Source organism: Cherax quadricarinatus, chromosome 14 (genome assembly GCF_038502225.1).
Source record: "Cherax quadricarinatus isolate ZL_2023a chromosome 14, ASM3850222v1, whole genome shotgun sequence".
In the NCBI taxonomy this organism is placed as follows: Eukaryota; Metazoa; Arthropoda; class Malacostraca; order Decapoda; family Parastacidae; genus Cherax; species Cherax quadricarinatus.
In genome coordinates this window covers 19,851,519-19,923,607 of record NC_091305.1, presented here as the reverse complement: position 1 = coordinate 19,923,607, position 72,089 = coordinate 19,851,519, and the positions used below count along the sequence as shown (strand labels likewise).

Here is a 72,089-nt window from a genome sequence, read left to right as displayed (position 1 = left end):
CGCCCTGGCTAATGCTATAAGAGGTGAACCCGGCGTGGACTATCCCATCCTGGCTTACGTACCCGACACAGGATTTACCTGCAGTGGACAGATCCCTGGATACTACGCCGATACTGCCCTAGAGGCCGGCTGTCAGGTGAGTATCATACTGCCCCCGAGGCTGACTGTCAGGTGAGTCTTACACTGTCCCTGAGACCAGCTGTAAGGTGAGACTTACGTTCGGACCAAATGGTCAGCTGTCATGTGATTCTTGAGACTTTATGTCAGGAAAATGGTAAACAGCTCTCGAGGGCAGCTGATGAACATGCTGGTATAGGTAATTCTCGCTAACTTCATAACATAATGGTTACATACAGTATATTCATACCACAACTAATTTTAGCTTTTGCAGCAATGCTGGTGCTTTCTTTAGCTGTTCAATAGGTTAACTTCTTACGAGGAATATTAAACAACTGATTCATACAAAATTTTTGTTTTCACCACGATGAACAGCTTGTGATTGTGAACTAATTGTGAAAAGTTCATAATTCATCATAACTGTCGGACTGAGATCTTGGAATTTTAATAACTAATCAACAACTCCATTAACAACTTAGTATCGGACTTAGATTTGTTCACAAATAACATGTGACTAAATATAATTAGCTTCTTGACAAACGAGCACAAAATCGCGTTTGTAATTAATATTCACAGTCAACAAGATAATAGTTAAATACGCAAATTCTGATAAAACCAGAAAAAATTAAAAAAACGAAAGCAAGTCTCATACAAAAAAAAATTGTGATATTCGGCATAAAGGAGCAGTCGAACATTGTCCTGAGTTCAGGAACATGTTGAAATACTACACTAAACATCTTCAAGTTGCATACCAGTAACAGCACGAGAGGTGGCACGTCTTTCACATGTGCCATAATAATACATTGCTTCTCTAAAACTATTGTCTTGGACAGGTGTTTCACATCTGTCTCTAATATTGCGCTGCTTCTATAATGGTGTTGTCCTCCACAGGTGTTCCACATCTGTCAGGCAGATGGCAGGAGCGACTCTTTCCTGTGTCCCAACGGTACCATCTTCAACCAGCAGTACTTCGTGTGTGATTGGTGGTACAACTTCGACTGTTCCACCGCCCAGCAGTTCTATGGTCTCAACGCTCAGATCGGAGTCGTCAGTGGTAATGGTAATGGATACTCCAACGGCATCGTTAATGGTATTGTTAATGGTAATGGAATTTATGCCAACAGAGTAAACGGAAATGGTGCACTTAATGGAAATGGTGGATTCACTACCACTGGAAATGGATACAGCAATGGCGTTAATGGAAATGGTCTAGCCTCTGTTAATGGCAATGGCTACTCTAATGGCAATGGATATTCAAATGGAATTGGCAATAGTAACGGAAACGGTAATGGCAATGGTTACACTAATGGAAATGGTTACACAAATGGAAATGGCTTAATTAATGGCAACAGTAATGGGTACACAAATGGCAATGGTTACACAAACGGTAATGGTGTAATTAATGGTAATGGATATACAAATGGCAATGGAATTAACGGTAATGGATACAGAAACGGTAATGGAAAGAATGGTAATGGACACATTAACGGTAATGGAATAAACGGCAATGGATACACTAACGGTAATGGAGCTAATGGCAATGGATACACAAATGGTAATGGTTTAATTAATGGAAATGGAAATGGTTTTACCAATGGGAATGGCTACACAAATGGTAACGGCTTGACCAATGGCAATGGGGCCAATGGAAATGGATACAGCAATGGTAATAGAATCAACGGTAATGGTCACACAAACGGTAATGGAGTCAACGGAAATGGATACACAAACGGAAATGGAGTCAATGGAAATGGTTACACTAACGGAAATGGAGTCAATGGTAATGGTTACACAAACGGAAATGGAGTCAATGGTAATGCTTACACAAACGGAAATGGAGCCAATGGAAATGGTTTCACAAACGGTAATGGAGTCAACGGAAATGGTTTTACAAACGGTAATGGAGTCAACGGAAATGGTTTCACAAACGGTAATGGAGTCAATGGAAATGGTTACAGTAACGGAAATGGAGTCAACGGAAATGGTTTCACAAACGGTAATGGAGTCAACGGAAATGGTTTAACGAATGGCAACGGAGTTAACGGTAATGGGTTAACCATATCAGCACCAGCGTCTCCCTCCGGCCTGTACCAAACACCGGTCTTCTAGACATTGTTAATGGTAATGGGTGTAACACAATGGTGGTAGCCTTACACTCCGGCCTATTTCAGACACCCAACTTCAGAGTCACTTGATTCTCAACTGTTGTAAACAGTTTATAATACAATGATAGCTGCTGTTGAACTTTTGTCTGTCTTTCTTTACTTCGAGAATTCAAGTTAATTTTCCTCAAGAGGACACTACAAGTACTAAGGTAAACTGCTGAACCGGACATACAGAGAAACACAAGGTGATGGCTGGTCAGGCCACACCAGACTACACCTTTACTAAACTGTTGCTTGCCAAAACTGTTGTAAACTCATAGATTTATATAAATGTAAGTGGAACACGCCAGACATATATTTGTACATAGATTTTAATATATATATATATATATATATATATATATATATATATATATATATATATATATATATATATATATATATATATTATTTAATTATCACATTTGTTAAAGTTTCAACTCCATAAACCACAATTAATGTTCAAATTTGTTCTGCTTTCAAACTTTTCTTTGCTTTAAATGCTTTTATATATTTTCTTATAATTATTTTTTTTAAAACTAAACAAATAAATATTATTTAACATATATAGTTTTAGTTCCATTTCACATTTTGTTTTTCTAGAAAGTGTTGGATATAATATACCTACATTACCAACGTAATAAACATTACTAAATGTATATCATCACACAAAAATTGTGATGATATGTAACTAAAAATTAAGTTACTGAAAATACAAGAAAATGTAAATTTATGCAATATTTCAGTAAGATAAAATATATAATATGAGAATATTTACGATTCTTGATCAATTATTTATCACATCAGCTTCTCTTCATCCCTTTAACTGCGTCTGATCTACTAGTACATACAAACTGGTACTGTGCCTGACGTACTAGTACGTACGTACTGGTACTGTGCCTGACGTACTAGTATGTAGGTACTGGTACTGTGCCTGACGTACTAGTACGTACGAACTGGTACTGTGCCTGACGTACTAGTATGTAGGTACTGGTACTGTGCCTGACGTACTAGTACGTACGAACTGGTACTGTGCCTGACGTACTAGTACGTACGTACTGGTACTGTGCCTGACGTACTAGTATGTAGGTACTGGTACGTAGGTACGTACTAGTGCGTAGGTACTGGTAGCAAAAGTAAACATAGAAACCAGGAGCTGTTGTTCAACCACCAGCTTCCCTGCCAGCAAGTAGGGTGTGCAAGTGGGTCAAAGATCGCTTATTCAGTCCAAATTTATTACAACTTCGTGATACTATCAGTGGAATTCAGCCACAAAGAACACTAGGTATATAACCCAGTAAAGATAGTGTGAATAATTTCTATGTTCTGATGAATATTGTACTCTAAAGAAATTGCAATACTTTAAGTATTGATTATACATAGCCTTAGTAGAACAGAATGGTAAAAATAAATATAAGAAAATAAGTGCATAGTATATATACAATATATATAACCCAATGTTGGTCGTCTACGACATTACCTGGGTGAACACTAGGTCGTCGCCTCCTATACCCCTCTTTCCCCTACCTGGTACTCCCGGGATCAACGCCTCCGCGGCCTGGTCCACGACCAGGCATCCCGGTGGATCAGGGCCTGATCAACCAGGCTGTTACTGGTGGCCCGGTTGATCCGGCACCGACTTCAAGTATCTGTCCGGCTCCCTCTTGAAGGCAGCCAGGGGCCTATTGGTAATTCCCCTTATGCTTGGTGGGAGACTGTTGAACAGTCTTGGGCCCCGGATTATGCAGTTCCACATAAATTTGTTTTTAAAACACTGATGATAAGAACATAAATAGTAAATTTACCACAATATATATGGGAAGATGAGAAAAAAAATAAATTTTTGAGAAGAGTTCACATGTATATGTCAGCCTGCAGAACAAAAATGCTAGATAGTGTTTCTCATTCATTTAGCACTAATTATGTATATGCATATATATACTTGCTTACATATATATATATATATATATATATATATATATATATATATATATATATATATATATATATATATATATATATATATATATATATATATATATATATAAATATATATATATATATATAAATATATATATATATATATATATATATATATATATATATATATATATATATATATATATATATATTTATATATATATATATATATATATATATATATATATATATATATATATATATATATATATATATATATATATATATATATATATATACGGAGGTTTCACCTCTAGAACTTTACTGTGGACCCTCATCCTCAGAGAAGACAATAAACGTACCCCAGGGAAAACTCATGGTTCTTCCTGGAGCTGTTTGAATATTTTCGTCTCCTACCACCCCCTATATTTTATATTCTGTATGAAATTTTACTGATACACAGAATACATTGACAAAAAACACAAACAAGAATACATTGGAACAGTATATTAAAGATTATGAATCTCCTCCAGCTCCTCCAAAGCCGGAAGCAAGCCAAGTATGTAGCAAGCATTTCCCGTCTGGATGGTCCCGCTGAGACGCTGGAACATGAAAGTGGCTGCCCTTGGGTCCCTGGTGGTGTCGATGAGTCTGGAAGCAAGTTCTTTCAGGAAACGTGTGGCATTTTTTCCCCATGATGCCAAGGTCTCTGATCCCACTGAGATAAACTGATTCTGTTTGCCTAAGTCCCTGAACTTGCTGATCTTGTACTCCTCCATGTGATCAGCAGCTCCTCCCAGTCGCCCGACACTGGGATTGATGCAGGTGTCAGTCAGCGTCAACACACAGGTATAGTCCCATGCTAAGAGCTTGCCATTCTTCCAAGGATAGAGGGTGATCCCATCTGGACAGTTTGCTTGGTTGTGGGTATTGTTGGCTGCTGATGGTCGGGGCTCTCCACTGGGCATCCAGCTGTAGCAAGGGTTCTTTTTATGATGTCGTTGACTTCATGGTGTGTTCCATGCCAGCCCTTAGTTTTGGAACAGTTAACACTATGTAGCCCATATTGATCGGCTTGCGCATCGCTGCAAATACACATATATTCCCTGTGAATTGGGCAGCAAAGTGGAGATCCACTGCAATACGGAGGATCCTAGGGTCGAGGCGTGTTCCCATTGCCGAAATGGGAACTGTTTGGAGGAAGTCACCAGTGCGATGTGCACTCACAGCTTGGAGACGGGAAATCTCTCTGTCTGACGTTATAGCCCTAAGCATGTTGGCAAGCACCATTTCATCAATGAGGCCATCCCAATTTGGCTGTTTGTAGGCCAGTGTTGCACTAGGTATATACATATATACATATATATATATATATATATATATATATATATATATATATATATATATATATATATATATATATATATATATATATATATATATATATATATATATATATATATATATATATATATGTCGTGCCGAATATGTAAAACTGGTCAATTAGCAAGAACTCATTTAAAATTAAGTCTTTTCTAAAATTTTCTCTTATACATTTAAAGATATATTTTTTCATTAATGATAATGTAAAAAATTTTAATTTTGCACCAAAAGAATCTGAGAAAACTTACCAAACCTTATTATAACAAGAACAATTTATTTTCGCCTAACCTAACAAAATATATTTTAGATTTGTTTACAATAATTTAATACTAAACAAACACAGTGAAATATATTTTTTTCGTTAGGTTCAGAATGATTTTGGCGAAATTATTGCATACACAAATTTTCACTTGTCCTATATGTCAAGATGATCGTTGCTATTTAAGCCAAGATCGCAAGTTCTGCCTATTCGGCACGACATATATATACATATATATATATATATATATATATATATATATATATATATATATATATATATATATATATATATATATATATATTATATATATATATATATATATATATATATATATATATATATATATATATATATATATATATATATATATATATATATATATATATATATATATATATGTCGTGCACTCACAAGACATTACCTACGACCTTCCTTAAGTATCTTTCCTTCTCCCATACATACTGAACATACTAAGCATTCTATTATTTTATTTACCTCTACCTGATTTCAGCATTTTGAGTAAGATTGCAGTTGTGTTTTTCACTGTATATATACTTAAATTCTATTTCCTTTCTCTTATTCTTATATATGACATTATTCCATGTATCATCAGAGAAATAATGCCAGTAAATATATAATGAATATTAATTCTCATAACACTGCTCCAAATAATTTCTTTAATGAGGATTAGTGTTTAACCTGTCGGCCTTTGAAACAATATACAGTTTAGTTCTTATTTCCAGCCACGATAGTGACCCAGCAAGTTAGTCTCACTATCACGCGACCTTGACTGACCTGGAGAGTCTCCCGGACGACCAGGTATATAAAGCAACAGCGAGTCGATACACCACCACAACTCTTCCCGCCTCCTCTTCCTCAACACTACCTTCACTAGCTCAACTGTCGGGCAATAACACACCACACTTAAATCAAAATCCGCTAACTCAACAACGGTTCACGATGAGGATTATAACACATATAATATTTGCAAGTGAGTATACTCGAATAATGTTATGCAATCAATCATCGAATATGAAAGCAATAGACTCTCAACAATTATGATTATAACACATTTTACTAACGTAGTCTAGTAGAAGAATGGCAGAGATGCTTTGTTAACACCGTCGTGAAGTGAAGCGTCCTGACGGTTGCTACTTCTGCTTAATAAACATTTCTCTCTCTTCGTACAGCTCTTCTTGGAGCATCACTAGGGGTACAGCTGAATTACTTGGCACCAACAAATGGATTTAACGGCAATGGAGGCAATGGCAATGGATACAGAAACGGTAATGGAGGCCACAGTAATGGTAATGGTGGTTACACTAATGGTAACGCAATTGGCACCGGTGGCTACTCAAATGGAAATGGCGCCTTCGCAAATGGAAACGGCAACGGAGGTCAAATAAATGGTAACGGTGGTTACGCAAATGAAAATGGAGGCTTTTCCAACGGATTTAACGGAAATGGAGCAGTTGCTAATGGATATTCAAATGGAAATGGATTCACAAACGGAAATGGTGGTTATTCTAATGGAAATGGCAATGGATATGTCAATGGTGGAATTATTGGAAATGGTAATGGTGTAACCAATGGGAATGGCTATGGAAATGGTGGATACAGCAACGGAGTGGCTAACGAAAACGGACTGGAGGATCCCATCACCGCCCTGGTTAATGCTATAAGAGGGGAACCCGGCGTGGACTATCCCATCCTGGCTTACGTACCCGACACAGGATTTACCTGCGGTGGACAGATCCCTGGATACTACGCTGATACTGCCCTAGAGGCCGGTTGTCAGGTGAGTGTCATTCTTCCCCCTAGGCTGGCTGTCGAGTGAATCTCATACTCTCCCCGAGGTTAGCTGTCAGGTGAGTAAAATAATGCCCCCGAAGCTGGCTGTCAAGTAAATCTCATCCTGTCCCTGAAGTTGGCTGTCAAGTGAGTCTTACACTATCCCTGAGACCAGCTGTCAGGTGAGACTTGACGCAATGGTCAGCTGTCATTTTATTATTATTCTGCCCTTGAGGCTTTTAAGTCAGGTAAATCGAACACTGCCTTCGAGGGCAGCTGTTGAACATATTGGTATAGTTAATTCTCCCTAATTTCATGAATAAGTCAATGGCTATATACTGTCCATTCATACCACGGCAATCAGTATTTCTTGAAGCCTATTTTATTTTTTGCAGCAATGATGGTGCTTTCTGTAGCTGTTCAATAGGTTAACTTCTCATGAAGAATATTCAACCACCTCATGCAAAACTTTTATGTTTCCTACACGATGAGCAGCTTGTGATTGTGAACTAATTGCTTTAAATTAATGATTCAACATTTTTGTCGTAGTGAGATCTTGGAATTTTAATTGCTAATTTATTTTTGCAGTCAATCAGATAATAATTCAATATGCAAATTATGATAAAACCAGAAAAAATGAAAATAACACTAACAAGTCTCATACCAAGACAAGTTTGTGATACCCGGCATAAAGGAGCAGTCGAACATTGTCCTAAGTTCAGGAACATGTTTAAATACTTCACTAAAGATCTTCAAGTTACATACCAGTAGCAACACGAGAAGTGGCAGGTCTTTCACATGTACAATACTAAAGCACTGCTTCTCTGAAGCTATTGTCCTGGACCGGTGTTTCACTTCCGTCGGTAATAATACGCTGCTTCTTTTATTGTTGTCTTTCACAGGTGTTCCACATCTGTCAGGCAGATGGAAGGAGCGACTCTTTCCTGTGTCCCAACGGTACCATCTTCAACCAGCAGTACTTCGTGTGTGATTGGTGGTACAACTTCGACTGTTCCACCGCCCAGCAGTTCTATGGTCTCAATGCTCAGATCGGAGTCGTCAATGGTAATGGTAATGGATACTCCAACGGCGTCGTTAATGGTATTATTAATGGTAATGGAATTTACGCCAACAGATTAAACGGAAATGGTGCACTTAATGGAAATGGATTCACTACCATTGGAAATAGATACAGCAATGGCGTTAATGGAAATGGTTTAGCCTCTGTTATTGGCAATGGCTACTCAAATGGTAATGGATATTCAAATGGAAATGGCAACGGTAACGGAAATGGCAATGTAGTTAATGGAAATGGTTACACTAATGGAAATGGGTACACCAATGGAAATGCCTTAATTAATGGCAACGGTAATGGTTACACAAATGGCAATGGTTACACTAATGGTAATGGTGTAATTAATGGTAATGGTTATACAAATGGCAATGGAATTAACGGTAATATATACAGAAACGGTAATGGGGTTAATGGCAATGGATACACGAATGGTAATAGTTTAACTAATGGCAATGGAAATGGTTTTATCAATGGCAATGGCTACACAAACGGTAATGGCTTGACAAATGGCAATGGGGTCAACGGAAATGGATTCAACAATGGTAATGGAGTCAGTGGTAATGGTCACGCAAACGGTAATGGAGTCAATGGAAATGGTTACACAAACGGTAATGGAGTCAACGGAAATGGTTTCACAAACGGTAATGGAGTCAACGGAAATGGTTACACTAACGGAAATGGAGTCAATGGTAATGCTTACACAAACGGAAATGGAGCCAATGGAAATGGTTTCACAAACGGTAATGGAGTCAACGGAAATGGTTTCACAAACGGTAATGGAGTCAACGGAAATGGTTTCACAAACGGTAATGGAGTCAATGGAAATGGTTACAGTAACGGAAATGGAGTCAACGGAAATGGTTTCACAAACGGTAATGGAGTCAACGGAAATGGTTTAACGAATGGCAACGGAGTTAACGGTAATGGGTTAACCATATCAGCACCAGTGTCTCCCTCCGGCCTGTACCAAACACCGGTCTTCTAGACATTGTTAATGGTAATGGGTGTAACACAATGGTGGTAGCCTTACACTCCGGCCTATTTCAGACACCCAACTTCAGAGTCACTTGATTCTCAACTGTTGTAAACAGTTTATAATACAATGATAGCTGCTGTTGAACTTTTGTCTGTGTCTTTCTTTACTTCGAGAATTCAAGTTAATTTTCCTCAAGAAGACACTACAAGTACTAAGGTAAACTGCTGAACCGGACATACAGAGGAACACAAGGTGATGGCTGGGTCAGGCCACACCAGACTACATCTTTACTAAACTGTTGCTTGCCAAAACTGTTGTAAACTCATAGATTTATATAAATGTAAGTGGAACACGCCAGACATTATATATTTGTACATAGATTTTAATATATATATATATATATATATATATATATATATATATATATATATATATATATATATATATATATATATATATATATATATATATATATATATATATATATATATATATATTATTTAATAATCACATTTGTTAAAGTTTCAACTCCATAAACCACAATTAATGTTCAAATTTGTTCTGCTTTCAAACTTTTCTTTGCTTTAAATGCTTTTATATATTTTCTTATAATTATTTTTTTAAAACTAAACAAATAAATATTATTTAACATATATAGTTTTAGTTCCATTTCACATTTTGTTTTTCTAGAAAGTGTTGGATATAATATACCTACATTACCAACGTAATAAACATTACTAAATGTATATCATCACACAAAAATTGTGATGATATGTAACTAAAAATTAAGTTACTGAAAATACAAGAAAATGTAAATTTATGCAATATTTCAGTAAGATAAAATATATAATATGAGAATATTTACGATTCTTGATCAATTATTTATCACATCAGCTTCTCTTCATCCCTTTAACTGCGTCTGATCTACTAGTACGTACGAACTGGTACAGTGCCTGACGTACTAGTACGTACGTACTGGTACTGTGCCTGACGTACTAGTATGTAGGTACTGGTACTGTGCCTGACGTACTAGTACGTACGAACTGGTACTGTGCCTGACGTACTAGTACATACGTACTGGTACTGTTCTCAGTAGTAGTAACCAGTTACCAGTAACCACTGTGCCAGTTGACTCACGACCAACTGTCTCTGCCTGAGTCACTGTCTGAACTCATATTGCGCTGACCTGGCAGTATTCAAAGACCCTCTCACATATGGGTACTGTGGGCGGCCAGTCAGTCAGTGTCAGTTGTACGAGAGAGAGCAGAGAGACTAGGTTATGGCTGTAAGGGTGCTATTCACCTTGTCTGTAATTATACGTACTACCAGCCTACATGAGTATTTCTTTACCCAATCCACGTGTCGAACTCCCACATGATAAATGGTGACAGTGGTGTGGAGTGTGGATTTAAGTTTTAAGGGTAATTCAAGACGTTAGAAGACTGTTTGTGAGTAGCCGGCGGGTCAAAGGTGAACCTCCAGCCAGCCGCTTACCCTCACTCACCACCTCCAGCCTGCAAGCCTGTTGCAGCCGTTTCAAGCTTCCTGGCTTAGTTCGTGTGCTAATTGCTTCAATCTCCGAGGGGTTGACCCGGATTTTGCAATTAAGCCAGTCAGTAAGCCAGACTGTGGAAGTGAACGCCAGTCAGCCTATCATCCAGCCTGTCTCCTGTCATCCACCTGCTCCTCCGTGCTTTGTGCATCGTTACACATCTTCCAATCAGCCATTCTCGTGGGGTAAGCCAGTCAGCCAACCCAGCTTCTAACCCAGCTGAGAGAGAGAAGTATGCTACGCAGTAAGAAGTAAGCCAAGTTCCTCTGAAGTATTGACTATATCGCTTTGTGCTCCCTGTTGGATGCTAAGAGTGGTTTTCACCATTCCTGTAGCATAGAGTGGCTTACCAAGCCACCTTCGTGGGTAGTGGGGTGCGCGCCAGTGCGTCAGCGAGAGTTTCTCACCCACCGCTATCTCTCCCTCCACACACACCCACCATCAACCACCACCACCAGCCACCCACCTCATCTACCTGTGGTTGTTTGTACCCTTGTACCGGGTCCTAATACTGTTTTGGCTCACATAATTGGTCAAGAGATGTAGCGGAGCGCCAACGATAAAACCCAATTATGGGAGTCCACCGAGAGAGCGCATTTCTTCCGCCAACAGTGAGTGTAGGAGGCGTCAGTCATCACCGCGCAGGACAACCTACAACCTACCCTCATCACCAGTAATCACCCGACTACTACAGATTTCAGTGATAATTTAGAGACATTTTTCTTGCATTTAAAGACATTTGCGTGTGTGAGACATTTATAGTAAATTTCTTGTGTACTCTAAACCTTGTGTTTTCAGTGTAGACTCAGTTTTTCTTTGACTCGTTATTTTTGCAATATTTTTCAGTGTTTTCGCTCATCTTATATTTTTTTTATTCTGTGTTTTTTTTATGCTACTCCTGTCTGTAGTAAGTATTATTGTGTAGTGTACCAATCAGTCACTCTGTGTGAAGTGATTCATTTTTTTTATCGTGTATTCTTTCAGCGTTGTATTCTCCAGTAATTGTCATTGTATTTCACGCAGTGATATTCACCCCAGTATACCAAATTATCCATTTATTTCTATGTGTGTCTTTTTTTCGTATGCCAGCAGTGTCTCATTCCTCTAATTTTTTCGCAGACTGTGTACCATTATTTTTGCCAGCAAATTTTTGTCGTATCAGTCACAGCAAGATTTTGTTGTAAGAATATACTAATAATGTTGTGTGCCCCGCCACTGTAAGTGTTAAACTACCCGTTTTGTTCCTTTGTTTTATTTTATTCATATTTTTATATTTCTTTGAACAAATTCACTCGATGTAATTTCAATTACTTTTAACGTAAAGTGTTTTCTTTACTCTGTTTGAGTAAATTGTTTTGTCTAATTTACAATTAAGAGTTAAAGTGTTCAATCAGTTTTTTTCTTCATATTTTTATTTTATCATTTAACCTGAGTTTTCCCAGTGACACTTTATTACTGCAGTGATTATTTCTACACCTTATTTTGTTGCACTTGTTCTGCAGTGAATTATTTTGTTGAACTTGTTCTGCAGTGAATTATTTTGTTGCACTTGTTCTGCAGTGAATTATTTTCTTTTATTAATATTTTTACGAATTATATTTTAATTTTGTCTATGCATTCTTAGAAAATACTTAAATTTCCCAGTTAACAATTTAGTAATTTTATTTTATACTTTTTACATTGATTTAAAATTTTATTAATTAATTTCTTTATTAGCAAGAGTAAAGACAGCTCATTTTGCATTTAATTCAGTCTCCAGTAATATTTTACTTGTATATTTCAATGTAATTTTTTTTATCTTGACCAATAGTCCTTTAAATTGAGTTGTCCTTCCTCTTGCAGTGTATCTTAGACATTTTTTTTTTATTCCTTCTGCAGAATTAGTTGTATCTCTTTTATTTCAATTCTAGCATTTTGTATCATTTTTATTGTTCATTATTTTTGCCTTATTTGTTCTCGTGCTACTTTGCCATTATGTCTCACATACCATCAAGTGATACTTTAGTGAATGTCGATACTCAGACCTCTCAGGCTACTGTTGCCCCTGTCATCAGTCCTCACAGTTCCTTACCGACTGACAGACCGACCCAGACACCGAGATACTATAGTTATACTCGTGATTCCCTTGATGCATTACCTTTATTCAATGGCCATGTACATAGTCTTGAAGCATGGTTTGCGGCCATTCGTTCTCGTGCTAGTGCTCTCGTTGAAGGTCCTCCTTCAGAGGAAAGTCTTATCAGACTTGCTAAAGAAGCTCTTTATCGATCCCCTGCTGCTGTTCACGTTGTTGATCTCCTTGATATGCGAGACTTCAGGAATCTTACTAAGTGGTCACAATATGAGGAACTGATTCGTTCTTTCCTTGTCCCAGTAAAAACAGCTGATCCATATGTCGTTCTTAGGGAATTAGTGAATGCTACACCCATGAGTAATGAATCGTTGAGTGCATTTGCTGTTAGATTAGACAAACTTTTATCATCATTTATCAATGCTGTCCGGTCATCAGCTTTTCTCCCTGAAGAGGCTAAACCATTCACAGAACCGTTTGCTAAAATAGCAGCTTTTGGAGCAATCAAAGAACTAATGCCGCCTGCTTCCGTGTGTGCTTATGAGGCTCATCCTCCAACTGTGACGATGGAACCACTTACAGCCTTAAATCATGTACGTTCCTTGTGCCCCCAGGGTACTTTCCCTTGTATCAAAAGTAATGTCGCACATATGCCTCAGTCTGCACCACCTCTTGTTTGCGCCACAGAGACAAATCGTGGTCGTCAACCATCTCAGAGATCACCAAGAACCAGTGTACAGAGTCGTTATACACCTCGTAGTATTCATAGTACATTCAGTAACCATAGTCGGCGGACTTGTTATAACTGTGGTTTCCGTGGCCATATTGCAATTAATTGTCCTGATAGTTACCCTAAGAGACGTCGTACTGATGATGAGTACCCAGATCTTCCCTACTGTACTTATCATAGAATACATGGACATGATACATCTGAGTGCAATGCTCTCTATAACCTTCAGTACTCTAGGTCTTTCCGTGGCCGTTCCAACCGCAGAACCCGTAGAGGAAACAGATATCGTGGTTCTCAAAATAACCAGAACCAGGCTCATTCTTCCAATTCTCAAAATAACCAGAACCAGGTTCGTTCTTCCAATTCGGGGGAATTCGAGCGCCCCAGTCAAACCGTCCCATGGTGACAGTAGGTGATAATGAGTACACCATCCCCGTTCACAATTCCTTTGAAGCCTTAAGCAGTCTCGAGAATGACAATCCTGCTGATGATGTTGCTTCACATGTCTCTGACATAGATGATTTTGGGGATGAAGTAGAACAAGTCTTTTCTGATGACAATCCACCTTTTTGTTTGCACATAACTTCCAATGCAACCATAGGCCCTATAGTGCAAGCATCTGTTTATAATGCACCCGTTCATTTGTTCATGGACTCTGGTGCGCAAGTCAATATTATTAGGTCTAGTTTGTTTAAGGATAAGCAGTTACGACATGTCCTTCTCGTAGAACCGACTCATGTGTCCTCCCTTAGTGGAGTAGCTGGTTCTCACCTGCGTGTCCGAGGTCGGACTTCCCTAACCTTTTCTATCCAAGGTAGAGACTTCACTGCTTCCTTCCTTGTTGTCGACCAGATTACTTTCCCTGGTGACCTTCTACTGGGATTTGCTTCCATGCGAGACTTACGCATTGTGCTCGACCCTTATCGATGGCATGCCCAAATTGACGACTTGATCGTTCCATTCTGGGGTTACCAGCTTGGATCAGAAATCTGTTATACTGCTGCAGAGTATGATGTACGGATTAAGTCCTTACAAGCTAATGCATTCTCCAGTAGCGTACCCAAGCGGTCAGGCACTGGTAATTCTGTCACTCCCATCAGTGTTCCACCTATACCTTCAGACTTGCAGGATAGTCCGATGCCTCAAGTGTCCGAGGACACTCAGATTGCCTTGAGTGCACAACCTATCCCTGCAATGCCTGCTAGTTCGAGTAGTAGTTTCTCCACAGGGGACGCCTTGTCGGAAAACAATTACTTGCAACTAGTAATGCCATCTCTTGTTGATGTCACATGCCGTCTGCAGAAAGACGTCTCTGTTGCGGCTAGTGCTCTCACTAGAGTGTCTGTAGTTGTTCCTAGTGTTCCAGATGGTGATAACGTCCTAGTTGACAGTGATTCTTGCAAAGTAAAAGGTCTATTTGTTGAACCATCCTTACATGTTGTAAGAGATAGTAAGATCCATTTCTTCCTGGCCAACACTTCTGGTCACAGTGTTCGCCTCAGAGCAAATACCAATCTTGTTGACCTTGTTCACTATCCTTACCCTGTTCAGGTAGAGGATGAGTTGTCACCTGACCAGTGGGTCGGTGCTATTTCTGCCGGGGAGACCTCATCCACTTCACTGGATCAATCTGTTCCACCAGTTGAGGAGAAAGACTTAGCTCCCACTGACTTCCCAGATGAAGTCAAGCGTTTGTTGACTCTGTTGAACAAACGTCGTAAAGCCATTGCTTTACCAGGTGAGAAGATGGGTATAACGAACTTATTGTCCCATCGTATTCCACTTGAACCTGGTACTAGACCTATCTACATACCTGCGTACAGAATGCCTCATTCACAAGTTGCTGTCGCAGAAGAACTGATCAATCAAATGCTTGATGATGGAGTTATTGCACCTAGCAATTCACCTTGGAATGCACCCTTGATACTAGTACCTAAGAAGGATGGTACTTGGCGCCCAGTGATTGACTTTAGGAAGTTAAACGCGAAAACCATTCCAGATCGCTTTCCACTCCCTGTACTGGGTGATCTTTTACGTAATATCGGAGATAACAAAGTCTTTTCAACCCTAGATTTGTTACAAGGGTTTTGGCAAGTCCCTCTTCACGAGGACAGCCAAGAGCTAACTGCATTCTCCACTCCTACAGGTCATTATCACTTCCTCCGTATGGCGTTTGGATTACGATCTTCCCCTATCACGTTCTCAAGGCTCATGACTAATATCTTTAGAGGTCTCATAGGTAATGCACTTATGGTGTACTTAGATGACGTAATCGTCATGTCTAAAGACGTGGATACACACTTGAAAAGACTTGATGTAGTACTTGGTAAGCTTGAAGAAGCCAATTTAAAGATCAAACTGTCTAAATGTCAATTTTTCAGATCAGAAATTAAGTTTCTTGGTCACGTAGTCACTCCTAGAGGGGTTACGACTGACCAAAGTAAAGTAACTGCAGTACTAAATTTTCCAACTCCCAAAACTGCTGATGCCGTAAGATCCTTTGTGGGCTTAGCAGGTTTTTATAGATCTTTCATTGCCAATTTTTCTTCCATAGCTGCTCCTCTAACTGAGTTGCTTAAGAAAGATGCTCCTTTTGTTTGGACCTTCCGTCAAGAAAGAGCATTTCAAACTCTAAAAGATAAGCTAACATCTGCTCCAATTTTGAAATTTCCAGATTTTTCTAAGCCCTTCTATCTGACAACTGATGCTAGTTCAATTGGCATAGGTGCCGTACTAGCTCAGAAGACCGATGGCAAGTACAACGCAGTTGCATTTGCTAGCCGAGTCCTTACAAAGGCTGAACATAATTATACAGTAACTGAGCAAGAAGCTTTAGTGATAGTATGGTCTTTAAAGCACTTCCGAGACATTATTTATCAGTACTCTGTTCATGTCTTGACAGACCATGCTCCACTGATACCCTTATTCCAGAACAAACAACCTACTGGAAGGTTAGCCAGATGGACCTTGACTATCCAAGAGTTCAATCCCACCTTTGAGCATTTACCTGGCAAGTCAAATGTAGTCGCAGATGCCTTATCGCGACATGTTAGTATAGTAACTGCAGACCCTCCATTTAGTGCTGAAGATGTAAAGAATGCTCAACGAACAGATCCCATGTGGTCTGGTGTGATTCGATTCCTGCTCCAGGAAGATCTTATTCTGACTGTGAAGCCACCAGCACCCATCAGTGACTTTGTCATGAACCAAGAATTACTGTATCGAACAGCCGAGTTGGGTACTCCTAGCAGAAGAGTATACCAGTTAGTAATTCCACAGTCACTAGTGAATGTAGCCTTACAGCTAGTTCACGATGTACCAGGTGTTGCACACCCTGGTATGGATCGTTCAGTAAAACAAGCCAGATTGAAATACTTTTGGCCTCGTATGGCAACTGATATTTCTGAGTATGTTAAGAAATGTAGTGTCTGCATGCAACATAAAGGTAATGCTAATGGTCCTAATCCAATCCAAGTATATCCAACTACTAGCGAACCGTGGGAAAGAGTTGCGCTAGATTTGTTAACTAATTTCCAATGTTCCCTCCAAGGTAACAAACATCTGTGTGTTATGGTAGACCATTTCACCAGATATTGTGAGTTAGTTCCTACTGCAGATAAGACTGCCGAGACAGTAGCTAAAGCGTTTAAAGAACACATTATCTGCAGGCATACCACACCTAAGTCCCTAGTAACAGATAATGGAGGTGAATTCTGTAATGAGATTCTTGAAAATTTGTGTACCTTGTACAAGATCTCTAAATCCACCATTGTTCCTCATCATCCTGCCAGCAATGGGTTAGCAGAATGAACCAATAAGAAAGTACTTGATGTCTTGAGAGCCACTATCAATCCCAACAGTGAAACTTGGGATGAAGTTATACCTGATGTGCAGTGTGCTATAAATTCTGCTTACAATGTTTCTATAGGTGACACTCCACATTATGCATTGTATGGTGTAGATAAACGTTTGCCTTATGAGTTGTTATATTCTAATCCGAAACCAAATTACAACCCTGATGATTTCATAGCAACTCGTACCAGCTTAGCTCAAAGTGTTTTTAGAAGAATCCGTGAAACACTTCATAAATCAACAGCTGAATTTACAAGAGTCACAAACACTCGAGCAAAGCCATCCAAAATCAAAGTAGGTTCGAGAGTCTCAGTAGTAGTAACCAGTTACCAGTAACCACTGTGCCAGTTGACTCACGACCAACCGTCTCTGCCTGAGTCACTGTCTGAACTCATATTGCGCTGACCTGGCAGTATTCAAAGACCCTCTCACATATGGGTACTGTGGGCGGCCAGTCAGTCAGTGTCAGTTGTACGAGAGAGAGCAGAGAGACTAGGTTACGGCTGTAAGGGCGCTATTCACCTTGTCTGTAATTATACGTACTACCAGCCTACGTGAGTATTTCTTTACCCAATCCACGTGTCGAACTCCCACATGATACTGTGCCTGACGTACTAGTATGTAGGTACTGGTACGTAGGTACGTACTAGTGCGTAGGTACTGGTAGCAAAAGTAAACATAGAAACCAGGAGCTGTTGTTCAACCACCAGCTTCCCTGCCAGCAAGTAGGGTGTGCAAGTGGGTCAAAGATCGCTTATTCAGTCCAAATTTATTACAACTTCGTGATACTATCAGTGGAATTCAGCCACAAAGAACACTAGGTATATAACCCAGTAAAGATAGTGTGAATAATTTCTATGTTCTGATGAATATTGTACTCTAAAGAAATTGCAATACTTTAAGTATTGATTATACATAGCCTTAGTAGAACAGAATGGTAAAAATAAATATAATAAAATAAGTGCATAGTATATATACAATATATATAACCCAATGTTGGTCGTCTACGACCTTACCTGGGTGAACACTAGGTCGTCGCCTCCTATACCCCTCTTTCCCCTACCTGGTACTCCCGGGATCAACGCCTCCGCGGCCTGGTCCACGACCAGGCATCCCGGTGGATCAGGGCCTGATCAACCAGGCTGTTACTGGTGGCCCGGTTGATCCGGCACCGACTTCAAGTATCTGTCCGGCTCCCTCTTGAAGGCAGCCAGGGGCCTGTTGGTAATTCCCCTTATGCTTGGTGGGAGACTGTTGAACAGTCTTGGGCCCCGGATTATGCAGTTCCACATAAATTTGTTTTTAAAACACTGATGACAAGAACATAAATAGTAAATTTACCACAATATATATGGAAAGATGAGAAAAAAAATAAATTTTTGAGAAGAGTTCACATGTATATGTCAGCCTGCAGAACAAAAATGCTAGATAGTGTTTCTCATTCATTTAGCACTAAATACGTATGTGCATATATATACTTGCTTACATATACATATATATATATATATATATATATATATATATATATATATATATATATATATATATATATATATATATATATATATATATATATATATATATATATATATATATATATATATATATATATATATATATATATATATATATATATATATAGAGGTTCCACCTCCAGAACTTTACTGTGGACCCTCATCCTCAGAGAAGACAATAAACGTACCCCAGGGAAAACTCATGGTTCTTCCTGGAGCTGTTTGAATATTTTCGTCTCCTACCACCCCCTATATTTTATATTCTGTATGAAATTTTACTGATACACAGAATACATTGACAAAAAACACAAACAAGAATACATTGGAACAGTATATTAAAGATTATGAATCTCCTCCAGCTCCTCCAAAGCCGGAAGCAAGCCAAGTATGTAGCAAGCATTTCCCGTCTGGATGGTCCCGCTGAGACGCTGGAACATGAAAGTGGCTGCCCTTGGGTCCCTGGTGGTGTCGATGAGTCTGGAAGCAAGTTCTTTCAGGAAACGTGTGGCATTTTTTCCCCATGATGCCAAGGTCTCTGATCCCACTGAGATAAACTGATTCTGTTTGCCTAAGTCCCTGAACTTGCTGATCTTGTACTCCTCCATGTGATCAGCAGCTCCTCCCAGTCGCCCGACACTGGGATTGATGCAGGTGTCAGTCAGCGTCAACACACAGGTATAGTCCCATGCTAAGAGCTTGCCATTCTTCCAAGGATAGAGGGTGATCCCATCTGGACAGTTTGCTTGGTTGTGGGTATTGTTGGCTGCTGATGGTCGGGGCTCTCCACTGGGCATCCAGCTGTAGCAAGGGTTCTTTTTATGATGTCGTTGACTTCATGGTGTGTTCCATGCCAGCCCTTAGTTTTGGAACAGTTAACACCATGTAGCCCATATTGATCGGCTTGCGCATCGCTGCAAATACACATATATTCCCTGTGAATTGGGCAGCAAAGTGGAGATCCACTGCAATACGGAGGATCCTAGGGTCGAGGCGTGTTCCCATTGCCGAAATGGGAACTGTTTGGAGGAAGTCACCAGTGCGATGTGCACTCACAGCTTGGAGACGGGAAATCTCTCTGTCTGACGTTATAGCCCTAAGCATGTTGGCAAGCACCATTTCATCAATGAGGCCATCCCAATTTGGCTGTTTGTAGGCCAGTGTTGCACTAGGTATATACATATATACATATATATATATATATATATATATATATATATATATATATATATATATATATACATATATACATATATATATATATATATATATATATATATGTCGTGCCGAATATGTAAAACTGGTCAATTAGCAAGAACTCATTTAAAATTAAGTCTTTTCTAAAATTTTCTCTTATACATTTAAAGATATATTTTTTCATTAATGATAATGTAAAAAATTTTAATTTTGCACCAAAAGAATCTGACAAAACTTACCAAACCCTATTATAACAAGAACAATTTATTTTCGCCTAACCTAACAAAATATATTTTAGATTTGTTTACAATAATTTAATACTAAACAAACACAGTGAAATATATTTTTTTCGTTAGGTTCAGAATGATTTTGGCGAAATTATTGCATACACAAATTTTCACTTGTCCTATATGTCAAGATGAGCGTTGCTATTTAAGCCAAGATCGCAAGTTCTGCCTATTCGGCACGACATATATATACGTATATATATATATATATATATATATATATATATATATATATATATATATATATATATATATATATATGTCGTGCACTCACAAGACATTACCTACGACCTTCCTTAAGTATCTTTCCTTCTCCCATACATACTGAACATACTAAGCATTCTATTATTTTATTTACCTCTACCTGATTTCAGCATTTTGAGTAAGATTGCAGTTGTGTTTTTCACTGTATATATACTTAAATTTTATTTCCTTTCTCTTATTCTTATATATGACATTATTCCATGTATCATCAGAGAAATAATGCCAGTAAATATATAATGAATATTAATTCTCATAACACTGCTCCAAATAATTTCTTTAATGAGGATTAGTGTTTAACCTGTCGGTCTTTGAAACAATATACAGTTTAGTTCTTATTTCCAGCCACGATAGTGACCCAGCAAGTTAGTCTCACTATCACGCGACCTTGACTGACCTGGAGAGTCTCCCGGACGACCAGGTATATAAAGCAACAGCGAGTCGATACACCACCACAACTCTTCATGCCTCCTCTTCCTCAACACTACCTTCACTAGCTCAACTGTCGGGCAATAACACACCACACTTAAATCAAAATCCGCTAACTCAACAACGGTTCACGATGAGGATTATAACACATATAATATTTGCAAGTGAGTATACTCGAATAATGTTATGCAATCAATCATCGAATATGAAAGCAATAGACTCTCAACAATTATGATTATAACACATTTTACTAACGTAGTCTAGTAGAAGAATGGCAGAGATGCTTTGTTAACACTGTCGTGAAGTGAAGCGTCCTGACGGTCGCTACTTCTGCTTAATAAACATTTCTCTCTCTTCGTACAGCTCTTCTTGGAGCATCACTAGGGGTACAGCTGAATTACTTGGCACCAACAAATGGATTTAACGGCAATGGAGGCAATGGCAATGGATACAGAAACGGTAATGGAGGCCACAGTAATGGTAATGGTGGTTACACTAATGGTAACGCAATTGGCACCGGTGGCTACTCAAATGGAAATGGCGCCTTCGCAAATGGAAACGGCAACGGAGGTCAAATAAATGGTAACGGTGGTTACGCAAATGAAAATGGAGGCTTTTCCAACGGATTTAACGGAAATGGAGCAGTTGCTAATGGATATTCAAATGGAAATGGATTCACAAACGGAAATGGTGGTTATTCTAACGGAAATGGCAATGGATATGTCAATGGTGGAATTATTGGAAATGGTAATGGTGTAACCAATGGGAATGGCTATGGAAATGGTGGATACAGCAACGGAGTGGCTAACGAAAACGGACTGGAGGATCCCATCACCGCCCTGGTTAATGCTATAAGAGGGGAACCCGGCGTGGACTATCCCATCCTGGCTTACGTACCCGACACAGGATTTACCTGCGGTGGACAGATCCCTGGATACTACGCTGATACTGCCCTAGAGGCCGGTTGTCAGGTGAGTGTCATTCTGCCCCCGAGGCTGGCTGTCGAGTGAATCTCATACTCTCCCCGAGGTTAGCTGTCAGGTGAGTAAAATAATGCCCCCGAAGCTGGCTGTCAAGTAAATCTCATCCTGTCCCTGAAGTTGGCTGTCAAGTGAGTCTTACACTATACCTGAGACCAGCTGTCAGGTGAGACTTGACGCAGTGGTCAGCTGTCATTTTATTATTATTCTGCCCTTGAGGCTTTTAAGTCAGGTAAATCGAACACTGCCTAAGAGGGCAGCTGTTGAACATATTGATATAGTTAATTCTCCCTAATTTCATGAACAAGTCAATGGCTATATACTGTCCATTCATACCACGGCAATCAGTATTTCTTGAAGCCTATTTTATTTTTTGCAGCAATGATGGTGCTTTCTGTAGCTGTTCAATAGGTTAACTTCTCATGAAGAATATTCAAACACCTAATGCAAAACTTTTATGTTTCCTACACGATGAGCAGCTTGTGATTGTGAACTAATTGTTTTAAATTAATGATTCAACATTTTTGTCGTAGTGAGATCTTGGAATTTTAATTGCTAATTTATTTTTGCAGTCAATCAGATAATAATTCAATATGCAAATTATGATAAAACCAGAAAAAATGAAAATAACACTAACAAGTCTCATACCAAGACAAGTTTGTGATACCCGGCATAAAGGAGCAGTCGAACATTGTCCTAAGTTCAGGAACATGTTTAAATACGTCACTAAAGATCTTCAAGTTACATACCAGTAGCAATACGAGAAGTGGCAGGTCTTTCACATGTACAATACTAATGCACTGCTTCTCTGAAGCTATTGTCCTGGACCGGTGTTTCACTTCCGTCGGTAATAATACGCTGCTTCTTTTATTGTTGTCTTTCACAGGTGTTCCACATCTGTCAGGCAGATGGCAGGAGCGACTCTTTCCTGTGTCCCAACGGTACCATCTTCAACCAGCAGTACTTCGTGTGTGATTGGTGGTACAACTTCGACTGTTCCACCGCCCAGCAGTTCTATGGTCTCAATGCTCAGATCGGAGTCGTCAATGGTAATGGTAATGGATACTCCAACGGCGTCGTTAATGGTATTATTAATGGTAATGGAATTTACGCCAACAGATTAAACGGAAATGGTGCACTTAATGGAAATGGATTCACTACCATTGGAAATAGATACAGCAATGGCGTTAATGGAAATGGTTTAGCCTCTGTTATTGGCAATGGCTACTCAAATGGTAATGGATATTCAAATGGAAATGGCAACGGTAACGGAAATGGCAATGTAGTTAATGGAAATGGTTACACTAATGGAAATGGGTACACCAATGGAAATGCCTTAATTAATGGCAACGGTAATGGTTACACAAATGGCAATGGTTACACTAATGGTAATGGTGTAATTAATGGTAATGGTTATACAAATGGCAATGGAATTAACGGTAATATATACAGAAACGGTAATGGGGTTAATGGCAATGGATACACGAATGGTAATGGTTTAACTAATGGCAATGGAAATGGTTTTATCAATGGCAATGGCTACACAAACGGTAATGGCTTGACAAATGGCAATGGGGTCAACGGAAATGGATTCAACAATGGTAATGGAGTCAGTGGTAATGGTCACGCAAACGGTATTGGAGTCAATGGAAATGGTTACACAAACGGTAATGGAGTCAACGGAAATGGTTTCACAAACGGTAATGGAGTCAACGGAAATGGTTTAACGAATGGCAACGGAGTTAACGGTAATGGGTTAACCATATCAGCACCAGCGTCTCCCTCCGGCCTGTACCTAACACCGGTCTTCTAGACATTGTTAATGGTAATGGGTGTAACGCAATGGTGGTAGCCTTACACTCCAGCCTATTTCAGACACCCAACTTCAGAGTCACTTGATTCTCAACTGTTGTAAACAGTTTATAATACAATGATAGCTGCTGTTGAACTTTTGTCTGTGTCTTTCTTTACTTCGAGAATTCAAGTTAATTTTCCTCAAGAGGACACTACAAGTAGTAAGGTAAACTGCTGAACCGGACATACAGAGGAACACAAGGTGATGGCTGGTCAGGCCACACCAGACTACATCTTTACTAAACTGTTGCTTGCCAAAACTGTTGTAAACTCATAGATTTATATAAATGTAAGTGGAACACGCCAGACATTATATATTTGTACATAGATTTCATAGATTTTAATATATATATATATATATATATATATATATATATATATATATATATATATATATATATATATATATATATATATATATATATATATATATATATATATATATATATATATATTTAATAATCACATTTGTTAAAGTTTCAACTCCATAAACCACAATTAATGTTCAAATTTGTTCTGCTTTCAAACTTTTCTTTGCTTTAAATGCTTTTATATATTTTCTTATAATTATTTTTTTAAAACTAAACAAATAAATATTATTTAACATACATAGTTTTAGTTCCATTTCACATTTTATTTTTCTAGAAAGTGTTGGATGTAATATACCTACATTACCAACGTAATAAACATTACTAAATGTATATCATCACAAAAAAATTGTGATGATATGTAACTAAAAATTAAGTTACTGAAAATACAAGAAAATGTAAATTTATGCAATATTTCAGTAAGATAAAATATATAATATGAGAATATTTACGATTCTTGATCAATTATTTATCACATCAGCTTCTCTTCATCCCTTTAACTGTGTCTGACCTACTAGTACATACAAACTGGTACTGTGCCTGACGTACTAGTACGTACGTACTGGTACTGTGCCTGACGTACTAGTACGTACGTACTGGTACTGTGCCTGACGTACTAGTATGTAGGTTCTGGTACGTAGGTACGTACTAGTACGTAGGTACTGGTACGTAGGTACGTATTAGTACGTAGGTACTGGTACGTAGGTACGTACTAGTGCGTAGGTACTGGTAGCAAAAGTAAACATAGAAACCAGGAGCTGTTGTTCAACCACCAGCTTCCCTGCCAGCAAGTAGGGTGTGCAAGTGGGTCAAAGATCCCTTATTCAGTCCAAATTTATTACAACTTCGTGATACTATCAGTGGAATTCAGCCACAAAGAACACTAGGTATATAACCCAGTAAAGATAGTGTGAATAATTTCTATGTTCTGATGAATATTGTACTCTAAAGCAATTGCAATACTTTAAGTATTGATTATACATAGCCTTAGTAGAACAGAATGGTAAAAATAAATATAATAAAATAAGTGTATAGTATATATACAATATATATAACTCAGTAAAGTCAGTAATGCGCGAGTTTTAGTGTAATGCTGGTCGTCTCCGACCTTACCTGGGTGAACACTAGGTCGTCGCCTCCTATAACCCTCTTTCCCCTACCTGGTATTCCGGGGATCAACGTCCCCGCGGCCCGGTCCACGACCAGGCCTCCCGGTGGATCAGGGCCTGATCAACCAGGCTGTTGCTGCTGGCCCGGTTGACCCGGCACCGACTTTAAGTAACTGTCCGGCTCCCTCTTGAAGGCAGCTAGGGGCCTTTTGGTAATCCTCCTTATGCTTGTTGGGAGACCTTACTTTTCATTGGGGGTATTTTGCATCGCCTGCCCAGTCTTTTACTTTCGTAGGGAGTGATTTCTGTGTGCATATTCGGGACCATTCTTACTAGGAATTTCCAAGTGTAGATTATGATATATCTCTCTCGCCTGCGTTCGAGCGAGTACAAGTCAAGTGCTTCCAAGCGTTCCCAGTAGTTGAGGTGTTTGATGGAACTTATATGTGCAGTAAAGGTTCTCTGTACACTCGAGAACTGTAATTTCATTTGCTTTGAACTGAGATGTTAATGTACAGCAGTATTCCAGCCTTGATAGAACAAGTGATTTAAAAAGGATCATCATTGGCTTGGCATCTCTTGTTTTGAACGTTCTCATTATCCATCCTATCATTTTCTTTGCAGTTGTCATCGTGGCACTGTTGTGATCCTTGAAAGTGAGATCCTCAGACATTACCACTCCTAGGTCTCTCACATTATTTTTCCGCTCTACTGTATGATCACGGTTTGTAGTATACTAAGTTCCAGTTATTATCTCCTCTAGTTTTCCATAACCCCTCCTTTCCCTTCCCCTGTTTCCGTACTCCTCATTCCTTTGACTCCTCTGAAACAACTGAAATGTTATAAGTACTCCTTGTACATAGTCTTAGAAGACCAAAATAGTTTAAAAACATTATTCCGTATTTATTACTATTATTGCAAGTGAAGCAATGTTTGCAATGCTAAGACACCTTGAATTACATCTAATATGATAAGAACCTAGTATGTATAGTATCAAACATTAAAAGCAATTAAAAAATCAGAAAAACAATCATATATTAAGGTCAATAAATTGTAAAATGGTAACATGGCAGGAACTTTAACGCCGCTGTTGCCAATTAGTGATCATTTTCTTCACCAACTTCATCACACAACAAAATCGGAAGTTTTCTATTAGATTTCTCTCATTTGATCCAGAGAAAACAAGCTCTATCGATCTGCAAGAATTTTTTTTTGTTTTTCAAAATCTTCCCAAACACGCAATTTTTTTTCCATCCTACCCCACAGTTAAATGGTTATAAAATATTAATTTATCAGAGTGGCTAAACAGGAAGTTTAAAATTATTAGCAGGTTGGGCTACAAAAGATTGTGTGAATTATTATTTTTTTTAATGCATCGGCCGATTCCCACCAAGGCAGCGTGGCCCGAAAAAGAAAAACTTTCATCATCATTCACTCCATCACTGTCTTGCAGGAGGGGTGCTTTATACTGCATTTATAAAACTGCCACATTCACACCCTTCCTTCAGAGTACAGACGCTGTACTTCCCATCTCCAGGACTCAAGTCCGGAATGTCGGTTTCCCTGAATCCTTTCATAAATGTTACTTTGCTTACACTCCAACAGCACATCAAGTATTAAAAACCATTTGTCTCCATTCGCTCCTATCAAATACGCTCATGCATGCTTGCTTTAAGTCCAAGCCTCGCACACAAAGCCTCGTTTACCCCCTCCCTCCAACCCTTCCTAGGCCGATCCCTACCCCGCCTTCCCTCCAATACAGATTTATGCTCTCTCGAAGTCATTCTGTTTTGTTCCATTCTCTCTACATGTCAGAACCACCTCAACAACCCCTCCTCAGCCCTCTGGATAATAGCTTTGGTAATCCCACACCTTCTCCTAATTTCCGAACTACGAATTCTCTGCGTTATATTCGCACCACACAGACATGACATCTCCATTGCCTCCAGCCTTCTCCTTGTTGCAACATTCATCACCCATGCTTCACACCCATACAAGAGTGTTGGTACAACTATACTCTCATACATTCCCCTTTTTGCTTCCACAGACAAAGTTCTTTGTCTCCACAGACTCCTAAGTGCACCACTCACCCTTTTCCCCTCATCAGTTCTGTGATTCACCTCATCCTTAATAGACCCATCTGCTGACACGTCCACTTCCAAATATCTGAATACATTCACCTACTCTATACTCTCTCTATCCAATCTGATATCAGTACTTTCGTCACCTAATCTTTTTGTTATCCTCTGAAGTATTATTATGCTAGCAAATTACCTGCAGGAGACTTAGAGGGTATTACCTGAATTATTACCTGCAAGTAATTTATGTGAGGTGGGTCCTACGCAGATGACAGCAAGGAAATGAGTGAGCTACTCAAGTCCCAATATGGCTCAGTTTTTAGCAAGCCGCTAACCAGACTGAGAGTCGAAGATCAAAATGAATTTTTTATGAGAGAGCCACAAAATTTGGTTAACACAAGCCTATCCGATGTTATCCTGACGCCAAATGACTTCGAACAGGCGATAAATGACATGCCCATGCACTCTGCCCCAGGGCCAGACTCATGGAACTCCGTGTTCATCAAGAACTGCAAGAAGCCCCTATCACGAGCCTTTTCCATCCTATGGAGAGGGAGCATGGACACGGGGGTCATCCCACAGTTACTAAAAACAACAGACATAGCCCCACTCCACAAAGGGGGCAGTAAAGCGACAGCAAAGAACTACAGACCGATAGCACTAACATCCCATATCATAAAAATCTTTGAAAGGGTCCTAAGAAGCAAGATCACCACCCATCTAGAAACCCATCAGTTACACAACCCAGGGCAACATGGGTTTAGAACAGGTCGCTCCTGTCTGTCTCAACTATTGGATCACTACGACAAGGTCCTAAATGCACTAGAAGATAAAAAGAATGCAGATGTAATATATACAGACTTTGCAAAAGCCTTCGACAAGTGTGACCATGGCGTAATAGCGCACAAAATGCGTGCTAAAGGAATAACAGGAAAAGTCGGTCGATGGATCTATAATTTCCTCACTAACAGAACACAGAGAGTAGTCGTCAACAGAGTAAAGTCCGAGGCAGCTACGGTGAAAAGCTCTGTTCCACAGTACTAGCTCCCATCTTGTTCCTCATCCTCATATACGAGATAGACAAGGATGTCAGCCACAGCACCGTGTCTTCCTTTGCAGATGACACCCGAATCTGCATGACAGTGTCTTCCATTGTAGACACTGCAAGGCTCCAGGCGGACATCAACCGAATCTTTCAGTGGGCTGCAGAAAACAATATGAAGTTCAACGATGAGAAATTTCAATTACTCAGATATGGTAAACACGAGGAAATTAAATCTTCATCAGAGTACAAAACAAATTCTGGCCACAAAATAGAGCGAAACACCAACGTTAAAGACCTGGGAGTGATCATGTCGGAGGATCTCACCTTCAAGGACCATAACATTGTATCAATCGCATCTGCTAGAAAAATGACAGGATGGATAATGAGAACCTTCAAAACTAGGGAGGCCAAGCCCATGATGACACTCTTCAGGTCACTTGTTCTATCTAGGCTGGAATATTGCTGCACACTAACAGCACCTTTCAAGGCAGGTGAAATTGCTGACCTAGAAAATGTACAGAGAACCTTCACAGCGCGCAAAACGAAGATAAAACACCTCAATTACTGAGAGCGCTTGAGGTTCCTAAAACTGTATTCCCTGGAACGCAGGCGGGAGAGACACATGATTATATACGCCTGGAAAATCCTAGAGGGACTAGTACCGAACTTGCACACGAAAATCACTCACTACGAAAGCAAAAGACTTGGCAGACGATGCAACATCCCCCCAATGAAAAGCAGGGGTGTCACTAGCACGTTAAGAGACCATACAATAAGTGTCAGGGGCCCGAGACTGTTCAACTGCCACCCAGCATACATAAGGGGGATTACCAACAGACCCCTGGCAGTCTTCAAGCTGGCACTGGACAAGCACCTAAAGCCGGTTCCTGACCAGCCGGGCTGTGGCTCGTACGTTGGTTTGCGTGCAGCCAGCAGCAACAGCCTGGTTAATCAGGCTCTGATCCACCAAGAAGCCTGGTCACAGACCGGGCCGCGGGGGCGTTGACCCCCGGAACTCTCTCCAGGTAAACTCCAGGTAAGTGGGACTTAGTCTCAGCAGGTTGCCGAACTGTCACTCCCTCGATGCCCACTCCCTACTATTCACAAAAGGTTACACCTGATTTTAAATTAATAATTACAATATTAAAAATTATTACCAGTAACGGTAAATTATAAAATATTGTGAACTGTATATGATTAGGCTTGTTGGGTATTCAAAAGAAATTCGCATTACCACTTAATTACTGTAGATGGATCATACCACCACCTGCCTGTCACATAGACCCTACACTGGAAATTAGAGATCTAAATGAAAGGACTACTGGTGCACTTTCCTGTGAGTGATGGTCATTCCTTATCTTCCACCATCCACACATAATTCAGGTCCCTCAAATTTCCTGTCCCAGTTCTTCAGAAGGGGACATTAACACGGGTTCCTATTATAAATTCTGGCCGAGAAACTCCAAATGACCTTCGAGAATGCCTGATTACATTGCTCAATCCCGTCGAGCGTTCACACATTAAATTCAGTATGGCGTCTCCAACTACAGGCATCATTCTCCCGGTTGTTCTGCCTCCCCCTCATTCGAAATTTCTCGAAGGGTCCAAATAGCACCACATATTAATTCATAACTATATTATGATTTATATGTTCTACATTTAGGAAATTACGTAAAAAAAAACAGATTGTATCTTACATAAAATAATTGTGCAAAAATTTTTTTACTCTTGTTAGTACTAATGGTCATTAGCTGTAAAACTTTGCCTCTTAAGTTGCTGGTTTGAAATAGCAGACATGATTTGGGACGTTTGTAAGTTAGCAACCACACTCTAGGACAAATGTTATTTTCACAGTTACCAAAACACTCAAAAAAAATGTCTTACACTAAAATGTATTCATTGATTTTGTGGTGTTACGCTTACTCAATAGTTCGTTGTTTTCTTCTTCCTATTCAGAAGATAATCTCACCTTATATTTATTGATGCATGGGACTAATTATATCATCTAATTCTTCCTTGTTCAGTCGAGTGTGTTTGTCCCTGTATTGCACTGATAAAGTCATTGCTTGGTGCAACGTTTACATAATAACGATTCCCAGTTGTTGCAAGTGTGTCTAATTTTTCAACTTGTCGGTGTTGTCCCTCACTGATTTTATTAAAGAATCACATGCAGAGATATTAGCTCAATCACCAAAAGCAACAAACGTAGTGTTAAACGACGAAATAGATGTTGGGACTGTCCCTATATTATTTCCTAGAAAGTCACTTGAGAGCACTAAAATATTCAAAATATAATATCAAACAATACCGAAACATTTTAAAAGTACATTTGAAGAGAAATGTATAGATGGATTTGTCAGTTTTTGCGAGACTGTATTAATGTTTTGTATTGGTTAAAAATGTTAATGAAGTTCAGCACCTAAAAGATGTTTACCTGGAGTTTACCTGGAGAGAGTTCGAGGGTCAACGCCTCCGGGGGCCTGGTGATAACACTTTTTTGAGAGTACTCGAATACTGGAAATAGCAAGCGTTTTTCGTACTGGTACATGATAAAGCTATGAAAAATATATTTGTCTATAGCGTAGAAAGAAAATATTTGCTTTTTTTCATGCACCCCCACAAATAAAATAGGTTTGGATTTTTTTTTTCCGGAATTTTTGCCATATCTCCAAAGAAGGGAAAATTTTGAGGCTATTACCAACACTCTTCTTTGACTTTTTAAAACAAATATTGCTGAAGGTGTATAGTAAAATAGTCATGATTGGTTAACAAAAACAGTGAATTTCCGCAAATAGTCAAATAACTTAATACTGAGATACAGTAGGAAAAACACTAATGTATGGTACCCGTTGGATAAAAATACTGATTATGCAGTTCCACATGAAATTGTTTTTGAAACACTGATGATAAGAACATAAATAGTAAATTTGCCACAATAAATATGAGAAGATGAGAAAAAAAAATTTGAGAAGAGTTCACATGTATACGTCAGCCTGCAGAACAAAAATGCTAGATAGTGTGTCTCATTCATTTAGCACTAAATATGCATGTGCATATATATATACATGTATATATATATATATATATATATATATATATATATATATATATATATATATATATATATATATATATATATATATATATATAGATATATATAGGTACCACCTCTAAAACTTTACTGTGGACCCTCATTCTCAGAGAAAACTATAAACGTACCCCAGGAAAAACTCATGGTTCTTCCTGGAGCTGTTTGAATATTTTCTTCTCATACCACCCCTATATTTTATATTTTGTACGAAATTTTATTGATACACAGAATACATTGACAGAAAAAACAAACAAGAGTACATTGGAAAAATATATTAAAGATTATGAATCTCCTCCATCTCCTCCAAAGCCTGACACAAGCCAAGTATGCAGCAAGCATTTCCCGTCTGGATGGCCATGCTGAGACGCTGGAACATGAAAGTGGCTGCCCTTGGGTCCCTGGTGGTGTCGATGAGTCGGGAAGCAAGTTCTTTAAGGAAACGTGTGGCACTTTTTCCCCATGCTGCCAAGGTCTCTGAACTCACTGGGATGGATGTAGGTGTCAGTCAGCGTCGACACGCAGGTATAGTCCCATGCTAAGAGCTTGCCATTCTTCCAAGGACAGATGGTGATCCCATCTGGACAGTTTGCTGGGTTGTAGGTATTGTTGGCTGCTGATGATCAGGATTCTCTGCTGGGCATCCAGCTGTAGCAAGGTTCTCTTTATGATGTCGTTGACTTCATTGTGTTTTCCATGCCAACCCTTAGTTTTTGAACAGTTAAGACCATGTAGCCCATATTGGTCGGCTTGTGCATCGCTTCAAATCCACGTATATTCCGTGTGAATTGGACAGCAAGGCACAGAGCCACTACAATATGGAGGATCATAGGGTCGAGGCGTGTTCCCATTGACGAAATGGGAACTGTTTGGAGGAAGTCCCGAGAGTGAGGTGCACTCATAGCTTGGAGACGGGCAGTCTCCCTGTCTGATGTTATAGCCTTAAGCATGGTATAAACCTTGGTAATAAATACCGACAAGTTGGTTTAGAAAGACACGTAAGCAAACACTATAACATATTTATTAGAAAACGTTTCGGTCCTGGGACCTTGATCACTTCTAACATACAGAGGTAGAAAGACATTATATATATAGGCGGAGAGTGAGATGTGACGCACGTGACCTGAGGAATGTCATAAGAACATAAGAATGGAGGAACACTGTAGAAGGCCTGCTGGCCCATGCGAGGCAGGTCCTTATCAAAACAACCTTTACCTATGAGGAGGACGGGTAGACGATGAAATCATGTGACTCCTGTGTTGTTGGGTTGGTGCTGCTTAAGTATCATGTATGCCAATGTTTTTGAAATTTTGTAGTTTCCAGTGTTGCGTTCTATAGTGTCGGTGACGGCGATTAGTGAGGCTTCTAGGCACCGTCGGCGTCTGAGGTCTGGTTCGGTGAGAACGAGTTGTGCCTCGTTCCAGTTCATCAAATGCCCCGTGGAGTCTCTGTGGAGGACACAGGCGTACCTTACATCGTCTCTGTTAGAGGCATTTCGATGTTCATTCAGGCGGACTGCAAGATCTCTGCCTGTCTCGCCTACATATTTCTTGGGACAGAACCCACAGGGGATAGTGTAGACGCCTGCTGTAGAAGTTAGAGGTGTGGGGCTGCGTTTCGTAGTGAGGTCTTTGATAGATGATGTGTTTATGGTGGAAACGTTGATGTTCAAAGTACCCAGACTTTCCTTCAAAAGGCTCGTAGCATCTTACGAAAATCAGAACAAGGCAAAAAACTACTTAAACTTTTACCAGGTCAACCGAAACCAGCACGCCTGTATGGCCTTCCTAAGACACACAAACCTGGCATCCCACTACAGCCTATCACTTCGGGCATAGGGAGTGCACCACACAGACTAGCCGGCCACCTTGCCAAATACCTTTCAGCGCTTCTGGGCACCATCAGTCAAGCCCACCTCAAACACTCAGGTGACCTTCTCTCCCGAATTTCCAACCTGAATGTCAAAAACAAAAGCATGGCTTCCTTCGATGTCACAGCCCTCTTTACCAACGTTCCTACTGACGCTGCAATCAACATTCTGAGACAGAGGCTCACTGAAAACCACGACCTCCCTTTACCTCTTCTAGATTTCATCAATCTAGTGGAACTTTGTGTTAATTTCAACTTCTTCAAGTATCAGGACAACTGCTACAAACAATGCTTTGGGATGGCAATGGGCAGCCCGCTCAGTGCTGTGCTTGCCAACCTCTTCATGGAAAACCTGGAGACAGAGAAATTCAGCACCCTCATTCCCAACACCGTTACCTGACTAAGATACGTTGATGATATATTGGTTTTCTATCCGAGACGTCTCAATATCCAGGCCCTTCTCAACAAGATCAATGCAGTTGAACCATCAATAAAGTTTACACTTGAACTCGAAAATGATGGCAAACTTCCTTTCCTCGACCTTCTACTGTGCAGATCTCCCGACAGTGACAAACTTCTCTTCAAAGTGTATAGAAAACCTACCAATAAGGACGATCTTATACATTTTTATTCACACCAAGACACCCGCATTAAGAGAGGAGTCCTCATTGGCTTCTTCTTGAGAGCTCTTCGCATCTCCAGCCCTTATTTTCTAGAAGAAGAATGCACTTACATAACACAAGCCTTTACACGTCTTCAGTTCCCATCTTTCTTCATCCGAGATTGCAGACTCAAGGCACAAGCTATCCTCAACAAACCGCCCATGGAACAGCCCCCTAAACAGTTCATAGTACTCCCATGTGGCGATGTTGCCACGAATACTCGCCGGGCACTTGCTATGAGTAACATCAACGTTTCCACCATAAACACATCACCTATCAAAGACCTCACTACGAAACGCAGCCCCACACCTCTAACTTCTACAGCAGGCGTCTACACTATCCCCTGTGGGTTCTGTCCCAAGAAATATGTAGGCGAGACAGGCAGAGATCTTGCAGTCCGCCTGAATGAACATCGAAATGCCTCTAACAGAGACGATGTAAGGTACGCCTGTGTCCTCCACAGAGACTCCACGGGGCATTTGATGAACTGGAACGAGGCACAACTCGTTCTCACCGAACCAGACCTCAGACGCCGACGGTGCCTAGAAGCCTCACTAATCGCCGTAACCGACACTATAGAACGCAACACTGGAAACTACAAAATTTCAAAAACATTGGCATACATGATACTTAAGCAGCACCAACCCAACAACACAGGAGTCACATGATTTCATCGTCTACCCGTCCTCATCATAGGTAGAGGTTGTTTTGATAAGGACCTGCCTCGCATGGGCCAGCAGGCCTTCTACAGTGTTCCTCCATTCTTATGTTCTTATGACATTCCTCAGGTCACGTGCGTCACATCTCACTCTCCGCCTATATATATAATGTCTTTCTACCTCTGTATGTTAGAAGTGATCAAGGTCCCAGGACCGAAACGTTTTCTAATAAATATGTTATAGTGTTTGCTTACGTGTCTTTCTAAACCAGCCTTAAGCATGTTGGCAAGCACCATTTAAGCAATGAGGCCATCCCAATTTGACTGTAGGCCAGTGCCGCACTAGGTTTTGGTGCTGGAGTGGCAAGAGTCTTCCATTCAGTGATGGCACTGGTGTAGCTGGGGTCCTGAGTGTGTGTGTGTATATATATATATTATATATATATTATATATGTATATATTATATATATATATATATATTATATATATATATATATATATTATATATATATATATTATATATATTACCTGGAGTTTACCTGGAGAGAGTTTCGGGGGTCAACGCCCCCGCGGCCCGGTCTGTGACCAGGCCTCCTGGTGGATCAGCGCCTGATCAACCAGGCTGTTGCTGCTGGCTGCACGCAAACCAACGTACGAGCCACAGCCCGGCTGATCAGGAACTGACTTTAGGTGCTTGTCCAGTGCCAGCTTGAAGACTGCCAGGGGTCTGTTGGTAATCCCCCTTATGTGTGCTGGGAGGCAGCTGAACAGTCTCGGGCCCCTGACACTTATTGTATGGTCTCTTAACGTGCTAGTGACACCCCTGCTTTTCATTGGGGGGATGGTGCATCGTCTGCCAAGTCTTTTGCTTTCGTAGTGAGTGATTTTCGTGTGCAAGTTCGGTACTAGTCCCTCTAGGATTTTCCAGGTGTATATAATCATGTATCTCTCCCACCTGCGTTCCAGGGAATACAGGTTTAGAAACCTCAAGCGCTCCCAGTAATTGAGGTGTTTTATATCCGTTATGCGCGCCGTGAAAGTTCTCTGTACATTTTCTAGGTCGGCAATTTCACCTGCCTTGAAAGGTGCTGTTAGAGTGCAGCAATATTCCAGCCTAGATAGAACAAGTGACCTGAAGAGTGTCATCATGGGCTTGGCCTCCCTAGTTTTGAAGGTTCTCATTATCCATCCTGTAATTTTTCTAGCAGATGCGATTGATACAATGTTATGGTCCTTGAAGGTGAGATCCTCCGACATAATCACTCCCAGGTCTTTGACGTTGGTGTTTCGCTCTATTTTGTGGCCAGAATTTGTTTTGTACTCTGATGAAGATTTAATTTCCTCGTGTTTACCATATCTGAGTAATTGAAATTTCTCATCGTTGAACTTCATATTGTTTTCTGCAGCCCACTGAAAGATTTGGTTGATGTCCGCCTGGAGCCTTGCAGTGTCTGCAATGGAAGACACTGTAATGCAGATTCGGGTGTCATCCGCAAAGGAAGACACGGTGCTGTGGCTGACATCCTTGTCTATGTCGGATATGAGGATGAGGAACAAGATGGGAGCTAGTACTGTGCCTTGTGGAACAGAGCTTTTCACCGTAGCTGCCTCGGACTTTACTCTGTTGACGACTACTCTCTGTGTTCTGTTAGTGAGGAAATTATAGATCCATCGACCGACTTTTCCTGTTATTCCTTTAGCGCGCATTTTGTGCGCTATTACGCCATGGTCACACTTGTCGAAGGCTTTTGCAAAGTCTGTATATATTACATCTGCATTCTTTTTGTCTTCTAGTGCATTTAGGACCTTGTCGTAGTGATCCAGTAGTTGAGACAGACAGGAGCGACCTGTTCTAAACCCATGTTGCCCTGGGTTGTGTAACTGATGGGTTTCTAGATGGGTGGTGATCTTGCTTCTTAGGACCCTTTCAAAGATTTTTATGATATGGGATGTTAGTGCTATTGGTCTGTAGTTCTTTGCTGTTGCTTTACTGCCCCCTTTGTAGAGTGGGGCTATGTCTGTTGTTTTTAGTAACTGAGGGACGACCCCCGTGTCCATGCTCCCTCTCCATAGGATGGAAAAGGCTCGTGATAGGGGCTTCTTGCAGTTCTTGATGAACACAGAGTTCCATGAGTCTGGCCCTGGGGCAGAGTGCATGGGCATGTCATTTATCGCCTGTTCGAAGTCATTTGGCGTCAGGATAACATCGGATAGGCTTGTGTTAATCAAATTTTGTGGCTCTCTGATAAAAAATTCATTTTGATCTTCGACTCTCAGTCTGGTTAGCGGCTTGCTAAAAACTGAGTCATATTGGGACTTGAGTAGCTCACTCATTTCCTTGCTGTCATCTGTGTAGGACCCATCTTGTTTAAGTAGGGGCCCAATACTGGACGTTGTTCTCGATTTTGATTTGGCATAGGAGAAGAAATACTTTGGGTTTCTTTCGATTTCATTTATAGCTTTTAGTTCTTCCCGCGATTCCTGACTCCTAAAGGATTCTTTTAGCTTAAGTTCGATGCTTGCTATTTCTCTGACCAGTGTCTCCCTGCGCATTTCAGATATATTGACCTCTTTTAGCCGCTCTGTTATTCTTTTCCGTCGCCTGTAAAGGGAGCGCCTGTCTCTTTCTATTTTACATCTACTCCTCCTTTTTCTTAGAGGAATAAGCCTTGTGCATACATCGAGTGCCACCGAGTTAATCTGTTCTAGGCATAAGTTTGGGTCTGTGTTGCTTAGTATATCTTCCCAGCTTATATCGGTTAGGACTTGGTTTACTTGGTCCCACTTTATGTTTTTGTTATTGAAGTTGAATTTGGTGAATGCTCCCTCGTGACTAGTCTCATTTTGTCGGTCTGGGGCTCCACGCATACATGTCTGAACCTCAATTATGTTGTGATCTGAGTATATTGTTTTTGATATGGTGACATTTCTTATCAGATCATCATTGTTAGTGAAGATGAGGTCTAGTGTATTCTCCAGTCTAGTAGGCTCTATTATTTGCTGGTTTAAATTGAATTTTGTGCAGAGATTTAAAAGCTCGTGTGAGTGTGAGTTTTCATCAGAGCTGCCTCCTGGTGTTATTTCTGCAACAATATTATTTGCTATATTCCTCCATTTTAGGTGCCTTAAGTTGAAATCCCCCAGGAGCAAGATGTTGGGTGCAGGAGCTGGAAGATTTTCCAGACAGTGGTCAATTTTTAACAGCTGTTCCTGGAATTGCTGGGATGTTGCATCCGGAGGCTTGTAGACTACCACAATGACTAGGTTTTTGTTCTCGACCTTTACTGCTAAAACTTCCACTACGTCATTTGAGGCATTAAGCAGTTCTGTGCAAACAAGTGACTCTGCAATGTACAGGCCAACCCCCCCCCCCCTTTTGCCTGTTCACTCTGTCACATCTGTATAGGTTGTAACCTGGGATCCATATTTCGTTGTCCAAGTGATCCTTTATGTGGGTCTCAGTGAAAGCCGCGAACATTGCCTTTGCCTCTGCAAGCAGTCCACGGATGAAAGGTATTTTGTTGTTTGTTGCTGGCTTTAGACCCTGTATATTTGCAAAGAAGAATGTTATCGGACTGGTGGTATTGTTGGTACTGGGGGGGGATTTTTTTTCCGGCATTAGTATCTGTATCTGTTGGTTTGGAGTGGAGGCCATCGACTGTGGTTCCACTCCAGGAATGACTGGATTTGGTGTACGATTTCTGCCATTTCCTGTCAGTTTTTTTTCCTTCCTGGCACTAAAAAACCTCTCCCTCTTGAGTGGCTGTGGCTACCCAGGTTTTCCCATGGCCTGGATGTTTTGTATCTTTTTGTCCCCTTTAGATGGTATGCCTGGCAATTTAAGTTATAGCACAGTCTTTCCTGTATTGAAGAGGTACATATTTCAGGGTGGAAAAGCTTACAGGAAGGGAGTTTGCATTTTCCTGTTGTCATATGGGCATGGCATTTTCTAGGGTGGTCATAGTTGCATGTCCCATCTGTTTTTCCAGATTTCCCATGCCAGCAGATACCAAGTGCTTAGTATGTGCACAGGCTTGGTTTCCGCTTGCCTTGGGTTTCTGTGACTGTATTCCCTGTTGGTGCATGTTTCCCTGTCTTACTTCTATCCTCCCTAGCACCAACAATGGAGCTCCCACCAGTTGTTTTTGGTAATTTATCCTCACTATTGCTATTGGAGTCCTCTTGTTTGCTATTTCCTGCGGTATTTCTAGTTTGCAATATTGGTTTTATCTTATCTTTGACTACACTTGTTTCCCTACTATGGCTCCTGTCCCCTATGAGGTCATTTATATGTATTCCTTCCTGCGTTTAATTCCCGACTACCTGGACAAAATCTCCAGCTTCACCATTACTGTCTCCCAGGACAGTATCTCCAGCTTCACCATTTCTGTCTCCCAGGACAGCACCTCCAGCTTCACCATTACTGTCTCCCAGGACAGCACCTCCAGCTTTACTATTACTGTCTCCCAGGACATCACCTCCAGCCTTACAGTTTGTGACTACATGGCCAGTATCAAGGGCAGTACCATTCAGCCCAGACTTTTTATGTTCCCATCTGTTGTAGAAAGCTTCCAGGTTTTCTATGAAAGCAGCTTTGATGTTGTCCTCTTTTAATACCCTTGTGATTTTAGTCCACAGATTTTCCTCATTTGGGCATACCCAAAAACACTTCTCTGTTTTAATACTGCTTGTAGCTAGTTCTGGGATATCTGCACAAGGGGCGTGACACCAATTTCCACAAAAATGACAATTTATCCATGTGGAAGCCCGTTTGTTTGACTGACCACAGACTACACACAGCTTCATAATGATTTGAATGGTTGATTTACTGCAATTCTACTAGCAACCTCTTGAATATTATATTAATAACCTTAAATGAAGCTCTAGCTATTTGTATTTCTGTTTCTAACTCTTTTTGTATATTGGACAGCTTACCGTCACGTTCCTGATTTTTAATGTTTGTGTTTATAAGGGCGCCTACAACCCCATCCGTTTACAGTCTGCTTTATTGTCCAACGAAACTGTTTGAAACCAGTCCCGGGTTCGGACCAGTCAAGGGTTCGGACCAGTCAAGGGTTCGGACCAGTCGATCTGCTCTGATCAGTGGGTCACTTATTTAAAACATACTGGTCGGTGATTTGAGCTAACACATGAAGGATCTACTGGAAATTATCTACCCGAGTAATATGTGATTTGACTGATACAAAAGTATAACTTGCGTGTTGAAGAGCCGGTGATATCTGGCAGCTCCTACAATGACGAACGGTCGACCTCCTTGTTTATCAATCGCTGTATCTGGCTTTTCTATTTTTTTTTTTTTTTTTTTTTTTTTTTTTTTTTTTATATATATATATATATTATATATATATATATATATATATATATATATATATTATATATATATATTTTTTTATTTTATTATTATCACACTGGCCGATTCCCACCAAGGCAGGGTGGCCCGAAAAAGAAAAACTTTCACCATCATTCACTCCATCACTGTCTTGCCAGAAGGGTGCTTTACACTACAGTTTTTAAACTGCAACATTAACACCCCTCCTTCAGAGTGCAGGCACTGTACTTCCCATCTCCAGGACTCAAGTCCGGCCTGCCGGTTTCCCTGAACCCCTTCATAAATGTTACTTTGCTCACACTCCAACAGCACGTCAAGTATTAAAAACCATTTGTCTCCATTCACTCCTATCAAACACGCTCATGCATACCTGCTGGAAGTCCAAGCCCCTTGCACACAAAACCTCCTTTACCCCCTCTCTCCAACCTATCCTAGGCCGACCCCTACCCCGCCTTCCTTCCACTACAGACTGATACACTCTTGAAGTCATTCTGTTTTGCTCCATTCTCTCTACATGTCCGAACCACCTCAACAACCCTTCCTCAGCCCTCTGGACAACAGTTTTGGTAATCCCGCACCTCCTCCTAACTTCCAAACTACGAATTCTCTGCATTATATTCACACCACACATTGCCCTCAGACATGACATCTCCACTGCCTCCAGCCTTCTCCTCGCTGCAACATTCATCACCCATGCTTCACACCCATATAAGAGCGTTGGTAAAACTATATATATATATATATATATATATATATATATATATATATATATATATATATATATATATATATATATATATATATATATATATATCTATATATATATATATATATATATATATATATATATATATATATATATATACAAATATATATATATATAGGTATATATATATATATATAGGTAGTAGGTTGGTAGACAGCAACCACCCAGGGAAGTACTACCGTCCTGCCAGATGACTGTGAAACAAAAACCTGTAACTGTTTTGCATGATGGTAGGATTGCTGGTTTTCTTTTTCTGTCTCATAAACACGCTAAGATAACAGGGATATCTTGCTACTCCTACTTACACTTTGGTCACACTTCACAGACACGCACATGCATATATATATATACATACATCTAGGTTTTCCTCCTTTTTCTAAATAGCTCTTGTTCTTTTTTATTTCTTCTATTGTCCATGGGGAAGTGGAAAAGAATCTTTCCTCCGTAAGCCATGCGTGTCGTATGAGGCGACTAAAATGCCGGGAGCAATGGGCTAGTAACCCCTTCTCCTGTATACAATTACTAAAAAAGAGAAGAAGAAAAACTTTATAAAACTGGGTTGCTTAAATGTGCGTGGATGTAGTGCGGATGACAAGAAACAGATGATTGCTGATGTTATGAATGAAAAGAAGTTGGATGTCCTGGCCCTAAGCGAAACAAAGCTGAAGGGGGTAGGAGAGTTTCAGTGGGGGGAAATAAATGGGATTAAATCTGGAGTATCTGAGAGAGTTAGAGCAAAGGAAGGGGTAGCAGTAATGTTAAATGATCAGTTATGGAAGGAGAAAAGAGAATATGAATGTGTAAATTCAAGAATTATGTGGATTAAAGTAAAGGTTGGATGCGAGAAGTGGGTCATAATAAGCGTGTATGCACCTGGAGAAGAGAGGAATGCAGAGGAGAGAGAGAGATTTTGGGAGATGTTAAGTGAATGTATAGGAGCCTTTGAACCAAGTGAGAGAGTAATTGTGGTAGGGGACTTGAATGCTAAAGTAGGAGAAACTTTTAGAGAGGGTGTGGTAGGTAAGTTTGGGGTGCCAGGTGTAAATGATAATGGGAGCCCTTTGATTGAACTTTGTATAGAAAGGGGTTTAGTTATAGGTAATACATATTTTAAGAAAAAGAGGATAAATAAGTATACACGATATGATGTAGGGCGAAATGACAGTAGTTTGTTGGATTATGTATTGGTAGATAAAAGACTGTTGAGTAGACTTCAGGATGTACATGTTTATAGAGGGGCCACAGATATATCAGATCACTTTCTAGTTGTAGCTACACTGAGAGTAAAAGGTAGATGGGATACAAGGAGAATAGAAGCATCAGGGAAGAGAGAGGTGAAGGTTTATAAACTAAAAGAGGAGGCAGTTAGGGTAAGATATAAACAGCTATTGGAGGATAGATGGGCTAATGAGAGCATAGGCAATGGGGTCGAAGAGGTATGGGGTAGGTTTAAAAATGTAGTGTTAGAGTGTTCAGCAGAAGTTTGTGGTTACAGGAAAGTGGGTGCAGGAGGGAAGAGGAGCGATTGGTGGAATGATGATGTAAAGAGAGTAGTAAGGGAGAAAAAGTTAGCATATGAGAAGTTTTTACAAAGTAGAAGTGATGCAAGGAGGGAAGAGTATATGGAGAAAAAGAGAGAAGTTAAGAGAGTGGTGAAGCAATGTAAAAAGAGAGCAAATGAGAGAGTGGGTGAGATGTTATCAACAAATTTTGTTGAAAATAAGAAAAAGTTTTGGAGTGAGATTAACAAGTTAAGAAAGCCTAGAGAACAAATGGATTTGTCAGTTAAAAATAGGAGAGGAGAGTTATTAAATGGAGAGTTAGAGGTATTGGGAAGATGGAGGGAATATTTTGAGGAATTGTTAAATGTTGATGAAGATAGGGAAGCTGTGATTTCGTGTATAGGGCAAGGAGGAATAACATCTTGTAGGAGTGAGGAAGAGCCAGTTGTGAGTGTGGGGGAAGTTCGTGAGGCAGTAGGTAAAATGAAAGGGGGCAAGGCAGCCGGGATTGATGGGATAAAGATAGAAATGTTAAAAGCAGGTGGGGATATAGTTTTGGAGTGGTTGGTGCAATTATTTAATAAATGTATGGAAGAGGGTAAGGTACCTAGGGATTGGCAGAGAGCATGCATAGTTCCTTTGTATAAAGGCAAAGGGGATAAAAGAGAGTGCAAAAATTATAGGGGGATAAGTCTGTTGAGTGTACCTGGTAAAGTGTATGGTAGAGTTATAATTGAAAGAATTAAGAGTAAGACGGAGAATAGGATAGCAGATGAACAAGGAGGCTTTAGGAAAGGTAGGGGGTGTGTGGACCAGGTGTTTACAGTGAAACATATAAGTGAACAGTATTTAGATAAGGCTAAAGAGGTCTTTGTGGCATTTATGGATTTGGAAAAGGCGTATGACAGGGTGGATAGGGGGGCAATGTGGCAGATGTTGCAAGTGTATGGTGTAGGAGGTAGGTTACTGAAAGCAGTGAAGAGTTTTTACGAGGATAGTGAGGCTCAAGTTAGAGTATGTAGGAAAGAGGGAAATTTTTTCCCAGTAAAAGTAGGCCTTAGACAAGGATGTGTGATGTCACCGTGGTTGTTTAATATATTTATAGATGGGGTTGTAAGAGAAGTAAATGCGAGGGTCTTGGCAAGAGGCGTGGAGTTAAAAGATAAAGAATCACACACAAAGTGGGAGTTGTCACAGCTGCTCTTTGCTGATGACACTGTGCTCTTGGGAGATTCTGAAGAGAAGTTGCAGAGATTGGTGGATGAATTTGGTAGGGTGTGCAAAAGAAGAAAATTAAAGGTGAATACAGGAAAGAGTAAGGTTATGAGGATAACAAAAAGATTAGGTGATGAAAGATTGAATATCAGATTGGAGGGAGAGAGTATGGAGGAGGTGAACGTATTCAGATATTTGGGAGTGGACGTGTCAGCGGATGGGTCTATGAAAGATGAGGTGAATCATAGAATTGATGAGGGAAAAAGAGTGAGTGGTGCACTTAGGAGTCTGTGGAGACAAAGAACTTTGTCCTTGGAGGCAAAGAGGGGAATGTATGAGAGTATAGTTTTACCAACGCTCTTATATGGGTGTGAAGCGTGGGTGATGAATGTTGCAGCGAGGAGAAGGCTGGAGGCAGTGGAGATGTCGTGTCTGAGGGCAATGTGTGGTGTGAATATAATGCAGAGAATTCGTAGTTTGGAAGTTAGGAGGAGGTGTGGGATTACCAAAACTGTTGTCCAGAGGGCTGAGGAAGGGTTGTTGAGGTGGTTCGGACATGTAGAGAGAATGGAGCGAAACAGAATGACTTCAAGAGTGTATCAGTCTGTAGTGGAAGGAAGGCGGGGTAGGGGTCGGCCTAGGAAGGGTTGGAGGGAGGGGGTAAAGGAGGTTTTGTGTGCGAGGGGCTTGGACTTCCAGCAGGCATGTGTGAGCGTGTTTGATAGGAGTGAATGGAGACAAATGGTTTTTAATACTTGACGTGCTGTTGGAGTGTGAGCAAAGTAACATTTATGAAGGGATTCAGGGAAACCGGCAGGCCGGACTTGAGTCCTGGAGATGGGAAGTACAGTGCCTGCACTCTGAAGGAGGGGTGTTAATGTTGCAGTTTAAAAACTGTAGTGTAAAGCACCCTTCTGGCAAGACAGTGATGGAGTGAATGATGGTGAAAGTTTTTCTTTTTCGGGCCACCCTGCCTTGGTGGGAATCGGCCAGTGTGATAATAAAAAAAATAAATATATATATATATATATATATATATATATATATATATATATAATTATATATATTATATATATGAATATATATATATATATATATAAATTTCCCAGTCATCTGCAACTTCTCTTATGAATTTTCCAGTACCGTTCTCATCTTTAAACACCGACTTCGATAACTACCAGAGAAGTTATAAAATACATCTACAAACACTTCTCTCTGTATTATTTCGCAGCCCGTCAGCTATTCTTTTATTGAAAGGGCCTTAGCATGAAGCTGATATAAAGTGTACTCATCTTATTTAGAGTTTTTATATGCTTTCATTTTGTATATTTCACTGGTAAGTATTAATTACATTTGGTGTCTTGATATTCGCATTCACTAATTTCATTTGTTGTACTCTTTCCTTCTATAAAAAGAAAAGACATTATCTAAGACCTTCCTTGAGTATCTTTCCTTCTCCCATACATACTGAACATACTAAGCTTTCTATTATTTTATTTTACTCTACCTGATTTCAGCATTTTGAGTAAGATTGCAGTTGTGTTTTTCAATGTATATATACTTAAATTTTATTTCCCTTCTCTTATTTTTATATATCACATTATCCCATGTATCATCAGAGAAATAATGCCAGTAAATATGTAATGAATATTGATTCTCATAACACTGCTCCAAATAATTTGTTCTTTCATGAGGATTAGTGTTTAACCTGTCGGCCTTTGACCCAATATACAGTTTGGTTCTTATTTCCAGCCACGATGGTGACCCAGCAAGTTACTCTCACTATCACGCGACCTTGACTGACCTGGAGAGTCTCCCGGACGACCAGGTATATAAAGCAACAGCGAGTCGGTACACCACCACAACTCTTCCCGCCTCCTCTTCCTCAACACTACCTTAACACTAGCTCAACTTTAAACCATAACTTTCGGGCAATAACACACCACACTTAAATCAAAATCCGCTAACTCAACAACGGTTCACGATGAGGATTATAACATATATAATATTTGCAAGTGAGTATACTCGAATAATGTTATGCAATCAACCATCGAATATGAAAGCAGTAGATTCCCAACAATTATGATTATAACACATTTTACTAACATAGTCTAGTAGCAGTATGGCAGAGATGCTTTGTTAACACTGTCGTGAAGTGAAGCGTCCTGACGGTCGCTACTTCTGCTTAATAAACATTTTTCTCTCTTCGTACAGCTCTTCTTGGAGCATCACTGGGGATACAGCTGAATTACTTGGCACCTACAAATGGATTTAACGGCAATGGAGGCAATGGCAATGGATACAGAAACGGTAATGAAGGCCACAGTAATGGTAATGGTGGTTACACTAATGGCAACGGAATTGGCACCGGTGGTTACTCAAATGGAAATGGCGCATTCCCAAATGGAAACGGCAACGGAGGTCAAATAAATGGTAACGGTGGTTACGCAAATGGAAATGGAGGCTTTTCCAACGGATTTAACGGAAATGGAGCAGTTGCTAATGGATATTCAAATGAAAATGGATTCACAAACGGAAATGGTGGTTATTCCAACGGAAATGGCAATGGATATGTCAATGGTGGAATTAATGGAAATGGTAATGGTGTAACCAATGGGAATGGCTATGGAAATGGTGGATACAGCAACGGAGTGGCTAACGGAAACGGACTGGAGGATCCCATCACCGCCCTGGCTAATGCTGTAAGAGGTGAACCCGGCGTGGACTATCCCATCCTGGCTTACGTACCCGACACAGGATTTACCTGCGGTGGACAGATCCCTGGATACTACGCTGATACTGCCCTAGAGGCCGGCTGTCAGGTGAGTGTCATTCTGCCCCCGAGGCTGGCTGTCGGGTGAATCTCATACTCTCCCTGAGGTTGGCTGTCAGGTGAGTAAAATACTGCCCCCGAGGCTGGCTATCAAGTAAGTCTCATCCTGTCCATGAAGTTGGCTGTCAAGTGAGTCTTACACTATCCCTGAGACCAGCTGTTAGGTGAGACTTATGTCTGGACGCAGTGGTCAGCTGTCATTTGATTATTATTCTGCCCTTGAGACTTTTAAGTCAGGTAAATCGAACACTGCCTTCGAGGGCAGCTGTTGAACATATTGGTATAGTTAATTCTCCCTAATTTTATGAATAAGTCAATGGCTATATACTGTCCATTCATACCACGGCAATCAGTATTTCTTGAAGCCTATTTTAATTTTTGCAGCAATGATGGTGCTTTCTGTAGCTGTTCAATAGGTTAACTTCTCATGAAGAATATTCAACCACCTCATGCAAAACTTTTATGTTTCCTACACGATGAGCAGCTTGTGATTGTGAACTAATTGTTTTAAATTAATGATTCAACATTTTTGTCGTAGTGAGATCTTGGAATTTTAATTACTAATTTATTTTTGCAGTCAATCAGATAATAATTCAATATGCAAATTATGATAAAACCAGAAAAAATGAAAATAACAATAGCAAGTCTCATACCAAGACAAGTTTGTGATACTCGGCATAAAGGAGCAGTCGAACATTGTCCTAAGTTCAGGAACATGTTTAAATACTTCACTAAAGATCTTCAAGTTACATACCAGTAGCAACACGAGAAGTGGCAGGTCTTTCACATGTACAATACTAATGCACTGCTTCTCTGAAGCTATTGTCCTGGACCGGTGTTTCACTTCCGTCGGTAATAATACGCTGCTTCTTTTATTGTTGTCTTTCACAGGTGTTCCACATCTGTCAGGCAGATGGCAGGAGCGACTCTCTCCTGTGTCCCAACGGTACCATCTTCAACCAGCAGTACTTCGTGTGTGATTGGTGGTACAACTTCGACTGTTCCACCGCCCAGCAGTTCTATGGTCTCAACGCTCAGATCGGAGTCGTCAGTGGTAATGGTAATGGATACTCCAACGGCGTCGTTAATGGTATTATTAATGGTAATGGAATTTACGCCAACAGATTAAACGGAAATGGTGCACTTAATGGAAATGGATTCACTACCATTGGAAATAGATACAGCAATGGCGTTAATGGAAATGGTTTAGCCTCTGTTAATGGCAATGGCTACTCAAATGGTAATGGATATTCAAATGGAATTGGCAACGGTAACGGAAATGGCAATGGAGTTAATGGAAATGGTTACACTAATGGAAATGGGTACACCAATGGAAATGGCTTAATTAATGGCAACGGTAATGGTTACACAAATGGCAATGGTTACACTAATGGTAATGGCGTAATTAATGGTAATGGTTATACAAATGGCAATGGAATTAACGGAAATATATACAGAAACGGTAATGGGGTTAATGGCAATGGATACACAAATGGTAATGGTTTAATTAATGGCAATGGAAATGGTTTTATCAATGGCAATGGCTACACAAACGGTAATGGCTTGACAAATGGCAATGGGGTCAACGGAAATGGATACAGCAATGGTAATGGAGTCAGTGGTAATGGTCACGCAAACGGTAATGGAGTCAATGGAAATGGTTACACAAACGGTAATGGAGTCAACGGAAATGGTTTCATAAACGGTAATGGAGTCAACGGAAATGGTTTAACGAACGGCAACGGAGTTAACGGTAATGGGTTAACCATATCAGCACCAGCGTCTCCCTCCGGCCTGTACCAAACACCGGTCTTCTAGACATTGTTAATGGTAATGGGTGTAACACAATGGTGGTAGCCTTACACTCCGGCCTATTTCAGACACCCAACTTCAGAGTCACTTGACTCTCAACTGTTGTAAACAGTTTATAATACAATGATAGCTGCTGTTGAACTTTTGTCTGTCTTTCTTTACTTCGAGAATTCAAGTTAATTTTCCCCAAGAGGACACTACAAGTACTAAGGTAAACTGCTGAACCGGACATACAGAGAAACACAAGGTGATGGCTGGGTCAGGCCACACCAGACTACATCTTTACTAAACTGTTGCTTGCCAAAACTCTTGTAAACTCATAGATTTATATAAATGTAAGTGGAACACGCTAGACATATATTTGTACATAGATGTTAAAGTTTAAACTCCATAAACTACAATTAATGTTCTTATTTATTCTGCTTCCAAACTTTTATGTCACTTTTCTTTGCTATAAATGTTTTTATATATTTTCTTACAATTATTTTTTTAAACCTTAACAAATAAATATTATATAACGTTGATCGTTTTAATTCCTTTTCACATTTTTTTCTATAAAATGCTGCAGATAATGTACATACATTACGAAAGTAATCAATATTACCTGTAGTTGGTTTCGGGGATCAACGCCACAGCGGTCTGGTCTATGACCAGGCCTCGCAGTGGATCAGGACCTGATCAACTAGGCTGTTACTACCGTCCGCACGTAAACCAACATATAAGCCACAGCCTATGAGTCTACTTGTAATCCCCCTTATGTATGGTGGGAGGCAGTTGAACAGTCTTGGGCCCCTGACACTTACTGTGTTGTCTCTTAGTGTACTCGTCGTGCCCCTGCTTTTCATTGGGGGGATGCATCGCCTGCTGAATCCTTTGCTTTCGTAGGTAGTGATTTCCGTGTGTAGATTTGAGACTAATCCCTCTAGAATTTTCCAAATGCATATTATGTATCTTTCTCACCTGCAAATCAAGGGACTTAACCATTCCCAGCAATTTAAGTGCTTTATTGTATTAAACGTGCCATGACAGTTCTATGTATATTCTCAAGGTCTACAATTCCGCCTGCCTTGAAAGGGGTCGTTAGTGTACAGCAATATTCCAGCCTAGAGAGAACATGCAATTTGAAGAGAATTATCATGGGTTTAGCAACTCTAGTTACAAAGGTTCTCATTATCCATCCTATCATTTACCTAGCAGATGTGTTAGATACATTGTTGTAATCTTTGAAAGTGAGTCTCTGACATTATTACTCCCAGGTCCTTCACATTAGTTTTTTGCTCTGTTGTGTAGTTTTAATTTGTTTATACTCCGATCCAGTTTTTATTTCCTCGAGTTTTCCATAGCGGAGTAATTGAAATTTGTTTTCATTGAATTTCATGTTGATTTCTGACGTCCATTTAAAGATTTGGTTAATATACGCTTGGAGATCTGAATGTCTTCGATGGATGACACTGTCATGCAAATTCGGGTATCATCAGCAAAGGAGGACACGGTGCTGTGGCTTATATCTCTCTCTGTGTCAGATATGACGATGAGGAAAGGGATGGGAGCAGATGTAGAACAGAGCTTTTCCCTGTAGCTGCCCCTGACTTTACTGTTTACTATTACTCCTTGTGTTCTGTTTGTTAGGAAGTTATAGATCCATATACCTACTTTTCCTGTTATTCCTTTATCACACATTTTCTGTGCTATTACACCATAATCACATTTACTGAAGGCTTTCGCAGTCTGTGTATAATTACATATGCAGTTTATTTGTCCTTCAGGACATCCAAGACCATGTCATAGTGGTCCAGTAGCTGTGAGAGACAGGAGCGATCTGCTCTAAACCCATGCTGCCCCGAGTTGTGCAACTGATGGGTATCTAAGTGGTTGGCGATCTTGTTTCTTAGAACCCTTTCAAAGATTTTGATGATTGGGGACGTTAATACTGTCGGTTTGTAATTTTTTGCAATTCCTTTACTGCCACCTTTGTGGAGTGGGGCTATGACTGTTGCTTTAGAGACTGTAGAATGCCCCCCGTGTCTTTGCTCTCTCTCCATAGAATATTTAAGGAACTTGTTACGAGTTTCCTGCAGTTCCTGATGAACACGGTGTTTCGAGAGTCTGGGCCTAGGTCAGAGTGCATGGGCATGCCATTTATTGTGTTTTCAAAGTTCTGTGGTGTTAGGATTATGTCAGAAATTCTTGAATTCTGTTGTCTCAATCATAAAAAAAAATTAGATTGTCGACCATTTGACTGATTAACGGCTCACTAAATGCAGTCATACTGGGACTTTAGTATTTCATTCAGTCTTTGCAGTCATCCGTGTAAGTCCCATCTCGTTCAAACAGGGATTCACTACTGGATGTGGTTTTTGTCCTACATTTAGCATAAGAAAAGAAGTATTTTGTTTTTTATTTTCATTTATGGTTTTAAATTCCTCCTGCGTTTTTTGGCTCCTGTATGAGTCCTTAAACTTAGGTTCGATTTTTCTATTTCTCTGGCCAGAGCCTCCTTGGTATTTCACATATACTGGCCCCTATCAGTTTTCTTTTTGAAATAATACACAATTAAAGTTTACCATTCCATAACCTATGTTTAGTTTTAAGTAGTCTATAATCATTAGGATTAGTCTTCTCGAAATGCTCATACATGCTAGTGGCTTTCTTTGTGCTTAACAGCTGTATAGTCCTTGTGGCTTAGCGCTTCTTTTTGATTATAATAATATAATAATTTGTGCTTAACAATACTTTATTACATGTAAACTAGTTTGTATACTACAGATTATTATTATTATAATCAAAAAGAAGCGCTAAGCCACAAGGGCTATACAGCGCTGCTGTATACTACAGAAAAAATTGAATTTTGAATTTTGATCTTTTTTTTATTGGTTTGAAAGTGCCGATATAACTTATGACGTTTGTAAGTTAGCAACCATCCTCCAGAACAAACTTCGTTTTAACAGTGACCAAGACAGTCAAAAAAAAAAAAAAACATGTGCAACACTAAAATGTTTTAATGATTTTGTGGTGTTATGCTTCCAAAGTCTTTAAAATAGTTCATCGCTTTCTGCTTCCTCAATAGGTAATCTCACCTTTTATAATACATTTATTGATGTAAGGGACTGATTACCTCATCTTTTTACCTCTTCAGTCTTCTAAGTCCCTGTCATCATGAGTTTCATTTTGTATTGCAGGTCGTGTATTCGTTTGTTACCTGCAATCCCATCATTCCCTGGGGAATAGCAGAACTTGTCTTTTCATCATGTGTAGAAAGGGGCAGCTTTTCCTCAATCATCTGGAGAACAGAGTGGACAGGTGCATAGTGAGCATCCTCCATGTCTTCTTTCAACAAACTGGCCGTATCCCACCGAAGCAGGGTGGCCCAAAAAGAAAAGCAAAAGTTTCACTTTTTAACTTCAGTAATATATACAGGAGAAGGGGTTACTAGCCGCATCTTCCATTTATTATATGGAATTCCAACAGCCACTATGGAAAATTTTGAATTTTCCTAAATTTAGCATGTGTAAATTTGAATAATATAATAAGTGTGTATTAAAATGTGATACTGATTTAACCTTTCGAGAAATTTCGAGTGAGGGGGGGCATGTGGAACAGCCACGAAGCGGACGGGGGAAGATGCCATAGTGAATTTAATGTGTGTACACTGGTTGTTACAATACTCATGTAATCAGGTGTCATCAAAGTTCAATTGGTGTATATTGAACTCAATCCATAATTTAGAAACTGATGACACATTCTTGCTGAAGAATTGGGATAGTGTGGAAAACCCTTTCAATTCAGCTACAAGGACGGGAAAAAAGGGGATTTCAATCCTTCCCAGCAGCACACTTTAGAAAAGTGATACTTCCCATAACGTACAGTAGTTTTCCACTGGCCATCAAAAATTCTCGCTGTTAGGGTAGTGTTAGGGTGTGCAAAATAATAATTGTGATCCAGTAATTAAATGATAAGTGGTAATACAAATTTCTTTTCTAATAACACCATTATAATTTATGTACAATAATTATATTGAGTATACCAGGAAAAGTGTACGGTAGGGTCATAATTGAAAAAATTAGAGGTAAGACAGAATGTAGGATTGCGGATGAGCAAGGAGGTTTCAGAGTGGGTAGGGGATGTGTAGCTCAAGTGTTTACATTGAAGCATATATGTGAACAGTATTTAGATAAAGGTAGGGAAGTTTTTGTTGCATTTATGGATTTAGAAAAGGCATATGATAGAGTGGATAGAGGAGCAATGTGGCAGATGTTGCAAGTACATGGAATAGGTGGTAAGTTATTAAATGCTGTAAAGAGTTTTTATGAGGATAGTGAGGCTCAGGTTAGGGTGTGTAGAAGAGAGGGAGACTACTTCCCGGTAAAAGTAGGTCTTAGATGGGGATGTGTAATGTCACCATGGTTGTTTAATATATTTATAGATGGGGCTGTAAAAGAAGTAAATGCTAGGGTGTTCGGGAGAGGGGTGGGATTAAATTATGGGGGGGAATCAAATACAAAATGGGAATTGACACAGTTACATGATACTGTGCTTATGGGAGATTCTAAAGAAAAATTGCAAAGGTTAGTGGATGAGTTTGCAAAGGTAGTAAGTTGAAAGTGAACATAGAAAAGAGTAAGGTGATGAGAGTATCAAATGATTTAGATAAAGAAAAATTGGATATCAAATTGGGGAGGAGAAGTATGGAAGAAGTGAATGTTTTCAGATACTTGGGAGTTGACGTGTCGGCGGATGGATTTATGAAGGATGAGGTTAATCATAGAATTGATGAAGGAAAAAAGGTGAGTGGTGCGTTGAGGTATATGTGGAGTCAAAAAACGTTATCTATGGAAGCAAAGAAGGGAATGTATGAAAGTATAGTAGTACCAACACTCTTATATGGATGTGAAGCTTGGGTGGTAAATGCAGCAGCAAGGAGACGGTTGGAGGCAGTGGAGATGTCCTGTCTAAGGGCAATGTGTGGTGTAAATATTATGCAGAAAATTCGGAGTGTGGAAACTAGGAAAAGGTGTGGAGTTAATAAAAGTATTAGTCAGAGGGCAGAAGAGGGGTTGTTGAGGTGGTTTGGTCATTTAGAGAGAATGAATCAAAGTAGAATGACATGGAAAGCATATAAATCTATAGGGGAAGGAAGGCGGGGTAGGGGTCGTCCTCGAAAGGGTTGGAGAGAGGGGGTAAAGGAGGTTTTGTGGGCGAGGGGCTTGGACTTCCAGCAAGCGTGCGTGAGCGTGTTAGATAGGAGTGAATGGAGACGAATGGTACTTGGGACCTGACGATCTGTTGGAGTGTGAGCAGGGTAATATTTAATGAAGGGATTCAGGTAAACCGGTTATTTTCATATAGTCGGACTTGAGTCCTGGAAATGGGAAGTACAATGCCTGCACTTTAAAGGAGGGGTTTGGGATATTGGCAGTTTGGAGGGATATGTTGTGTATCTTTATATGTATATGCTTCTAAACTGTTGTATTCTGAGCACCTCTGCAAAAACAGTGATAATGTGTGAGTGTGGTGAAAGTGTTAAATGATGATGAAAGTATTTTCTTTTTGGGGATTTTCTTTCTTTTTTGGGTCACCCTGCCTCGGTGGGAGACAGCCAACTTGTTGAAAAAAAAAAAAAATTATATTGTGTACCCAGCAAGCCATCATATACAGTCCACATTATTTTATAATTTACCATTATTGGTAATAATGTTTAATACTGTAATTATTAATTTAATGTCAGGTCTAGCTTTTTGTGAGTGGTGATGTAGTGGGCATTGAGGAAGTGACAGTTCTGCGACCTACTGTGACTAAGTCCCACTTACCTTGCCCAAATTACTTGCATGTAATAATTCAGGTAACACGCCCTGTAAACCTCATGTAATTGCTCACATAATAATTCAAAAGCCTTTGATTCTAACAAACTCAGATATGTAATCAGGAAGAATTTAATTTAATTATCTGATTGCAAGTAATGAACTGTTGGGTTCACATATAATTGACAATACTTAATTAATTGTTTGGTGGATTATAGTTGCCACAATTAATTGAATTTGCATGCCCAGTGGGGCTGGAATTGTATTTCTTATACTTTTGAAATATTAATGGATGTGTGTAATTATTATATAAATTATATGCTAAGCCCAGTGAGGCTAGGACTGTAATTTCTATAATTGTTAATTTGCTAAGCCGTTAGGGCGAGGAATGATAATTGCCTTCTTTCTCATCATAATAATTATAATTAATTCGCTAAGCCAGGAAATACTTGGCTAGGATATTTGGTGCATATTTTGGACATGTATAGAGGATGGAATGAAACAGAATGACTTCGAGAGTATAAATCTGTAGTGGAGGGAAGGCGAAGTAGGGGTTGGCCTAGGAAAGGTTGGAGGGACGGGGTAAAAGAGGTTTTGTGTGCAAGGGGGCTTGGACTTCAAGCAAGCGTGCATGAGCGTGTTAGATAGGAGCAAATGGAGACAAATGGTTTCTAGGACTTGACATGCTGTTGGAGTGTAAGCAAGGTAACATTTATGAAGGGATTCAGGGAAACCAGGAGGCCCGACTTGATTCCTGGAGATGGGAAGTACAGTGCCGGTACTCTGAAGGAGGGGTGCTAATGTTGCAGTTTTATGACTGTAGTGTAAGCATGCCTCTGGCAAGACAGTGATGGAGTGAATAATGATGAAAGTTTTTCTTTTCCAGGCCACCCTGCCCTGGTGGGAAACGGCCAATGTGTTAATAAAAAAAATAATTTGGTGCATATTGTAATAAATTATATCCAGGCTCATTGTATAATTTTTACAGCCAGTGTTCATTAAGAAGCCATGGATGAGGTTAGTGTAATTAATGCAAAGGAAAAATCCATGGGAATTAAAGCTATAAAGGCATCATTAAATGCAAAAAACATCATGTGACCAGAGCTTATAATAAATGCCTGGAAATGGTGGCAGAAGAAATTGTGAATAAGGTTAATTTATAATTATATTTTGAATCATTAGAGAACAGGTTTTTTTTTTTTTTTTTTTTCAACAAGTCGGTCGTCTACCACCGAGGCAGGGTGACCCAAAAAAGAAAGAAAATCCCCAAAAAGAAAATACTTTCATCATCATTCAACACTTTCACCACACTCACACATTATCACTGCTTTTGCAGAGGTGCTCAGAATACAACAGCTTAGAAGCATATACAGTGGACCCCCGGTTAACGAACTTTTTTCATTCCAGTAGTATGTTCAGGTGCCAGTACTGACCGAATTTTTTCCCATAAGGAATATTGTGAAGTAGATTAGTCCATTTCAGACCCCTAAACATACACGTACAAACGCACTTACATAAATACACTTACATAATTGGTCGCATTTGGAGGTGATCGTTAAGCGGGGGTCCACTGTACGTATAAAGATACACAACATATCCCTCCAAACTGCCAATATCCCAAACCCCTCCTTTAAAGTGCAGGCATTGTACTTCCCATTTCCAGGACTCAAGTCCGACTATATGAAAATAAATATAAATTGTATTACACAGAATATGAAGGTGAACTGCTGGTGAATTGTGCAGATGATAATGAAAGGGAATTATTAATTAATCAATATTATGAACTGGAAGAGAAAATATTATCATGTAAAAGTGAGGTATTAAATAAATTAAAATGTGTAAATACTGCAGTTGACCAATCTAGTAATGTCAATGCCCGGTCTTTGCCCAAACTCCCAGAGTTATCTCTACCAACATTTAATCCAGGAGACAACTGGGAAGAATTCTGGTCAGTATTTAAGGCTTATCTCAATGGGCAGGTCAGAAATAATGCTTATGCCCTGATTCAAGGATTTCAAAATATAGACTCCAGTTACCTAGAAAGTGCAGGTACTGTACTTCCCACATTCAGAACTCAGTACTTCCCACCTCCAGGACTCAAATCTGGCTAACCAGTTTCCTTGAATCTCTTCATTAATGTTACTTTGTTTACACTCCAACAGCATATCAAGTCATAAAAGCCATTCATCTCCACTTGCTCCTATCTAACACGCTCGTGCACACTTGCTGGAAGTCCAAGCCTCCTTACACATAAAACCTCCTTTACCCCCTCCCTCACAAAAACTTTCATCTCTGATTACAATTAAATTTCCACTCATCCTGGAATGACATAAATAATGTAAAAAAAAGGTTCATCACACAGTGAAAACATTTTAAAGGATGATAATTTAAAGGCAAATTACTGGGTGCCATGTTGCAGAGATAATCTTATACACTATCACAGTCATAACTTTGAGCATCCAGTGTTTGATTCAGCACCCAACTAGGGATGGTTGGTGATAATTTAGCATACTGTGAAAAAGATGTTCATTCTCCATTTCCAGGCCCCTAACTTTCATAAATTTTGTTTAAAAAATACTTGGGAATAAAAAAATAACTTGCAAGGCAACAATTTATTTTGCATATCTAAAAAATGCCTCTTTAAATATTTAAAAGCTGTTATAAAAAGTGTCTCTTGCTACCTGTACATATAAAAAGTGGGACTTGCAAAAGAAAGAGGCTAGCTACCTAATGTCAAAGACAAATTGATGTGACAAGCTCAGTGCAAAAGTTATTCACATTATGACAATAAAGGTTAAATGACAGAAGCCAAGAATTTACTACCTCTAAATGGTGCTACTTTGTAGTGTTTCTCAAATATTTGTAAACTTCTGTTGTAATTTTTCAAAACTTTTGAGTTAATAATCACAAAAAACATGGTCTTTAATACATTTATATTTCAATTCAAGTTTTTTAGTTTAATATTTAAAGGTTTATGAGTAGTTCCTTGCAAGTAAGGCAGTTCAAACTTCTTTACAATTTTTAGATACAGTAACTTCACTCTGTCAGGATTCCTTATTTTGCCTTCATCTTCAGTATATTAAACATCATGACTACTTCTCAGTGTAGTTGTTTCTGCAGCATTTGCGAACAAGTGTCTCGAAACATGGGTCGATGATCTTTAATCAGGAACTGTTCAAACTCTAAAACAATAAATATGATTAGTATACAGTAATTCCTTTTAATAAAAATATCTGGATTTAAATTTTAAAATAATCCTCAATAAAAAATTTCACAATTATACATGAATATATATTGCAATACAGTCGTAAACAGGCAATCTTGACAATGCAAGACAAGCCATGGGAGAACATAAAACTTCAGTTCAAGATTTTTCACACATCTCTGTGTGTCATCAGGAGCTATGCAATGCTGTAAGAACAGCAACAGGTGGATTGAGGAAAAGTTTTCTCAGAGGGAAGATAACATGATGACACTGGCATGTTCCAACTCAGCCAGCATCAACACGCTACCTTCCCTCTGCGAAAACTTTCCTTCAGTCCACCTGTTGCTGTTCTTGGAACATTGCATAGCTTCTGATGATGCACAAAGACATGCAAAAAGATCTTGAGCTGAAGATTTCAATCCCCCTGTGACTTGTCTTGCATGAATACATATGAAAGGTACTGTCTGCAAGCTTATGACAGACAAAACATCAGCTGAATGAATTATGTTGAATGTGTTTCATTCTTTGGATCAGCCTACCTTGGTGGGAGATGACCTGTGGTAAAATAAATAAATAAATTATTAAATAAAAAATGCTTACTTCTAAAGAGTCGGTGATGTTGAGGATTGTCGATAAAAAGGGAAGTTAGAATGTCCACCACTCTCTCATAATCACTGCTTTGCTTATAATTCTTTACTGCTGCTGAGAAATCAGCATATTTTTCTTTGCTCAGTGATGACTTTACCTGTAAATTCAAGAGTACAAATATGTATTATTTTTGGTTGTCGCACCATGTGTTAATAATACATATACAGTGGACCCCCGGTTAACGAACTTTTTTCATTCCAGTAGTATGTTCAGGTGCCACTACTGACCGAATTTTTTCCCATAAGGAATATTGTGAAGTAGATTAGTCCATTTCAGACCCCCAAACATACACGTACAAACGCACTTACATAAATACACTTACATAATTGGTCGCATTTGGAGGTGGTCGTTAAGCGGGGGTCCACTGTACAGCATTAGTATCCTTTGCACATGACTGTTTCCCACCACTAACAGCTCTGCCTCCCCCTTGACTATATTTTACATTCTGCTTCCCCTATACTATCTTTTACACTTCTGCTGTGTTATGCTGAATGACCCTAATGGGTTTAGCACTTTTTATGAATATAATAATAATTTTCTTTCACACCCTCCTTCAAATTAATTTCAGACATTCCCTACACTTCCATCCATACTAAATTCTTGTACTCTCCTAATAAAACTTTTTTGCTTCATTCTTTCTACATGACCACGCTGTTTCAACAACCCCACAGAAATTTTAATTATACTTTTCATGCCACCAGTCTTCCACATTTTGTTAATACATAATAATCACACCATGTATGGACTTCAGACGAGACATTTTCACTAGCTACAACCTTGAAAGACCGAGCTTCACACCCATATAAGTTTTAGCATCACTATGCTCTAGTACGTATGTGCCTACCTTTTAGGTATCAAATGACGAACCTGTCTTTCCACAAGTTCCTTAGCACTCTTGTAATTTTCTAATATATTTTGTAATTTACCTCATCAATTACAAACTCAGCAAATTCAAAATCTATTTTATTTCATATCCCATGTCACCGTGGTTGTTTAATATATTTATAGATGGGGTTGCAAGAGAAGTAAATTCGAGGGTCTTGGCAAGAGGCGTGGAGTTAAAAGATAAAGAATCACACATAAAGTGGGAGATGTCACAGCTGCTCTTTGCTGATGACACTGTGCTCTTGGGAGATTCTGAAGAGAAGTTGCAGAGATTGGTGGATGAATTTGGTAGGGTGTGCAAAAGAAGAAAATTAAAAGTGAATACAGGAAAGAGTAAGGTTATGAGGATAACAAAAAGATTAGGTGATGAAAGATTGGATATCAGATTGGAGGGAGAGAGTATGGAGGAGGTGAATGTATTCAGATATTTGGGAGTGGACGTGTCAGCGAATGGGTCTATGAAAGATGAGGTGAATCATAGAATTGATGAGGGGAAAAGGGTGAGTGGTGCACTTAGGAGTCTGTGGAGACAAAGAACTTTGTCCTTGGAGGCAAAGAGGGGAATGTATGAGAGTATAGTTTTACCAACGCGGGTGTGAAGCATGGGTGATGAATGTTGCAGCGAGGAGAAGGCTGGAGGCAGTGGAGATGTCATGTCTGAGGGCAATGTGTGGTGTAAATATAATGCAGAGAATTCGTAGTTTGGAAGTTAGGAGGAGGTGCGGTATTACCAAAACTGTTGTCCAGAGGGCTGAGGAAGGGTTGTTGAGGTGGTTTGAACATGTAGAGAGAATGGAGCGAAACAGAATGACTTCAAGAGTGTATCAGTCTGTAGTGGAAGGAAGTCGGGGTAGGGGTCGGCCTAGGAAAGGTTGAAGGGAGGGGGTAAAGGAGGTTTTGTGTGTGAGGGGCTTGGACTTCCAGCAGGCATGCGTGAGCGTGTTTGATAGGAGTGAATGGAGACAAATGGCTTTTAATACTTGACGTGCTGTTGGAGTGTGAGCAAAGTAACATTTATGAAGGGGTTCAGGGAAACCGGCAGGCCGGACTTGAGTCCTGGAGATGGGAAGTACAGTGCCTGCACTCTGAAGGAGGGGTGTTAATGTTGCAGTTTAAAAACTGTAGTGTAAAGCACCCTTCTGGCAAGACAGTGATGAAGTGAATGATGGTGAAAGTTTTTCTTTTTCGGGTCACCCTGCCTTGGTTCCAATTGTCCCTAATTAGTTACCAATTCCACTCACTCAAATATAATCAGTAGTAAGGTATCATTGCTGGATGCCTCATTATCAGTCCCCTTGTCACTCTACTGCAAGATGCCCATATTAAGTTGAATGATGCATGGTAAAATACTATGATAAAATTTTCATTCTTCTGTTACTGCTTTCCATGGCAAACTTCCTTAACCCTTAAACTGTCCAAATGTAGATTTACGTTCACGTGCATAGCGCTCCTACCTTGATTTTCCCCATTTGAAAGCACGTAAAAAAAACGTTGATCTACGTTTGGAGCCCCCTGCAAGTGGATGTAGATCTACATTTGGACAGTTTAAGGGTTAAAGCAGACAGGTCAACATTAATGATTCAATTTAACTCACTATCTCGATTTACAAACTCCCCATCTCAGAATTGCTGTGACTCATTATCTATTATCACCTTTCATCTCACTATGTATTTTCTGGTTTTCTTCTTCCTTTCCAAGTTATGTATACCTGGCAGCTAAACATTTACAATGCTATCCTGTTTCTTAGTACAACCAAATGGCTATTGTTTCACTGCACAAGTCAAACTATCAAATAGAATATTTCAGGAAATGTTTTAAGTACTAATAAAGTTTTGAATAGTTAAAGGTGAAGAAACTGAATCACTATAACGTCCTGGAATAACTACAGTATTACACTCATTGAAGTGCCGTGAAGCTGTGAAAGGATATCCATATCCTGGTATATTCCTTTATTTACAGTATTACATTAGTAATATTATACTGCAAAGGTCAGTGGACGAGTTTGGGAGGGTATGTAAAGGTAGAAAATTGGATATGAACATAGATAACAGCAAAGTGATGAGAGTATCAAACGATTTAGATAAAGAAAAATTGGATATCACATTGGAGGGAGGGTGTGTGGAAGAAGTGAATGTTTTCAGATATTTGGCGGTTGACTTGTCAGTGGATGGGTTTATGAAGGATGAGGTTAACCACAGAAGTGATGAAGGAAAAAAGATGAGTGGTGCGTTAAGATATCTGTGGAGACAAAAAACGTTATCCATGGAGGCAAAGTGGGGAATGTATGAGAGTATAGTGGTACCAACAGTCTTATATGGGTGTGAAGCATGGATTGTAAATGCTGCAGCAAGAAGGAGGCTGGAGGCAATGGAGATGTCCTGTTTAAGGGCAATGTGTGGTGTAAATATTATGCAGAGAATTCATAGTGTGGAAATTAGGAGGAGGTGTGGAGTTACTAAAAGTATTAGTCCAAGGGATGAAGAGGGGTTGTTGAGGAGATTTGGTCATTTAGAGAATGGAACAAAGCAGAATGACTTGCAGACCTTATAAATCTGTAGGAGGAAGGCATGGTAGGGGTCATCCTCAAAAAGGTTGGAGGGAGGGGGTAAAGGTTTCGTGGGTGAGGGGCTTGGACTTCCAGCAAGAGTGCGTGAGCATGTTAGAAAAGAGTGAATGGAGACTAATGGTTTTTGGGACCTGACGAGCTGTTGTAATGTGAGCAGGGTAATATTTTGTTAAGGAATTCAGGAAAGCCAGTTAGCCGAACTTGAGTCCTGGAAATGGGAAGTACAATGCCTGCACTTTAAAGGAGGGGTTTGGGATACTGGCAGTTTGGAGGGACATCTAAACTGTCGTATCTGAGCGCCTCTGCAAAGACAGTGATTATGTATGAGTGATGGTGAAAATGTTGAATGATGAAAGTTTTTTCTTTCTCTTCAGGTTTTCCTTTCTTTTTGAGTCACCCTGCCTTGGTGGGAAGCAGCTGACATGTTAAAAAAAAATAGTGGATTATTCAAAATAAAACATTCTATACACTCCAAAGTGATTAAACATACTCTTGTACAATGCTGATGATACATTTGGAAATAAAAATGCCAAGGAATAAAATCTGTTTCATATTTTCAGATTGTGACACTACTGGTAATTTAAATTTGTTAAATAGTAAATCACTTTTTTTTTTTTTTTTTTTTAACACTCCGGCCATCTCCCACCAAAGTACGGTGACCTGACAAAGAAGAAAACCTTTCATTGTCATTCATTCAATCACTGTCTTGCCAGAAGGGCACCAACACCATAATTCAGATGGCCCTCCAAACCGCATCATCCCCACCCCTCCTTCCGAGTGTAGGCACTGTGTTTCCCACCTTCAGAACTCAAGTTCGGATAACTGGTTTCACTGAATCCCTTTATAAATGTTACCTTGCTCACACTTCAACAGCACGTCAAATCAGAAAAATCACTTGCCTTCACTCACTCCTATTTAAATCCTGCAGCATGCAATGCACAATGAGGAAAAAACTGCGACCATGTTTTTTTTGGTTTAAAGCAGCGAATTTGCGGTGTATTTTCGTACAGTTTTTATAGTTGTATTCGTGGTTTCTTAATCTCATTTGACAGAATCAAGGATATTACAAAAAAAGAGATGATTTTAATTAGATATAGGACTGAAAATAGCTTGAAATTAAGCTCAAAGTAGTGGAAATGTTTGATTTTTGCCACTTCAAGAGTAAACAAATCACATCAACTGATGGGTCTAATATGTGTTCACATATGGTCTTATTAATTTTCCTTTTATATCCATGGGGAAGTGGAATAAGAATCTTTCCTCCGTAAGCCATGCGTGTTGTAAAAGTCAACTAAAATGCCGGGAACAATGGGCTAGTAACCCCTTTTCCTGTAAAGATTACTAAAAAGAATAAGAAGAAGAAAATTGTCAAAGTGGGAAGTCTGAATGTGCGTGGATGTTGTGCAGATGATAAGAAAGAGATGATTGTGGATGTTATGAATGAGAAGAAGCTGGATGTCCTGGCTTTAAGTGAAACAAAGCTGAAGGGGGTGGGAGAGTTTCAGTGGAGAGGAATAAATGGGATTAGGTCAGGGGTTTCAAATAGAGTTAGAGCTAAAGAAGGAGTAGCAATAATGTTGAAGGATAAGCTATGGCAGGAAAAGAGGGACTATAAATGTATTAATTCAAGGATTATGTGGAGTAAAATAAAGATTGGATGTGAAAAGTGGGTTATAATAAGCGTGTATGCACCTGGAGAAGAGAGAAGTGTAGAGGAGAGAGAGAGATTTTGGGAAATGTTGAGTGAATGCGTGGGGAGTTTTGAATCAAGTGTGAGAGTAATGGTGGTTGGGGATTTCAATGCTAAAGTGGGTAAAAATGTTATGGAAGGAGTAGTAGGTAAATTTGGGGTGCCAGGGGTAAATGTAAATGGGGAGCCTTTAATTGAGCTATGTGTAGAAAGAAATTTGGTAATAAGTAATACATATTTTATGAAAAAGAGGATAAATAAATATACAAGGTATGATGTAGCACGTAATGAAAGTAGTTTATTAGATTATGTATTGGTGGATAAAAGGTTGATGGGTAGGCTCCAGGATGTACATGTTTATAGAGGGGCAACTGATATATCGGATCATTATTTAGTTGTAGCTACAGTTAGAGTAAGAGGTAGATGGGAAAAGAGGAAGGTGGCAACAACAAGTAAGAGGGAGGTGAAAGTGTATAAACTAAGGGAGGAGGAAGTTCGGGTGAGATATAAGCGACTATTGGCAGAAAGGTGGGCTAGTGCAAAGATGAGTAGTGGGGGGGTTGAAGAGGGTTGGAATAGTTTTAAAAATGCAGTATTAGAATGTGGGGCAGAAGTTTGTGGTTATAGGAGGGTGGGGGCAGGAGGAAAGAGGAGTGATTGGTGGAATGATGAAGTAAAGGGTGTGATAAAAGAGAAAAAGGTAGCTTATGAGAGGTTTTTACAAAGCAGAAGTGTTATAAGAAGAGCAGAGTATATGGAGAGTAAAAGAAAGGTAAAGCGAGTGGTGAGAGAGTGGAAAAGGAGAGCAGATGATAGAGTGGGAGAGGCACTGTCAAGAAATTTTAATGAAAATAAGAAAAAATTTTGGAGTGAGTTAAACAAGTTAAGAAAGCCTAGGGAAAATATGGATTTGTCAGTTAAAAACAGAGTAGGGGAGTTAGTAGATGGGGAGATGGAGGTATTGGGAAGATGGCGAGAATATTTTGAGGAACTTTTAAATGTTAAGGAAGAAACAGAGGCAGTAATTTCATGCACTGGTCAGGGAGGTATACCATCTTTTAGGACTGAAGAAGAGCAGAATGTAAGTGTGGGGGAGGTACGTGAGGCATTACGTAAAATGAAAGGGGGTAAAGCAGCTGGAACTGATGGGTTCATGACAGAAATGTTAAAAGCAGGGGGGGATATAGTATTGGAGTGGTTGGTACTTTTGTTTAATAAATGTATGAAAGAGGGGAAGGTACCTAGGGATTGGCAGAGAGCATGTATAGTCCCTTTATATAAAGGGAAAGGGGACAAAAGAGACTGTAAAAATTATAGAGGAATAAGCTTACTGAGTATACCAGGAAAAGTGTACGGTAGGGTTATAATTGAAAGAATTAGAGGTAAGACAGAATGTAGGATTGCGGATGAGCAAGGAGGTTTTAGAGTGGGTAGGGGATGTGTAGATCAGGTGTTTACATTGAAGCATATATGTGAACAGTATTTAGATAAAGATAGGGAAGTTTTTATTGCATTTATGGATTTAGAAAAGGCATATGATAGAGTGGATAGAGGAGCAATGTGGCAGATGTTGCAAGTATATGGAATAGGTGGTAAGTTATTAAATGCTGTAAAGAGTTTTTATGAGGATAGTGAGGCTCATGTTAGGGTGTGTAGAAGAGAGGGAGACTACTTCCCGGTAAAAGTAGGTCTTAGACAGGGATGTGTAATGTCACCATGGTTGTTTAATATATTTATAGATGGGGTTGTTAAGGAAGTAAATGCTAGGGTGTTTGGGAGAGGGGTGGGATTAAATTATGGGGAATCAAATTCAAAATGGGAATTGACACAGTTACTTTTTGCTGATGATACTGTGCTTATGGGAGATTCTAAAGAAAAATTGCAAAGGTTAGTGGATGAGTTTGGGAATGTGTGTAAAGGTAGAAAGTTGAAAGTGAACATAGAAAAGAGTAAGGTGATGAGGGTGTCAAATGATTTAGATAAAGAAAAATTGGATATCAAATTGGGGAGGAGGAGTATGGAAGAAGTGAATGTTTTCAGATACTTGGGAGTTGACGTGTCGGCGGATGGATTTATGAAGGATGAGGTTAATCATAGAATTGATGAGGGAAAAAAGGTGAGTGGTGCATTGAGGTATATGTGGAGTCAAAAAACGTTATCTATGGAGGCAAAGAAGGGAATGTATGAAAGTATAGTAGTACCAACACTCTTATATGGGTGTGAAGCTTGGGTGGTAAATGCAGTAGCAAGGAGACGGTTGGAGGCAGTGGAGATGTCCTGTTTAAGGGCAATGTGTGGTGTAAATATTATGCAGAAAATTCGGAGTGTGGAAATTAGGAGAAGGTGTGGAGTTAATAAAAGTATTAGTCAGAGGGCAGAAGAGGGGTTGTTGAGGTGGTTTGGTCATTTAGAGAGAATGGATCAAAGTAGAATGACATGGAAAGCATATAAATCTATAGGGGAAGGATGGCGGGGTAGGGGTCGTCCTCGAAAGGGTTGGAGAGAGGGGGTAAAGGAGGTTTTGTGGGTAAGGGGCTTGGACTTCCAGCAAGCGTGCGTGAGCGTGTTAGATAGGAGTGAATGGAGACGAATGGTACTTGGGACCTGACGATCTGTTGGAGTGTGCGCAGGGTAATATTTAGTGAAGGGATTCAGGGAAACCGGTTATTTTCATATAGTCGGACTTGAGTCCTGGAAATGGGAAGTACAATGCCTGCACTTTAACCCTTTGACTGTTTCAGGCCCCTCTCTGAAACTGTCATTCTATGTCGCTCAATTTTTGAAAAAAAAAAAAATTATTTTTTCTTATGAAATGATAGAGAATCTTTTCCCGATGGTAATGACACCAAAAGTTCGAAATTTGGTCGAAAACTCGTGGAATTATGCTCCCGCGAAGTTAGCGGTCTCGGCGACATATGCGTATCGGCAATTTCGCCGACTTTGAGCCCTATTTTCAGCCAATTCCATTGTTCCAGTTGACCAAACTCATAGCTATTTCTTTAGAACTCCATTTTATCTATCAGCTGAGTACAAGAAACCTCCCATTTACTAATTTGGACTACCCAATATGGTGGTCAGAAATTGGCAATTTGGCCAATTTCACGCAAAATAAAAAAGACGCCAATTTCAAAATAGGGTCCAGAATAAACAAGGTAGACATTCGTGGCACTAAAATAACATATGCTCTGTTCATTAGTCACATCTCTAGGCCCCTCTTATATTATTATTGCTTTCTATTTTGATTTTTTATTCATACAAAAAAATACAAAATTTACTGTTATGCAGACGACTGCATTATTGTAAAAATGGTATAAATAATATCAGTGCACTAGTGAAAGAATATTAGACTCCCCAGTTGACGTGTATTGGACGTGTGGTGTGATTTATTTACTCTTGAACATTGGTAAAAATCGAACATTTCCGCTACTTTGAGCTCAGTTTCAAGGTCGTTTTCATCGTAAAAGTAATGAAAATCATCTCTATTTCTGTAATATGTTTTCCATTTTATCACCTAAGACCATGAAAACGCGAATACAACGATAAATACTATACGAAAATACACCTCAAAGTCGGCGTTTTATTCCAAAAAAACGATCAGAGTTTTTTTTTTCTCATTACGCAATGTGTGCTGCAGGATTTTTTTTATGTGGTGCACACTGACCACACAGACCCATTCTCTCACATGTGGGCCTACCAGCTTTCTCCCACTTGATTTGAAGCCGCTAGAATTATTGAGTATATATACGTCAGAAACATTGGCTCGTAAGACGTATTTATACGTCGAAAACAGTCAAAGGGTTAAAGGAGGGGTTTGGGATATTGGCAGTTTGGAGGGATATGTTGTGTATCTTTATATGTGTATGCTTCTAGACTGTTGTATTCTGAGCACCTCTGCAAAAACAGTGATAATGTGCGAGTGTGGTGAAAGTGTTGAATGATGATGAAAGTATTTTCTTTTTGGGGATTTTCTTTCTTTTTTGGGTCACCCTGCCTCGGTGGGAGACGGCCGACTTGTTGAAAAAAAAAAAAAAAAAAAAAAAAAAAATATGCACTGACCTTATTTATACAATTATTACAATATATCTTCTATTTTTTTGGTGTGACTAAAAATTTTGCATGAATAAAAAATCAAAATGGAATTCATGTGTATAGCCTGGAAACATAGCTAATGGACAAAGGAAATGTTATTTTAGTGCAAAGAATGCCTGCATCATTTATTTTGGACCCTATTTTGAAATTGGAATATTTTGAAATTTGTGTGAAATTGGCCAAATTATCAATTTCCGATCACTTTACTGGGTAGTTCAAATAGTTGACTGGGTGGTTTCTTGTGCTCAATTGATAAAATAGAAGGCATACTAGCAAAACAGCTAAGAATTTGGTTGACTGGAACAATGTAACTGGCCTAAAATAGGAGTCAAAGTGGCCAAAATCACCGATGTGTAGATATTGCTGACACAGCAAAACTCATGATAGCGTAATATTTTAAATTTTCCATCAAATTTTTTACTTTTTGTTTTATTACCTCAAAAAAAAAAAAAAGATTCTGTACCATTTCATATGGAAAAATAACAAAAAATAAATTTTGAAAATTCTTGGACCCTGTGGACAAGCTTCAGATCAGGGGTCTGGACCATGAAAGGGTTAAAATAATAAATTTGTAATATAAATTTACATTGGCTCTTAACAGTTGCAGTGTGGAGAAAGAATTATTACTTTTTAACAATGTTTCCTGTTTTTTTTTTTTTTAAATCTAACACTGTCACAACCCCTGCTCACAAACTTGCGTTCAGTGTTGAAGAATTTAAAAAAAATATACTATATATTTTTTTTTCTTATGAAATGATAGAGAATATTTTCTCGATGGTGATGACACCAAAAGTATGAAATTTGATGTAAAACTTATGAAATTACACTCTCGCAAAATAAGCAGTCTCAGCGATATTTACGCATCTGTGATTCTGCTCACTTTGAGCCCTATTTTTGACCAATTCCATCGTTCCAGTCGACCAAACTCATAGCTATTTCATTAGAACTCCTTTTGTTTTATCAACTGAGTACTGTACAAGAAACCACTCATTTACCAATTTCAACTACCCAATAAAGTGATCAGAAATTGGTAATTTGACCAATTTCATACACAATTCAAGGAAGGCCAATTTCAAAATAGGGTCCAGAATTAACAACGCAAGCATTCCTAGAACTAAAATAACATTTTCTCTGTTCATCAGTCACATCTCCAGGCCCCTATTAAATTACACTTACTTTCCATTTTGAACTTTTATTCACACAAAAAATAGAAGATTTACTGTTATGATGACTATTGCATTATTGTAAAAATGATATAAATAATATCAACGCATTTGTGAAAGCATATTAGACCCACCAGCTGATGTGTATTGGACGCATGACGTGATTTGTTTACTCTTGAACATCGGCAAAAATTGAACATTTCCGCTTCTTTGAGCTCAATTTCAAGGTAGTTTTATTCCGTAAACCATTCAAAATCATCTTTAGTCCTGTAATATATCTTTCATTCCATCAAACGAGATTAAGAAAACAAGAATACAACCATAAATACCATACGAAAACACACAGCAAATTCACTGTTTTAAATGAAAAACATGGTCACAGTTTTTTTTTCTCATTATGCACTGCATGCTGCAGATTTTTTCATTATACTACACACACTGACCACTCAAACCAATTCTCTCATATGTAGGCCTACCAGCTTTGTCCCGCAAGATTGGAAGCTGCTTGAATTTTGGCGCACTATTATGAGACTGATACTTGCAAACCGTAATATTATGGGACCAACAGTGAAAAGGTTAAATACAGTGGACCCTCAAGTTTCATAAGGCTCGCGCTTCGTAAATTTCAACTATCGACAACTTTTTTCGTCAAAATAGCCTCATGGTTCGAAATTTGGCTTGCCATTCATCGCTCGTCCAAACGCGTATGAGTGGCACCCCACACACCATTTCCAGTCAGTGTGGCATCGTTTATTGGCGAGTGAACACAACCCCACGCATTCATACGATACATTTTGTAATATTTCATTCTTTTTCGTGCTTGCAACTTCTAATGGGCCCAAAGAAAGCTTCTAGTGCCAGCCCTTTAGTAAAGAATGTGAGAAACACGATAGAATTCAAGAAAAATCACTGCAAAATATGAAAGTGGCGTGCATGTGGCCCATCTTGCCAGAATGTATGGGAAGACCCATATAACCATCGCTTCCATTGTGGCGAAGAAAAAGGAAATCAAGGAAGCTGTTCTTGCAAAAGGGGTAAATATGCTCATAAATAAGAGATCACAAATACTCAATGTTGAGAAATTGTTGTTGGTGTGGATCAACCAAAAACAGTTAGCAGGAGATAGTGTTATGCAGTCGATAATTTGTGAAAAGGCAAGGCAGTTGCATGCCAATTTCATAAAGAAAATACCTGGAAAGAGTGGTGATGTTAGTGAATTTAAGGCCAGGAAAAGGTTGGTTTGAGAAATTTAAGAAGCATAGTGGCAAACGCAGTGTAGTAAGGCATGGCGAGGCCTGCAAGTTCTGACAAGCGTGCGGCTGAAAAATTCGTGCAGGAATTCAAAAACTATGTAGAGGCTGAAGGATTCCTCCCCTAACAAGTGTTCAATTGTGATGAAACAGGCCTCTTTTGGAAGAAAATGCCAAAGAGGACCTACATCACACAGGAGGAAACAGCATTGCCAGGACACAAGCCTATGAAAGACAGGCTAACTCTCATGTTCTGTGGTAATGCTAGTAAGCATTTCAAAGTGAAGCCTTTACTGGTGTATCACTCTGAAAATCCCAGTGTTCAAGAAACACAGTGTTGCCAAGAGTAAATTGTGTGTGATGTGGAAGGCTAACAGTAAGGCATGAGTCACGAGGGAAATTTTCCTTGATTGGTTCAATGAAATGTTTGGCCCGAGTGTGAAGAAATATCTTCTGGAAAAAAAAAAAAAACTGCCACTCAAGTACCTCCTGGTAATGGACAATGCTCCTGCTCATCCTCCAGACTTGGATGACCAAATGGAGGAGTTTAGTTTCATCACAGTGAAGTTCTTGCCCCCTAATACCACTTCTCTCATCCAGCCCATGGACCAGCAGATCATTTCAAACTTCAAAAAGCTCTACACCAAAATAATGTTTCAAAGGTGCTTTGATGTGACCTCAGACACTCAATTGACCCTAAGAGACTTCTGGAAATATCACTTCAGTATCCTTCATTGCATAGGCCTTATAGACAAGGCTTGGCTGGGAGTGACTTCCAGGACTTGGAACTCTGCTTGGAGAAAACCGTGGCCAGATTGTGTCCTCGATAAAGATTTTGAAGGGTTTGAGGCTGACCCTGACAACCCTATGCCAGTTGTGGAATCTATTGTGGCACTGGGGAATTCCATGGGGTTGGATGTGAGTGGCCAGGATGTGTATGAGTTGGTGGAGGACCACAGTGAAGAGCTAACCACTGAAGAGCTGCAAGACCTTCATCTGCAACAGCAACAGACCACAGCTCAGAAATTGCTTCAGAGGAGGAATAGAGATGGAAAAAGGTGCCTTCTTCAAAGCTTAAGGGCATCTGTGTAAAGTGGAGAGAGGTGCAATGGTTTATGGAGGAATATCACCCTGACAAAGCTGTTGCAAGCTGTGTCGGCAACATGTACTTGATGTCTCATTGTTTTCTGTATGTAAATCTATATTTAATGTAAAAAAAAAATATTTTTTGTTAATACTTTTGGGTGTCTGGAACGGATTAATTGGATTTACATTATTTCTTATGGGGAAAATGGTTTCGCCAATCATAAATTTCAACTTTCGTCACACTCTCTGGAATGGATTAATTATGAAATTCGAGGGTCCACTGTAATGTAATCCATGAATCTGTGAAAAAATTAAATTTTTATATTACTGAACTGTGACTACAATTGAAGAATAAACAAATGAAAAATGACTATAAATGTTTTATACTGTATAGTATCAGGTACATCTTGCTACTTCTACTTACACATAGGTCACACTACACATACATGTACAAGTATGTATATATACATACCCCTCTGGGTTTTCTTCTATTTTCTTACTAGTTCTTGTTATTGTTTATATCCTCTTATCTCCATGGAAAAGTGAAACAGAATTCTTCCTCCGTAAACTATGCATGTTGTAAGAGGTGACTAAAATGCCAGGAGCAAGGAGCTAGTAACCCCTTCTCCTGTATAAATTACTAAATTTAAAAAAAAAAGAGACTTTCGTTTTTCTTTTTGGGCCACCCTGCCTCGGTGGGATACAGCCGGTTTGTTGAAAGAAGAAAGAAGTATCATTAAGTTACATATTAAGGCTTCATTTGCTCACTTCATGTATATATGCAGCAACTGAGTTCAACTTCTTATCTTCACAGTCCTTCTTGGAAGTTGAGGGCTCCACTGTCAGCAATGGTTTGGTGCTTGATGCTGCAATATTTACTTGTACACCAAGAGAGGTTGGAGGCTTTAAAAAGTTCTCCTGACTAAATGTTTTATTCTCTTGTGATGTACCTGATGATTCTT

General features: G+C 39.4%; 4 protein-coding genes across 5 annotated transcripts in view; 3 read left to right on the top strand and 1 right to left on the bottom strand.

Annotated features, from left to right (window-relative positions):
• Positions 1–9,677, top strand: part of LOC128698777 (uncharacterized PE-PGRS family protein PE_PGRS54-like) — a 12,501-nt gene extending 2,824 nt beyond the window's left edge. The window contains exons 2-7 of the mRNA XM_053791160.2: positions 1–136; positions 1,009–2,217; positions 4,645–4,740; positions 6,628–6,817; positions 7,017–7,624; positions 8,520–9,677. The exon at positions 1–136 is cut by the window's left edge and continues 487 nt beyond it. Coding sequence (XP_053647135.2) covers positions 1–136; positions 1,009–2,217; positions 4,645–4,740; positions 6,628–6,817; positions 7,017–7,624; positions 8,520–9,677 — 3,397 coding nt within the window. The remainder of the gene's footprint in view (positions 137–1,008; positions 2,218–4,644; positions 4,741–6,627; positions 6,818–7,016; positions 7,625–8,519) is intronic.
• Positions 9,678–21,540: 11,863 nt separating this feature from the next.
• Positions 21,541–24,692, top strand: LOC128695891 (probable cyclin-dependent serine/threonine-protein kinase DDB_G0292550). The gene is made up of 3 exons (XM_070085036.1): positions 21,541–21,722; positions 21,922–22,529; positions 23,425–24,692. Exons 1-3 carry the CDS (start codon positions 21,692–21,694, stop codon positions 24,349–24,351), a joined length of 1,566 nt encoding a protein of 521 aa, XP_069941137.1. The 5' UTR covers positions 21,541–21,691; the 3' UTR covers positions 24,352–24,692.
• A 21,290-nt stretch (positions 24,693–45,982) lies between these two features.
• On the top strand, positions 45,983–49,246 carry LOC128699405 (putative uncharacterized protein DDB_G0286901). Its single transcript, XM_053792086.2, has 3 exons — positions 45,983–46,117; positions 46,317–46,924; positions 47,827–49,246. The coding sequence occupies exons 1-3, from the start codon at positions 46,087–46,089 to the stop codon at positions 48,751–48,753; spliced, it is 1,566 nt and encodes a 521-aa protein (XP_053648061.1). The 5' UTR covers positions 45,983–46,086; the 3' UTR covers positions 48,754–49,246.
• A 7,887-nt stretch (positions 49,247–57,133) lies between these two features.
• Positions 57,134–72,089, bottom strand: part of Rtel1 (Regulator of telomere elongation helicase 1) — a 103,921-nt gene continuing 88,965 nt past the window's right edge. For both annotated transcript variants that reach the window (XM_070084893.1, XM_070084894.1), the window contains exons 18-20: positions 71,896–72,089; positions 58,351–58,495; positions 57,134–57,727 (exon numbers count right to left, since the gene is read on the bottom strand). The exon at positions 71,896–72,089 is cut by the window's right edge and continues 523 nt beyond it. In XM_070084893.1, coding sequence (XP_069940994.1) covers positions 57,645–57,727; positions 58,351–58,495; positions 71,896–72,089 — 422 coding nt within the window. In that variant the 3' untranslated portion in view covers positions 57,134–57,644. The remainder of the gene's footprint in view (positions 57,728–58,350; positions 58,496–71,895) is intronic.

Excerpts from the sequence above, each read along its gene's own strand:
- LOC128695891 (XM_070085036.1), top strand. The coding sequence starts at position 21,692 with ATGAGGATTATAACACATATAATATTTGCAA. Across the intron at positions 21,723-21,921 it reads AACACATATAATATTTGCAA|CTCTTCTTGGAGCATCACTA; the intron begins GTGAGTATACTC and ends CTCTTCGTACAG. Across the intron at positions 22,530-23,424 it reads CCCTAGAGGCCGGTTGTCAG|GTGTTCCACATCTGTCAGGC; the intron begins GTGAGTGTCATT and ends TGTCTTTCACAG.
- LOC128699405 (XM_053792086.2), top strand. The coding sequence starts at position 46,087 with ATGAGGATTATAACATATATAATATTTGCAA. Across the intron at positions 46,118-46,316 it reads AACATATATAATATTTGCAA|CTCTTCTTGGAGCATCACTG; the intron begins GTGAGTATACTC and ends CTCTTCGTACAG. Across the intron at positions 46,925-47,826 it reads CCCTAGAGGCCGGCTGTCAG|GTGTTCCACATCTGTCAGGC; the intron begins GTGAGTGTCATT and ends TGTCTTTCACAG.